This window comes from Pseudophryne corroboree, unplaced genomic scaffold (genome assembly GCF_028390025.1).
Source record: "Pseudophryne corroboree isolate aPseCor3 unplaced genomic scaffold, aPseCor3.hap2 scaffold_825, whole genome shotgun sequence".
In the NCBI taxonomy this organism is placed as follows: domain Eukaryota; kingdom Metazoa; phylum Chordata; class Amphibia; order Anura; family Myobatrachidae; genus Pseudophryne; species Pseudophryne corroboree.
The window spans coordinates 1-71,763 of record NW_026970404.1 but is presented as its reverse complement, the minus strand read 5'-3'; the positions used below and the strand labels follow the sequence as shown (position 1 = coordinate 71,763).

General features: G+C 45.1%; 12 non-coding genes and 2 pseudogenes across 12 annotated transcripts; 12 read left to right on the top strand and 2 right to left on the bottom strand.

Annotated features, from left to right (window-relative positions):
• The first annotated feature begins 51,143 nt into the window (after positions 1-51,143).
• LOC135042410 (U1 spliceosomal RNA) lies at positions 51,144-51,306 on the top strand. Its single transcript, XR_010235548.1, has one exon. It is a non-coding gene; the product is annotated as a U1 spliceosomal RNA (small nuclear RNA).
• Positions 51,307-51,968: 662 nt separating this feature from the next.
• Positions 51,969-52,132, top strand: LOC135042406 (U1 spliceosomal RNA). Its single transcript, XR_010235544.1, has one exon. It is a non-coding gene; the product is annotated as a U1 spliceosomal RNA (small nuclear RNA).
• Positions 52,133-52,284: 152 nt separating this feature from the next.
• Positions 52,285-52,447, top strand: LOC135042411 (U1 spliceosomal RNA). Its single transcript, XR_010235549.1, has one exon. It is a non-coding gene; the product is annotated as a U1 spliceosomal RNA (small nuclear RNA).
• Positions 52,448-53,118: 671 nt separating this feature from the next.
• Positions 53,119-53,282, top strand: LOC135042404 (U1 spliceosomal RNA). Its single transcript, XR_010235542.1, has one exon. It is a non-coding gene; the product is annotated as a U1 spliceosomal RNA (small nuclear RNA).
• Positions 53,283-53,434: 152 nt separating this feature from the next.
• Positions 53,435-53,597, top strand: LOC135042414 (U1 spliceosomal RNA). The gene has a single exon (XR_010235551.1). It is a non-coding gene; the product is annotated as a U1 spliceosomal RNA (small nuclear RNA).
• A 671-nt stretch (positions 53,598-54,268) lies between these two features.
• Positions 54,269-54,432, top strand: LOC135042407 (U1 spliceosomal RNA). Its single transcript, XR_010235545.1, has one exon. It is a non-coding gene; the product is annotated as a U1 spliceosomal RNA (small nuclear RNA).
• A 152-nt stretch (positions 54,433-54,584) lies between these two features.
• On the top strand, positions 54,585-54,747 carry LOC135042409 (U1 spliceosomal RNA). Its single transcript, XR_010235547.1, has one exon. It is a non-coding gene; the product is annotated as a U1 spliceosomal RNA (small nuclear RNA).
• A 671-nt stretch (positions 54,748-55,418) lies between these two features.
• On the top strand, positions 55,419-55,582 carry LOC135042405 (U1 spliceosomal RNA). The gene has a single exon (XR_010235543.1). It is a non-coding gene; the product is annotated as a U1 spliceosomal RNA (small nuclear RNA).
• A 152-nt stretch (positions 55,583-55,734) lies between these two features.
• Positions 55,735-55,897, top strand: LOC135042413 (U1 spliceosomal RNA). The gene has a single exon (XR_010235550.1). It is a non-coding gene; the product is annotated as a U1 spliceosomal RNA (small nuclear RNA).
• Positions 55,898-56,559: 662 nt separating this feature from the next.
• On the top strand, positions 56,560-56,723 carry LOC135042403 (U1 spliceosomal RNA). The gene has a single exon (XR_010235541.1). It is a non-coding gene; the product is annotated as a U1 spliceosomal RNA (small nuclear RNA).
• Positions 56,724-56,875: 152 nt separating this feature from the next.
• Positions 56,876-57,017, top strand: LOC135042415 (U1 spliceosomal RNA; annotated as a pseudogene).
• Positions 57,018-59,618: 2,601 nt separating this feature from the next.
• Positions 59,619-59,760, bottom strand: LOC135042416 (U1 spliceosomal RNA; annotated as a pseudogene).
• A 152-nt stretch (positions 59,761-59,912) lies between these two features.
• Positions 59,913-60,076, bottom strand: LOC135042408 (U1 spliceosomal RNA). Its single transcript, XR_010235546.1, has one exon. It is a non-coding gene; the product is annotated as a U1 spliceosomal RNA (small nuclear RNA).
• An 8,809-nt stretch (positions 60,077-68,885) lies between these two features.
• On the top strand, positions 68,886-68,959 carry TRNAN-AUU (transfer RNA asparagine (anticodon AUU)). The gene has a single exon. It is a non-coding gene; the product is annotated as a tRNA-Asn (tRNA).
• Positions 68,960-71,763: the final 2,804 nt, after the last annotated feature.

The following is a 71,763-nucleotide window of genomic DNA, read 5'->3' as shown; positions in this document are numbered from 1 at the left end:
GGTGGCGGCTTCCTGCGCACACATACAGTCTGCACCAACAGGAGGCTAACCCATTTTTTATGATCACGCTGAACTGCACTGCGACTGCAATTTCAGCGTGGTCAAGAAGGGAGGCGGCATGCTGGGTGGCCCCAGCATGCGAACCAAAGGATTGCAAATTCTGTTACTTAGCAGAATTTGCAATCCTTACTGAATTAGGCCCATTGATTACAAAATTTATTTGTAAATATTTGAAGTTTTTCTTCAGGGACTAACACAAAAGATGCTTGGGGCTACTAACACATGGGTAAGCCACGTAAAGCTTCCCATGGGTCAGTGGCATCACAACGGGGTTGCGGCCCACACCCGAGTGTCACCCGCCAAGGGGGGTGACACCAAAGTGCCGGCTCCTCTTCAGTGACAGAATATGGGTGTTTCACTGTGACATTACGTGCAACACCCAGTTTCTGTCACTGTGCAGGAGCCAGCACCACTCACACACTAGTCCCCGGGTGCAGCACTCAACCCCCGGGATACCCGGAGCAACAAAATGGAGATTCAGGCCAACAGGCCACACCCCTACCTATGAGACCATGCCTCCATTTTACCATTGCGCTGCTTATCTGCGCGCACTGCATTACAATCTCCCTCGCTTCCTCTCTGGGTGTCACAAATGATAGTGACACCTTTGCCATGCTTGTAGCAGCTGGTCCTAAGATCTACGCCTCCAGCCCTGAGTGTTTGCCCTTGTGACTTGTTGATCATCATAGCGAAGCAGATTCTTACAGAAAACTGCAGGGGCTTAGATTGAAAAGAAAAACATTGACGAATCCATCATTTCAGCAACAGGGTCTGCCACACGGCTGACTGAAATGACTGGTTGGTTTGGACCCCCACCAAAAAAGAAGCAATCAATCTCTCCTTGCACAAACTGGCTCTACAGAGGCAAGATGTCCACCTCATCATCCTCCGATTCCTCACCCCTTTCACTGTGTACATCGCCCTCCTCATAGATTATTAATTCGTCCCCACTGGAATCCACCATCTCAGATCCCTGTGTACTTTCTGGAGGCAATTGCTGGTGAATGTCTCCACGGAGGAATTGATTATAATTCATTTTGATGATCATCATCTTCTCCACATTTTCTGGAAGTAACCTCGTACGCCGATTGCTGACAAGGTGAGCGGCTGCACTAAACACTCTTTTGGAGTACACACTGGAGGGAGGGCAACTTAGGTAGAATAAAGCCAGTTTGTGCAAGGGCCTCCAAATTGCCTCTTTTTCCTGCCAGTATACATACGGACTGTCTGACGTGCCTACCTGGATACGGTCACTCATATAATCCTCCACCATTCTTTCAAAGGTGACAGAATCATATGCAGTGACAGTAGACGACATGTCAGTAATCGTTGCCAGGTCCTTCAGTCCGGACCAGATGTCAGCACTCACTCCAGACTGCCCTGCATCACCGCCAGCGGGTGGGCTCGGAATTCTTAGCCTTTTCCTCGCACCCCCAGTTGCGGGAGAATGTGAAGGAGGAGCTGTTGACGGGTCACGTTCCGCTTGACTTGACAATTTTCTCACCAGCAGGTCTTTGAACCTCTGCAGACTTGTGTCTGCAGGAAAGAGAGATACAATGTAGGTTTTAAATCTAGGATCGAGCACGGTGGCCAAAATTTATTGCTCTGATTTCAACAGATTGAATCCTGGTTAAGCGAATTAAGGGCTCCATCCACAAGTCCCACATGCCTAGCGGAATCGCTCTGTTTTAGCTCCTCCTTCAATGTCTCCAGCTTCTTCTGCAAAAGCCTGATGAGGGGAATGACCTGACTCAGGCTGGCAGTGTCTGAACTGACTTCACGTGTGGCAAGTTCAAAGGATTGCAGAACCTTGCACAACGTTGAAATCATTCTCCACTGCGCTTGAGTCAGGTGCATTCCCCCTCCTTTGCCTATATCGTGGGTAGATGTATAGGCTTGAATGGCCTTTTGCTGCTCCTCCATCCTCTGAAGCATATAGAGGGTTGAATTCCACCTCGTTACCACCTCTTGCTTCAGAGGATGGCAGAGCAGGTTCAGGAATGTTTGGTGGTGCTCCAGTCTTCGGCACGCGGTGGCTGAATGCAGAAAGTGGCCCGCAATTCTTCGGGCCACCGACAGCATCTCTTGCACGCCCCTGTCGTTTTTTAAATAATTCTGCACCACCAAATTCAATGTATGTGCAAAACATGGGACGTGCTGGAATTTGCCCAGATGTAATGCACGCACAATATTGGTGGCGTTGTCCGATGTCACAAATCCTCAGGAGAGTCAAATTGGGGTAAGCCATTCTGCGATGATGTTCCTCAGTTTCCGTAAGAGGTTGTCAGCTGTGTGCCTCTTATGGAAAGCGGTGATACAAAGCGTAGCCTGCCTAGGAACGAGTTGGCATTTGCGAGATGCTGCTACTGGTGCCGCCGCTGCTGTTCTTGCTGCGGGAGGCAATACATCTACCCAGTGGGCTGTCACAGTCATATAGTCCTGAGTCTGCCCTGCTCCACTTAACCACGGACATGTGGACTAGTGGACATTGGGTACAACTGCATTTTTTAGGACACTGGTGACTCTTTTTCTGAGGTCTGTGTACATTTTCGGTATCGCCTGCCTAGAGAAATGGAACCTAGATGGCATTTGGTACCGGGGACACAGTACCTCAATCAAGTCTCTAGTTGCCTCTGAATTAACGATGGATACCGGAACCACGTTTCTCACCACCCAGGCTGACAAGACCTGAGTTATCCGCTTTGCAGCAGGATGACTGCTGTGATATTTCATCTTCCTCGCAAAGGACTGTTGGACAGTCAATTGCCTACTGGAAGTAGTACAAGTGGTCTTCCGACTTCCCCTCTGGGATGACGATCGACTCCCAGCAGCAACAACAGCAGCGCCAGCAGCAGTAGGCGTTACACTCAAGGATGCATCGGAGGAATCCCAGGCAGGAGAGGACTCGTCAGACTTGCCAGTGACATGGCCTGCAGGACTATTGGCTCTCCTGTCTAAGAAGGAAATTGACACTGAGGGAGTATGTGGTGTGGTTTGCAGGAGCTTGGTTACAAGAGGAAGGGATTTAGTGGTCAGTGGACTGCTTCCGCTGTCATCCAAAGTTTTTGAACTTGTCACTGACTTATGATTAATGCGCTGCAGGTGACGTATAAGGGAGGATGTTCTGAGGTGGTTAACGTCCTTACCCCTACTTATTACAGCTTGACAAAGGCAACACACGGCTTGACACCTGTTGTCCGCATTTGTGTACAGGATGCATACCTTCATGTCCAAATTTATCCATCTCATCAGTCGTACCTCAGATTTGCGGTACAGGACTGTCATTGCCAATTTCAGACGTTGCTGTTTGGTCTCTCCACTGCCCAGAGAATTTTCACCAAGGTAATGGTGGAAATGATGGTTCTCCTGCGCAAGCAATGTGTCACAATTATCCCGTACTTGAGCGATCTCATAAAAGCGAGATCAAGAGAGCAGTTGCTGAACAGCGTATCACTTTCACTGAAAGTGTTACAGCAACACGGCTGGATTTTCAATATCCCAAAGTCGCAGTTGGTTCCTACGACTCGTCTGTCTTTCTTGGGCATGATTCTGGACACAGACCAGAAGAGGGTTTATCTCCCGATAGAAAAGGCCCAGGAACTCATGACTCTTGTCAGGAACCTATTGAAACCAAAACTTGTGTCAGTGCATCACTGCACTCGAGTCCTGGGAAAGATGGTGGCATCATACAAAGCCATTCCATTCGGCAGGTTCCATGCGAGGACTTTCCAATGGGACCTACTGGACAAGTGGTCTGGGTCACATTTACAGATGCATTGGTTGATCACCCTGTCCCCCAGGGTCAGGGTATCACTCCTGTGGTGGCTGCAGAGTGCTCACCTTCTCGAGTGACGCAGATTCGGCATTCAGGACTGGATCCTGGTGACCACAGATGCAAGCCTCCAAGGTTGGGGAGCAGTCACACAGGGAAGAAATTTCCAAGGTCTTTGGTCAAGTCAAGAGACTTGTCTTCACATCAACATCCTGAAACTAGGGGCCATATACAATGCCCTACGTCAAGCGGAGACCTTACTTTGCGACCAACCGGTTCTGATCCAGTCAGACAACGTCACCGCAGTGGCTCATGTAAACCGCCAAGGCGGCACAAGGAGCAGAGTGGCGATGGCACAAGCTACCTTTGCATTTTTCTCCCAAACGAAGGACACTAGAATGAAAATTTTAAAGCCTCCTGTTAGTGCTTCATCTACACGGTATAGCCCTGAATTTTCCAATGCGCAGCTCTTTGCAAAAGAGAGATATTGGCAAGGAAAAGCTGTCTTGTACCTTTGCATTTTTCTCCCAAACGAAGGACACTAGAAAGAAAATTTTAAAGCCTCCTGATAGGCCATCAGCTACACGGCATAGCCCTGAATTTTCCAATGCGTAGCTCTTTGCAAAAGAGAGATATTGGCAAGGAAAAGCTGTCTTGTACCTTTGCATTTTTCTCCCAAACGAAGGACACTAGAAAGAAAATTTTAAAGCCTCCTGTTAGGCCATCATCTACACGGCATAGCCCTGAATTTTCCAATGTGCAGCTCTTTGCAAAAGAGAGATATTGGCAAGGAAAAGCTGTCTTGTACCTTTGCATTTTTCTCCCAAACGAAGGAAACTAGAATGAAAATTTTAAAGCCTCCTGTTAGTGCTTCATCTACACGGTATAGCCCTGAATTTTCCAATGCGTAGCTCTTTGCAAAAGAGAGATATTGGCAAGGAAAAGCTGTCTTTCAACTCTTCCACAACTGAAAAACAGATAGTGTTCCCAAGCCTTCCATCCTGTAATATCTTCAGTCTCTCGTCAATGAAGAAAACAATCCCTCCAGCAGACTCTTCAACCACGATACAAGATCACAGCCAAAAGGGCGAGAAGCAACTACACTTGCGTTTAACCAAAATGGCTAAAACTTAGTGGAGGAAAGTGCAGTGCACCAAAACATAAGCTGACACAATCATGGAGAATGCGCCAGCATATATGCTCTTCTATCTATATTTTGCAAACCTGCTCTTGTCCCCTCCAGCTGCTCCATGTAGATTTGACGCCTGGCAAGGTGCATAACCCACTGACAAGCAGGCACACTCCTGCATGAGTTTTCACTCTCACTAGCAGGATGATACACATTCATTTGCATGTGCTCCACCTCTGACACACCGCCCACCCAACCACCCAGTCACCAGAGCCACCCACAAGCCAACTGGCTCCGTGATTTAATTTGCACAGTGCAGTCATCCAGGCAGCATGTCCTTCTCAATGGAATAATCTCTGGTTCCATGGAATCTTCCGCATTGGAATGCTGCGGAACAAAAAGGATTTAAACATTCAGCTTGCTAGCATTCAATGTACCTGCGGCTTGGCTCTAGCACATGGGTCTTCATCCTGTGGCCCTCCAGCTGCTGTGAAACTACACATCCCAGCATGCCCTGCCACAGTTTTGCTATTAAGGTATGCTAAAACTGAGGCAGGGCATGCTGGTATATGTAGTTCCACAGCAGCTGGAGGGTCGCAGGTTGAAGACCCATATTCTAGCATGCCTGTTCTATGATGCATGTTCCGTGATGTCACAATCAGCTTGGAATGGGGTGTCTAGCATGCATTTGCTGACAGCCACTTGAGGGAGACACACATCAGGAGATGCAGCATATCGGAGGTCTTCGATGCCTTTCCAGCAAATGCACACCACCAGCTGCTGGTCTGGACACAAAACAATACCCACAATTGAAGGCTCAAAATGCCCAACTACAGGATTAATGTAAGTAGTGAATTTAGGAATTAATTTAGAAGTAGGAAATTAAGTTAGTTCACAAGTACATTCAAATTCCGATCTAAAGTCTAGGTAGGCCTCACGTCCTGGCAGCCCCCAGCATTTAAAAATGCCTTGATTAGAGGTAGGGAATTAAATGTAGATAAGAAGTAGACACAAAATAACACTCCACAGAGCAATTATCAGGTGTCTTTATCAATTGTTGCATTTAAAAAATCAAGCAATTAGGGAACACAATGTTGCGACAATGTAACCCTATTTGCAAAATAGTACTAAATAAGTTTGTCGATGTAAGACATTTGCAAAGGCGCAAACAAAACACGCTGGAAAATGCAACTGAATCTGTTTTTGGAGGTTAGAATAGATGCAGGATCAAGTAGCTCAATGGGTAGGGTGTTTGATTAGAATTCAACAGGTTATAGATTTGAATCCTGGGTATGATAGTTTGAGGTGTTATTTAATAAAGTATGTTTATATATTAGTCACACATGGCTTACTTTTACAAATGGCATGTCACCAGTTAGTGCTGACTGCTGATATGCCATTTGCACAAACACCCCATGTGTGACTGTATATGCATTTAAGGAGGGCACCCCGGCAATACCACAAACCATTGAGTGTCAAGTATACTAGATATATCTTCATATCTCATGTGCTTTCTCTGAGACCAATCTTGTTATGCCCCTTCCCCACAAGGCATGCGCCTTTTGTCCATATTGCAAAAATGGGGAGGGGAGGGGGGGGGCATATAATTCTCTGTCACAGGGCACCAAAAAGTCTAGTTATGGCTCTGGTATGCATTATGTAATCTGGCAGACCATATCTCCAACACTGGCTGGTTGGAATAGAAATCCGGTTATCTATGTGAGCAAATGACCATCAACGATTTACTCTCAAACACTAGAAAATGGACAAACATGGTCCCCTAAACAAATTGGTTAAATTTTGGGTTTAACCAATTTGTGTAATGACCATTTTTGACCACTTTTCTAGTGTTTGGGAGCAAATGGTTAATTGACATTTGCTACTATACATTACCATATTTTCATTCCACCCATCCAGACTGGATAGATAGCCTGACAGATAATTGTGTAGTGTACGCCCAGGATAACTGTCAGTTGTGCTTTCTTTTATGACGGCACATAAATGGGTGGGCAGATCCAGAGCAAGCACTGCCCACTCATGCATAGTTGTCAACTGATGTGAAGTTCCAGGGGGCAATCTCAGTTATAAAGAAAAGTATCTGGAAATTGTCCCTAGTTTAAAAAAAACTTAAAAAAAAAATTGATCAACTCCATTTATTTAGTATGATATCCCAGCAGTCAGAACAACATACTTTATTAAATAACACATCTCAAACTACCATACCCAGGATTCAAACCTATAACCTGTTGAATTCTAATCAAACACCCTACCTATTGAGCTATTTGATCCTGCATAAAAATTGTGAACATTATATGAAGCTATTGGTACTTTGCAAAAAAAAAGTATCAGCATTACAACGCAGCAGATCCATGCAGTTTGCAGCCACACACTACATGTATCTGCTCAGCCACAATGCTGATTATTTCTTCACAAAGTACAAGGTGAGCTCCAAACAGAATTCTCTAGCTTAGAATTATACCTTTCTATGCCAAACCTAGAAGTCGGGCCCCCCACCCTGGGATCCCCCAGAGGGAGGCCTGCACCGTCATGCGGCAGGCTTGTCCGTTTTGGAAGCAGGCTGATGGGCAGCCCAGGCTTGCTTCAGTCTGGGCTTGGCAGGTCTGGAAGCATGAGCTTGCTTTGGGTATGCCTGACCTTGGGTACGCTTTACCTGAGGGATGAAAGGGCCAAGGGAAAGTACTTTTAGCCTTCTGCGTGGTAGGAGTCATACGAGGTAGGCAAGCTGTTTTAGCAGTAGCCAGATCAGCTACAATCTTATTGAGGTCTTCTCCAAAGAGAGTGTCTCCCTTGAAAGGAAGCACCTCCAGGGTTTTCTTGGAATCCATATCCACCGACCAGGATCTCAACCAGCTGTATAAAGTATTACCTTGGAACTGGCTCTCCACTCCCCATTATCTGGTTATCATGGCTTCCTCCGCCAGTGTCCAGACTCGCTTGCTGAAGCTCGGCCACTTCTTCCTAGCAGCAGGCTCCTGGATCACTGGGCAGCAGAGGTGCTTGGGAGCCGGAAGGGGGCGGAGCAATCAGGCAGGCAGTTGCAGTGCTGCCCAGCTATCTGTGGTGTGAGAAGAAGCAGGGGCACCCCACCGCTGGCAGTGCTGCAGCTAGCGGTGGTGGCAGCGGCGAGGCTGCTGGGCTGGGTCTTGAAAAAGGTGGAAAGAAGGGTTTTACGGCATGGAATGTACAAACTGCGAGACCCTGCTGGTAGCGCCTTTGTCTATTTAGTAGGAAGGGCACGTAACAGCCGGGGGGCAATGGAGGAAGCCCCTTTAGGGCTGGAGCCCCTTCAGGGCTGGAGCCCGGCGGCAACTGACTCCGTTGTCTCTGGCAGTTCTGCCCCTGGTCTAGAGGAATGGTCAAGAACATGGCAACATTTAATGCCAAAAAATGCAAAATCATACATGTCTCAAAAATGCAAAGGCTAACTATAATATTAAGGGCATTATAATGGCAAGAGGAAAGCTATCTAAGTATTACTATTTCAGGTGAGCAATGTAACAAAGCAATAGGAAAGGCAAGTCAGATGCTTGTTTGCATAGGTTAAAGAACCAGTAGCAGAAAAAAGTAATACAGGTTGAGTATCCCATATGCAAATATTCCGAAATACGGAATATTCCGAAATACGGACTTTTTTGAGTGAGACTGAGATAGTGAAACCTTTGTTTTTTGATGGCTCAGTGTACACAAACTTTGTTTAATACTCAAAGTTATTAAAAATATTGTATTAAATGAACTTCAGACTGTGTGTATAAGGTGTATATGACACATGAATGAATTCTGTGAATGTACACACACTTTGTTTAATGCACAAAGTTATAAAAAATATTGGCTAAAATGACCTTCAGGCTGTGTGTATAAGGTGTATATGAAACATAAATGCATTCTGTGCTTAGATTTAGGTCCCATCACCATAATATCTCGTTATGGTATGCAATTATTCCAAAATACAGAAAAATCCGATATCCGAAATTCCTCTGGTCCCAAGCATTTTGGATGAGGGATACTCAACCTGTAATGCCACTGTATAGGTCCTTGGTACAGCCACATTTAGAATCCTGTGTTCAGTTCCAGAAGCCATATCTCCAGAAGGCTGTAAATACATTAGGGCAACTAAAATTGTGCATGGCCTACATCACAAAACTTACCTGGAAATACTAAAAAATGTTGATGTGTATAGTTTGGAGAAGGGAAGAGGGAACATACAGTAATAGAAACATTTAAATATATAGGGAGGAATGTAATAGGGTGTGAGAATCAGAAAGTGAGAGATTTTGTGTTTTTTCCTGTTGTTTTTTTTTTTTTATTGTTTGTTTTTTAAAGTGGCAATCCTTTTACATGGCAAAACCAGGTTGATATTTGCCATGTAAAGGATTGCCACCGTGGGCATGTGTAGAAGGGGCACTGCTACTGTTGGCATTATGTGTGTAAGCTGCACTGATATGGTGGTTATGTGTATAAAGGGCACTGCGACTGTGGGTATTATTATTATTATTATTATTATTATTATTATTACATGCGGTGTAATGACAATAAGATAGTGCTACTGTGTGGCGTATTTTGATTTGGGGTGCTATTGTGTGGCCATGCCCCTTCCTTGTGATACCACACCTTCTTTTTTTAAGGAGCGCACTGTCCCTTTATTAAGTATTGGAGAGAGGGCCCAAATTAATAGTTTGCAGGGAGGCGCCAAACACCCTAGCACTGGCCCTTTGGTAGGGGACAGGATTTGCTTCTGCTTGTGCACATATGTTATGATTGCCAGCCAACAGCACTGGTTTTGCCTATAACACTAACTATAAATATTTTGAATTGGTCCTGGACCATCAATCCAAGGCAAGTGTCCTGAGGCACCCCAGGGTGCAGTTTGAGAACCACTGGTCTAGTGAGTACCCAGGATAATTATTGTAGCTGGTCTGCGGGTAACAGCTCTCAGATCCACTTCTAGAAAAAATGCAGCAATGTAATTTGAGTGACAAACTGCAGAGATGAACCCTTTCTGTGACTGCTGCACAGGGATCACACAAACTCTATTCATAGGGCTGACTTCACTTAGGGGAGATGTTCTCACCCCGCAAAGAAGTGCGAGTATATACCGCACTTACGGTACCATTGGATTTACAGATATTTTCTTGCAATACACTATGGGGGTCATTCTGAGTTGATTGCTCGCTAGCAGTTTTTAGCAGCCATGCAAACGCATTGTCGCTGCCCACTGGAGAGTGTATATTCACTTTGGAGAAGTGCGAACACTTGAGCAGCCGAGCGCCTGCAAAATCGTTTCAAAATAAGACCAGCACTGTAGTTACACTTCGTGTGCGTTGATTCTAACAACCGAGGGACGGCTTTTGATGTCACACACCCATCCAGCGAATGCCCAGCCACGTCTGCATTTCTTCTGCCACGCCTGCATTTTTCCAAGCACTCCCTGAAAACGGTCAGTTGACACCCAGAAACGCCCTCTTTCTGTCAATCTCCTTGTGGCCTGTTCTGTGATTGGAATAATCGCTAGAACTAGTGCAAAACCACAATGGACTTTGTACCCGTACGATGCGCATGCACATTACGGAGCATGCGCATGCACAGATTAGCCATTTTTTTTCAACTGATTGCTACGCAGCGAACAACGGCAGCAAGCGATCAACTCGGAATGACCCCCTATATACATAGAAACATGGATTTTTACTGCAGGAATTATGGTTAGTTTAGGGGTATCGGTTAGGGTCAACAGAGGTGTAGCTAGGGGTCCAAGCGCCCCTGGCAAAGTAAGGGACTGGCGCCCCCCCTTTCGATAAAGCATTGCAGTCCATTGGCGGTTACCATGTTGGAGCCACAGCAACTGACCCCCTCCCCCACACGCTGCCCTACATCATCGGCTGGGATTCACTGTTGGTGTGAAGCCACTGGGAACATTCTGGTAGCATTAGCAGCAGTCTGTGTCATAGATAGGGAAGGCAGAAGGATAACATTAACTAGCTAATAGCAGTCTGTTGGCAGCAGAGGCTGGGCGGGGGGCTGAGAATGAGCCAACGCTGATCAGTGTCCAGTCTGCTCAGACAAAAATATTTTGTGATCAGGGCTGGTTTCTAGACCAAAGGAGCCAATGGCAAAAATTTCCTTTGGCACCCCCCCACACACACACATACACACACACACACACACACACACACACACACACACACACACACACACACACCAAAAAAGAACATATCCCAGTTTAACATAACGCTATGTGGTGCAAGGTGTGGAGCTGGTCACTTGTATCAGACCTCTGACATTTGCCTTTTCACCCATATTGCATACTTTTTCTTGCAGGTTGTGTCTTAATTCAAGAAGTGTTCTAAGTACTTCAGCTTAGTATCTATACTGACCCCTCTTTACCCCACACTACATAACTGACCCCTCTATACCCTACACTACATCACTGACCTTTCTATAACCATCACTGCATTACTGACCCCTCTATACAGTACACTGACCTCTATATACCTGCTAGTACATCCCTGATGCCTATATTCCCTAAGCTAAATCCCTGACGCCTCTATTCCCTACGCTACATCCCTGACGCCTCTATTCCCTATGCTACATCCCTGACGCCTCTATACCCTACGCTACATCCCTGATGCCTCTATTCCCTACGCTACATTCCTGATGCCTCTATAACCTACGCTACATCCCTGACGCCTCTATACCCTACGCTACATCCCTGACGCCTCTATACAGTACAATGCATTACTGATCCCTCTAGACCATACATCCTCATTACATCAGAGAGATAGTGAAACACTGGAAAAAATAAGGATAAAGTGGACTACAGAAACTGATGCTCTAAACAAAGGAGAGAGAGAGAAAAGCACAAGGGAAAGTGGGCAATCGGAACACCATAGAGAGAGGAGAGATAGAAATGCCTGAAAAAGTAAAGGGGGTTGGGTATGGCATCCGGCGCTCGGGATTCCAGCAGTCACATGATACCTAATCCTAATCCTAACCCTCTGGGGGGGTGGCGGATAGGGCTAACCCTCAGGGGGTGGCAGCTAGGACTAACCCCCCCCCCCTCCTAGTGCCTTCCCTAACACCCCCTCCCCCGGTCCTAACCCTCCCTCCAATACTCGCCTTCGGGATGTTGGCTGTCTGTGTGCCGGCACCAGTCTCCCAAGTGGTGTCAGGATTCCAACATCGGTCAAATGACCGCCGGTATACCGTCTGCCGGGATGGTAAATGTATCCTGAGGACAGGTAGTGAGTGTGGAGGGATAGGTGGTTCAGTAAAATGTAACAGCTCAAACTGCGATCATTCACTGATAAATTGATTTATAGCTCTCCCTTTTTAACCATTGCAGTCATAAAAGCAATGTTTTTTAAACTTTTAAATAAAGCTTGTTAGCATCCCCAGCACACTGTATATGCTGGGAGATGTAGTTCTCAATATGAAAACATTTAATTACTGTATGAACTCTAATTCCCCAACTGAAACCTCTCACAAACACACACTCCTAAATCTAGTACACACACACACACACATTTCCCCAGTACTGACAACTCTCATCACTTCCACACACTGACAACTCCCTCCTGCTCCTCTCCCCACTGACACTGACAGCTCCCTCACAGTCACACACATCCTCCACCCCCCCACCCCCCCCCACCCCCACACACACACTGATAGCACATATGCACAAATCCCCCCCTCCTCGACACTAACTGTCACGGACTGCTTGGGCAGCAGGGGGCAGGCTCTGACTTGAAGTGCTGAAATTCAACAGCTCTCTCGAACTTGCAAGGCATGGCTGTGCAGCTGTCTCCAGCCATCTCCTTGCCCACTGTGCAAAGGGGCAGAGCTAGGAGTGAAGCAGTGGACAGCAGTTGAGGGGCGTTTCAAACTGTAACAGGGTTGGGACAATTTCAGTATCCTTCCCTCACCGTCTAATTGGTCAGTCCCATGCTGATTGCCATAGCGCCCTTTCGAGACTGCAGAACTCTATCCCTTAGCCACGGTTGGCACAGCTGGATGGTGCCCCTGGCAAGTGCCATCCTGGCCAAGGGGTAGATACGCCCCTGAGGGTCAGGGCCAGAAACAGAAATCTCGGGGCCCAGTACACTGATATCTCTGGGGCCCCCTCAACCCCCCCTTAACTTGGCAGAGGGATCTTTAAAAAAAAATGGAGCCTTTGACTCGGACCGTCAGTGAGGCCGGCAGGTGGTTTTCATACTGGGCTATCCAGCTCTTCGGTGGCGGTGGCAGGGACATTCAGAAAAGGGCCAGCACAGCAACATGCATAATAATGGCAATACAGTATGGACCACAGGGACTGGACAAAGTGATGGGGTAAAAGGAGGGGGGAGGGTTTAGTTGGCCTGTTAATTGTTTTCCTGCTTAAATTGAGCAGTTGGTGGATACACTTTAAAAAGCAATATTGGCACTGTGGCCCCATTATTTCTGTTCTTAATACTTGGAGCCCTGAACAAGTGTCCCCTTTGTCCCCCCTGTCACCGGGCCTGTTCAGGCGTTACCTATGGAGAAGCTGCGACATGACATCCTAGGACACGATACTGCACCATGCATCACCATTATATTTCAGTGTGCCTTGTCAATATTTAAATCTTGTTCTGTGTGACGTGAGTTGTAAATGGTTGAAAATCTCTGTGCTACAGTATCGTCACCATGTAGTTATAACAACACCGCAAAACCACCAAAAGACGTGTTTTGGTAGAGGGACTGCTGGAGGGGCCCATTGGGGCCCCCAGTTTGCTACCCCACCCCAGTATACCTGTGCTGTAGCCAGTGGAAGGGGCACTATCTTCCCGGTGATCTCTTCGGGAAGATGGTGCCGCACATAGAAAGCAAAGACTCTGGCTGCACTCTCCTGCCCTCGCTCTAAGCAAGGTGATCGGGCCACAAAAGGACCCCTGCCGGACCCCGGCCTGTGGGCCACAAAAGGATGCATTGGGGGCGGCATGCGGCCCATGGGTTTGACACCCCTGCCCTAGAGTATCAAAATTTGTTTCACGGCACCCCTAGGCCAAAGTTTTTTTTATTGAGAAATTCAGAAAAAAATATAAAATTAAGTAAATTGTGTTTATAGCATGTCATCCTCAGGTTCAGTTATGTTATGAGGGAATGGTTTTGCCAATTTAATAAAGTATAAATAATTTTAATTGGTCCTGGACCACCAAACTATGCTACCAGTGCAAGAACCCCAGTTTGGAAACTACTGCCATAAAATAAACCTTTTTTGTTTTTTTTAAACTACATGTAATACACCTTAGAGCTCAGTTCCTAAAAGGTTTTAAACCCTTGCATACAGTAAACTACACATATTTAAAAATCCTACACCGGGCACAAGTGCTCACGGGCCAATTTCATGGCAGTCTCGGATAGGAGGGCATTGTGGATTCACCAAGGGAATGCTGACTCCAAGAAGAAAGGGAGTCTCTTCCCTATGAAGGTGAAGCCTTGTTTGGCGACGGCCTAGTTAATTTGATCTCGGCAGCTCCCGCAGGTAAGTCATCCTTCTTGCCCTATGTTCCCTCTCAACGGATGAAGACGCATCATTATCTGAAGCAGTCATTTCGGCCCAATAGATATGCAAGAAGTTAAGATTCCCCTTTCTTTGCAGGTAGAGGAAGGAAAAGAGGGAAGAGGTCTGTAGCCTCTTCAAGATCGCAGGAGCAGAGATCGTCCTCTGCTTCTGCCAAATCCACTGCATGACGCTGGGGCTCTCTTGCAGGAGCCCGCACCAGTGGGGGGCACGTCTAAAACTCTTCAGTCAGTTCTGGATTCATTCGGACCTGGACTCGTGGGTTTTACAAATAGTGTCCCAAGGGTACAAACTGGGGTTTCAAGACGTTCCCCCTCACCGATTGTTCAAATCAGCCTTAGTCAGCAGGGAGAAGGTTTTTATTCAAGCCTCTTCGTGGTCCCGAAGCCGGACGGCTCAGTCAGACCAATCTTAAATCTGAAATCCCTTAATTTCTACCTAAAGAAATTCAATTTCAAGATGGAATCTCTCAGGGTAGTGATCTCCAGTCCGGGGGATAAAGGAGATTTCATGGTTTTGGTAGACATAAAGGATGCCTACTTATATGTTCCCATTTAGCCACTGCATCAAGCTACCTGAGATTTGCAATTCAGGATTGTCATTACCAATTTCAGACGTTGCCGTTTGGTCTGTCCACGGCTCCGAGGATTTTCACCAGGGTGATGGCGGAAATGATGGTTCTCCTTCGCAAGCAAGGAGTCACAATTATCCCGTACTTGGATGATCTCCTGATAAAGGCGAGATCCAGGGACCAGTTGGTGCAAAACATCTACTCTCCCTGACAGTTCTTCAACAACATGGTTGGCTCCTAAACTTGCCAAAATCGCAGTTGGTCCCAATGACGCGGTTGTTGTTTTTGGGAGTGATACTGGACACAGAAGAGGTTTTCTTCTAGTGGAAAGGCTCTGGAGATCCAGAGTCTGGTCAAACAAATTCTGAAACCAGCAAGAGTGTTAATCCATCAATGCATTCAGTTGCTGGGGAAGATGGTTGCGGCCTACGAGGCCATTCAGTTTGGCAGGTTCCATGCCAGAGTGTTCCAGTGGGACCTGTTGGACAAGTGGTCCGGATCCCACCTACACATGCACCGGAGGATAATCCTGTCTTCCAAGACCAGAATCTCACTCCATTGGTGTCTGCACAGTTCTCACCACCTAGAGGGGCGATGGTTCGGGATCCAGGACGGGATCCTAGGGACCACGGATGCAACCCTCCGAGGCTGGAGAGCAGTCACACAGGGGGAAAACATCCAAGGAAGATGGTCAAGTCTTCCTTGGATGTTTTCATCTCCACATAAATGTTCTGGAGTTAAGGGCCATTTAATAACTGCAGACACAGTACGCACTGGGACGGGTGCCCAGCATCCTCTACGGACTAAGAGAAAAGGATTTACCGGTAGGTATTAAAATCCTATTTTCTCTAACGTCCTAGAGGATGCTGTGGACTCCGTAAGGACCATGGGGATAGACGGGCTCCGCAGGAGACATGGGCACTTTAAGAAAGACTTTAGTTCTGGGTGTGCACTGGCTCCTCCCTCTATGCCCCTCCTCCAGACCTCAGTTTGATACTGTACCCAGTGGAGACTGGGTGCTTTTCAGGAGCTCTCCTGAGCTTTCTGACAGAAAGTATTTTGTTAGGTTTTTAATTTTCAGGGAGCACTGCTGGCAACAGACTCCCTCATCGAGGGACTGAGGGGAGAGAAGCAGCCCTACTCTCTGAGTTGCAAGGTCCTGCTTCTTAGGCTACTGGACACCATTAGCTCCAGTGGGATTGGTACGCAGGATCTCACCCTCGCCGTCCGTCCCAGAGCCGCGCCGCCGTCCCCCTCGCAGAGCCGGAAGATAGAAGCCGGGTGAGTATGAGAAGAAAAGAAGACTTCAGAGGCGGCAGAAGACTTCATGATCTTCACTGAGGTAACGCACAGCACTGCAGCTGTGCGCCTTTGCTCCCATACACCTCACATACTCCGGTCACTGTAAGGGTGCAGGGCGCAGGGGGGGCGCCCTGGGCAGCAATATAAACCTCTTTCGCAAAAATATAACATATATACAGCTGGGCACTTTATATATGTATAAGCCCCCACCAATTTTACAGTTTAAGCGGGACAGACGCCCGCCTCCGAGGGGGCGGGGCTTCTCCCTCAGCACTCACCAGCGCCATTTTTTCTCCACAGCACCGCTGAGAGGAAGCTCCCCGGACTCTACCCTGCTTATACCACGTTAGACAAGAGGGTTGAAAAGAGGGGTGGGGGGGGCACATAATTCGCAAATTACATACAGCAGCACTACTGGGCAAACATTAAGTTACTGTTTTATTCCTGGGTTATATAGCGCTGGGGGGGGTGCTGGCATACTCTCTCTCTGTCTCTCCAAAGGGCCTTGTGGGGAAACTGTCTTCAGAAAAAGCATTCCCTGTGTGTGTAGTGTGTCGGTACACGTGTGTCGACATGTCTGAGGAAGAAGGCTATATTAGAGAGGAGCGGGAGCAAATGAATGTGGTGTCTCCGCCGACAGCTGATTGGATGGATATGTGGAATGTTTTAAATGCTAGTGTAAACTCATTGCACAAAATATTAGACAAGGCAGAAGCTTTGGGACAGTCAGGGTTTCAACCCATGCCTGATCCTATGTTGCAGGGACTGTCAGGGTCTCATAAGCGCCCACTATCCCAGATTGTTGACACAGATACCGACACGGATTCTGACCCCAGTGTCGATTACGATGATGCAAAGTTACAGCCAAAATTGGCAAAATCCATTCGATTTATGATTATGGCAATAAAAGATGTTTTGCACATCACAGAGGAACCCCCTGTCGCTGACAAGAGGGTACATATGTACAAGGGAAAGAAGCCTGAGGTAACCTTTCCCCCCTCACACGAGCTGAACGAGTTATGTGAAAAAGCTTGGGAATCTCCAGATAAAAGACTGCAGATTTCCAAAAGGATTCTTATGGCGTATCCTTTCCCATCAACGGATAGGTTACGATGGGAATCCTCCCCTAGGGTGGACAAAGCATTAACACGCTTATCCAAGAAGGTAGCCCTCCCGTCCCAGGATACGGCTACCCTCAAAGAGTGTGCTGACCGCAAACAGGAGATTACCCTGAAGTCCATTTATACACATTCAGGTACCTTACTCAGACCGGCAATTGCGTCGGCCTGGGTGTGTAGTGCTGTAGCGGCATGGACAAATACCTTATCTGAGGGGATGGATAGCCTAGACAAGGATACTATTTTATTGACCCTGGGGCATATAAGAGATGCTGTCCTATATATGTGTGTATGCAAACTACAGGTGGTGCTGCAGGGCCCACACCCTTTTACTTGTCTTGTAGAGCAGCTCTGAAGCTGTTACAGTGCCCAGCTGCTGCAAGAAATCAGCTTGAATGCTTCAGGGGCTTGGGCATGGCCAACATGAGCCCCACACCGAAGGAGGGTGGGGGTGTTTAATGCAAACTTGGGGTTATACAAGCGCCGCAAAAGGCCGCCATGCCCTGCATGCCCCTTTTCTCTTTTCATATACAGATGAGGGTTCCAGCCAACTTTGGCCCACTGCTTGGATGACATCACCGTATGCAAATCCGTCTGCTGCAGACCTTCCCCCAGGAATGCTTGCAATAGTTGTTGCATATGGTTTAATGTCTGAGGGTGCTTCAGTATTAGGCAGCCTTCCGCCCTCCCATGTTCATCTGAAAAGATGTGGTCTCCCTGCAGTTGTTGTCCCCAGACGAGAGTTCCCTTGTGCTTCCTCAGTTAAATCTCCTTAACTTGACGGGGGTGTGCCCGAGCAGCCGCCCTCCCCAGCCCTATCCCAACACATACTTATCTTGCATATGAGATCTCTTGATCATGAAGATAGTTCTCACAGGTTGAGGTTCATCCTGGCCCCGCTCCCCGCTGGAGAGCGCTGATGGGGACAGCAGCGGGGCTTCAGCAGAAGGGTGAGTATGTGTGGCCAGAGACCTCCCTTCCCATGTGCAGGCCTGCAGAGTCTGCCACGCAGGATGGGGCATGTGGCACTCTCCCTCCCAGGGGCTCTTCCAGATGTAGCTCCTCAGCAGTATTTTTCCCGGGCTGCGCGGCGCTCTCCCCGACTGGCATCCGCCCTGGAACACTGCCTTCCTCAACGCAACATCAGCAGGGGGCCCTGGCCTCATCACCATCCCAGGTCTTTCTCATGTATGTATCATGTATGTGTGTGTGATATATGTATGAATCATATATGTTTGTGATATATATATATATATATATATGTATCTATCTATCTATCTATCTATCTATCTATCTATCTATCTATCTATCTATCTATCTATCTATCTATCTATCTATCGTTCGTATGTGTGTGTATATATATGTATCTATCATGTATGTATGTATGTATCTATCTTGTATGTATGTGTTCTATCTATCTATCTATCTATCTATCTATCTATCTATCTATCTATCGTGTGTGTGATATATGTATGTATCTATCATGTATGTGTTATATGTATGTATCACACCTTCCTCTATACATATACATACATACATACATACATACATACATACACAGTCACACACCTATATCTGTACGTACACTGACATACACACACCAACATCTATACATAAACACGCTGACCCCTAAACGTACACCAACGTACCCACACCTGCATCTATACCTACACATGCTGACACGTGGACGTACACCGGCTTACCCACATGTGAATCTATACATACATGTGCTGACACCTGGACATACACTGATGTACCCACACCTAACATCTATACATACACATGCTAACACCTGGACGTATACAGACGTACCCACATTTGCATCCATGCATATATAGATGTAGGTGTGTGTACGTCAGTGTACGTCCAGGTGTCAACGCGTGTATGTATAGATGCAGGTGTGGGTACGTCTGTGTATGTCCAGGTGTCAGAATGTGTATGTATAGATGCAGGTGTGGGAACGTCAGTGTAGGTTCAGGTGTCAGCGCGTGTATGTATAGATGCAGGTGCTTGTATGTCCAGATGTCAGTGCATGTATGTAGAGATGCAAGTGTGGGTACGTCGGTGTATGTCCATTTGTCAGCGCGTGTATATATAGATGCAGGTGCTTGTATGTTGGTGTATGTCCAGGTGTCAGCATGTGTATGTATAGATGCAGGTGTGGGAATGTTGGTGTATGTCCAGGTGTCAGGGCGTGTATGTATGGATATTAGGTGTGGGTACATCAGTGTATGTCCAGGTGTTAGCGCATGTATGTATAGATGCAGGATAATAATCACACAGCGTGCCCCCCACCAACCACAAACCTCCCCCACCCCCCTGTATGACATAAACACCGCTAATTCCACTTACACACAATAATTTCAGTTTGCGACCAGGAGCCGGCAATGTATGTGCACCCAAATGAAGCCACTGTACATGCCCTGCAGGCTGCTATGTACTGCACAGGTGCAACAAATGTAAATGCCCTATCTTTAAAATGGGGCATATTTTACTAAATTAAAAAAACCTGTAACTTTCTGTAAAACCTTAACCCCAAAAGGCACTACACTAACATCGGGGTGTAGAGTTGGATCTTGATCCAAGGCACCAACAGGCTAAAGCTTTGACTGTTCCCAGGATGCCTTGCACCGCCTCCTCTATAACCCTGCCCAGTGGCGTAACTAGACCTTTGTGGGCCCCATAGCAAAATTCTGAATGGGCCCACCAGCACTCAACAAGAATGAGTGGCGTTTGGGGTCAGAAAAGTAGAGGGGAAGGGGTCTGACAGAGTAGGGGGCAGGACATGAATGAATAGAAACTGAGGTGTCCATTATATAAAGAAATACAGTATGTGTGTCTGTGTGTATATCACACACACACACACACATATAAGGGAAATTCAAATGCCCTCAATTATTGCGCCCATTACACTCTGGTTTAGGTGCACAAAGCACCTAAACCTGAATAAAGTAATGGGCGCGATCATGAAAAGACACCGTTTGGTTGCCCAAATGGGTCTCTTTGCACACATTTCAGCTTGTTTCCCCTGGGGGTAGCGAGCTGAAATAAACATGTCGCACCCGTTGGCAGCAACATTAGAATAGCTGCTGACGGGCACGATTGAGGGAGGAAAGGGACACTTGAATCCAGCCCATAGATGCAATGTGAATATGTAATTTGTACCTTCCTATCTTAAAATGTATATAGTAGTGTTTACACTAGAGGTCTTTCCGAACCCCCTAATCCTAACATTGTAATTTGCTTTAGGGCGCACCTCCAATTAGTCTAGTGTTTCGTATTTTCACATTAAATACTTTCTTGCATTGGTTGGTTAAAGATTAGATCGTATATTTTTCTAGATATAGCTGTGCATAGTCTACAAGGCTACATGCTTCTCCCCTAACTAGAGATGTGCAGCGGGCATTTTTCGTGTTTCATGTTTTGGTTTTGGTTTCGGATCCGCAGTTGTGTTTTGGATATGGACGCGTTTTGGCAAAACCACCCTTTCGGGTTTTGTATTCGGGTGATTTTTTTTTAAAACCTCAAACAGCTAAAATCATAGAATTTGGGGGTAATTTTGATCCTATAGTATTAAGCTCAATAACCATAATTTCTACTCCTTTCCAGTTTATTCTGAACACCTCACACCTCCCAATATTATTTTTAGTCCTAAAATTTGCACCAAGGTCCCTGGATGACTAAGCTAAGCGACCCAAGTGGGCAGCACAAACACCTGGCCCATCTAGGAGTGGCACTGCAGTGTCAGACAGGATGGCACTTAAAAAAATAGCCCCAAACAGCACATGATGCAAAGATAAATAAAAAAAGAGGCACAAGATGAAATTGTAGTGTGTCTCTCCTGCTCAGTGTCAGTTCTCAGTAGTATCCTCATCAGTGCTCAGTATCACTGCTCATTGTCTTGTGCTGCAATGTGGTGCTCAGTATACTAGAGTACATTACTAATAGTCCAGTGCTGCATCTTGCTGCTCAGTGTCAGTTCTAGTATCCTCATCAGTGCTCCGTATCACTGCTCATTGTCTTGTGGTGCTCAGTATACTACAGTACATTACTAATACTCCAGTGTCTTGTGCCGCATATGGCTGCTGTAGGGTGCTGTGGTAGTGTCCTGTCACTGTGCATATGTCATCATTCCAGTCACAGTGATATCTGGTATCTATCTAGTGGTATCTAATTCCAGACATTACCACCGTCTAATTCCAGATATATTACTGGCATATAATTCCACACATTAAAAAATGGAGAACAAAAAGGTGGAGGGTAAAATAGGGAAAGATCAAGATCCACTTCCACCTAGTGCTGAAGCTGCTGCCACTAGTCAAGGCAGAGACAATTCAATGCCATCAACATTATGTAATGATTATACGATACATTATATATCATATCATTGTATGGTTGTAAAATACAACTTAAAAACTTTAATGAATAAATACATAAAGTAGCTTTTATGTAACCTTTTTAAACCTATTAGCATAGACCGAATCTCATCGTGTGTATAGGCCTTTAGTTCAACAACAGCATGGGACCAGTTAGTGTGTTTTGACCACTGCACAGCACCTGGTGTTATATAGTAAGCACCACTATGGCATAGTATACAGCATTATGGGCCTGATATGAGTGTGACCAGCGGTGATGTGGAATGCAGTAGGAGGTGCTGTTTAGCAAGCACCACTTCTATATTCACCATGCAGCCAGAGAGATAATGCCACAGCCGGGGGACACTTTTATGTAGGCCCTTAAATCAAGAGGTTCCTCCCCTCGAGGCACCCAAGGGCCAGGGGTGAAGCCCGAGGCTGTCCCCAGCACCCCTGGGTGGTGGGTGCCGGGCTGATAGCCATGTGTGTAAAAAAAGAATATTGTTTTTTCGTTGTGGAACTACAAGGCCCAGCAAGCCTCCCCCGCTTGCTGGTACTTGGAGAACCTCAAGTACCAGCAGGCGGGGAAATAACGGGCTTGCTGGTACCTGTAGTTCTACAACAACAAAAAATACCCAAATAAAAACACAAACACACACAGCGTGACAGTAAAATTATTGAGACAGGCTGTAGCACCTAAACCTGAATAAAGTAATGGGCGCGATCATGAAAAGACACCGTTTGGTTGCCCAAATGGGTCTCTTTGCACACATTTCAGCTTGTTTCCCCTGGGGGTAGCGAGCTGAAATAAACATGTCGCACCCGTTGGCAGCAACATTAGAATAGCTGCTGACGGGCACGATTGAGGGAGGAAAGGGACACTTGAATCCAGCCCATAGATGCAATGTGAATATGTAATTTGTACCTTCCTATCTTAAAATGTATATAGTAGTGTTTACACTAGAGGTCTTTCCGAACCCCCTAATCCTAACATTGTAATTTGCTTTAGGGCGCACCTCCAATTAGTCTAGTGTTTCGTATTTTCACATTAAATACTTTCTTGCATTGGTTGGTTAAAGATTAGATCGTATATTTTTCTAGATATAGCTGTGCATAGTCTACAAGGCTACATGCTTCTCCCCTAACTAGAGATGTGCAGCGGGCATTTTTCGTGTTTCATGTTTTGGTTTTGGTTTCGGATCCGCAGTTGTGTTTTGGATATGGACGCGTTTTGGCAAAACCACCCTTTCGGGTTTTGTATTCGGGTGATTTTTTTTTAAAACCTCAAACAGCTAAAATCATAGAATTTGGGGGTAATTTTGATCCTATAGTATTAAGCTCAATAACCATAATTTCTACTCCTTTCCAGTCTATTCTGAACACCTCACACCTCCCAATATTATTTTTAGTCCTAAAATTTGCACCAAGGTCCCTGGATGACTAAGCTAAGCGACCCAAGTGGGCAGCACAAACACCTGGCCCATCTAGGAGTGGCACTGCAGTGTCAGACAGGATGGCACTTAAAAAAATAGCCCCAAACAGCACACGATGCAAAGATAAATAAAAAAAGAGGCGCAAGATGAAATTGTAGTGTGTCTCTCCTGCTCAGTGTCAGTTCTCAGTAGTATCCTCATCAGTGCTCAGTATCACTGCTCATTGTCTTGTGCTGCAATGTGGTGCTCAGTATACTAGAGTACATTACTAATAGTCCAGTGCTGCATCTTGCTGCTCAGTGTCAGTTCTAGTATCCTCATCAGTGCTCCGTATCACTGCTCATTGTCTTGTGGTGCTCAGTATACTACAGTACATTACTAATACTCCAGTGTCTTGTGCCGCATATGGCTGCTGTAGGGTGCTGTGGTAGTGTCCTGTCACTGTGCATATGTCATCATTCCAGTCACAGTGATATCTGGTATCTATCTAGTGGTATCTAATTCCAGACATTACCACCGTCTAATTCCAGATATATTACTGGCATATAATTCCACACATTAAAAAATGGAGAACAAAAAGGTGGAGGGTAAAATAGGGAAAGATCAAGATCCACTTCCACCTAGTGCTGAAGCTGCTGCCACTAGTCAAGGCAGAGACAATTCAATGCCATCAACATTATGTAATGATTATACGATACATTATATATCATATCATTGTATGGTTGTAAAATACAACTTAAAAACTTTAATGAATAAATACATAAAGTAGCTTTTATGTATCCTTTTTAAACCTATTAGCATAGACCGAATCTCATCGTGTGTATAGGCCTTTAGTTCAACAACAGCATGGGACCAGTTAGTGTGTTTTGACCACTGCACAGCACCTGGTGTTATATAGTAAGCACCACTATGGCATAGTATACAGCATTATGGGCCTGATATGAGTGTGACCAGCGGTGATGTGGAATGCAGTAGGAGGTGCTGTTTAGCAAGCACCACTTCTATATTCACCATGCAGTATATTGTGTGAATATAGAAGTGTTGGCTGTGTTATGTATTAGAGTAATTATTGCAGCTCCCAGCTAAAATTGCAACAATGTAATTTAGTGACAAGCTGCAGAGATTAACCCTTTCTGTGGCTGCTGCACAACCTCTATTCATATCGCTGAATTCAATTAGGGAGATGTTCTCACCCCGCGAGCAAGCGCAGGTATATGCCACACTTAAATGTATGGGTATGGTCTCCATAAAATGAGCGTAGCCTTGCAGGCAAAGACTACCTTACACCCTAGTTCTTGACCCTGCACCAACAGACCTCGGCCACCACAGGGAAAAAAGTACAGTAATTTCCACCATGTTAAGCCCCACACATTAATCCCCTTTGGAACATATTATGTCACTCACCACAATATCTGTGATACACTATGCCCTACAGTAAAGCTTCTAATTACTTTTACAAAAACTGCTCAACGCCAAGAGTTTCACGTGCTGGGTGTCATGCTCATTGCCAGGGGTTTCACTCTCTGGGTGTCATGCTCATTGCCAGGGGGAACGCAGTAGGAGGTGTTATATAGTAAGCACCACTATGGCATAGTATATAGCATTATATATATTGTGAGCACTGGTGATGTTGAGTGCAGTAGAGCTGCTGCTGGGTAATTACAATTTACTACAACCACCAATATATTCTGCTGCACTATATATATGCAAAGCTAATTCTGCTGGGTAATTACAATTGACTACAACCACCAATATATTCTGCTGCACTATATCTATATTTGCAAAGCTAATTCTGCTGGGTAATTACAATTGACTACAACCACCAATATATTCTGCTGCACTATATCTATATATGCAAAGCTAATTCTGCTGAGTAATTACAATTGACTACAACCACCAATATATTCTGCTGCACTATATCTATATATGCAAAGCTAATTCTGCTGGGTAATGCAAATTGAAACATTATTGCATAGTATGTGATTTTGAAGTACTTTTTTAAAGTTTTGAATGATATAGAACCAGTTTAATCTTTGTGGAATGCCTGGTTGTTGTTTTTAAGGTAATTTATTGCCTGGCATTTGAGGTGGGGGGGGGGGTTTGGTTACAGATTTCAATTATTGGTTTTACTTGTAATAGTCTTCTATTTAAGTCCAATGGTGTAGGCTGTGCAAAGCCGTTTGGCTGTGCATTTATTGATCCAAGCGTGCATTTTTATCAAAGCGTGATAAAATTGACACATAACAGCAGCGTTCAATCAGCGTTAATTTATCTTCAGCTGATATCGATTGTGAATTGACGTTTCTTCTCTTCTTGTCACCTACAGTTAATTACAATTGACTACAACCACCAATATATTCTGCTGCACTATATCTATATATGCAAAGCTAATTCTGCTGGGTAATGCAAATTGAAACATTATTGCATAGTATGTGATTTTGAAGTACTTTTTTAAAGTTTTGAATGATATAGACCCAGTTTAATCTTTGTGGAATGCCTGGTTGTTGTTTTTAAGGTAATTTATTGCCTCGCATTTGAGGGGGTGGGGTGTGGTTACAGATTTCAATTATTGGTTTCACTTGCAATAGTCTTCTACTTAAGTCCAATGGTGTAGGCTGTGCAAAGCCGTTTGGCTGTGCATTTATTGATCTAAGCGTGCATTTTTATCAAAGCGTGATAAAATTGACACATAACAGCAGCGTTCAATCAGCGTTAATTTATCTTCAGCTGATATCGATTGTGAATTGACGTTTCTTCTCTTCTTGTCACCTACAGGTAATTACAATTGACTACAACCATCAATATATTCTGCTGCACTAGATCTATATATGCAAAGCTAATTCTGCTGGGTTATGCAAATTGAAACATTATTGCATAGTATGTGATTTTGAAGTACTTTTTTAAAGTTTTGAATGATATAGACCCAGTTTAATCTTTGTGGAATGCCTGGTTGTTGTTTTTAAGGTAATTTATTGCCTGGCATTTGAGGGGGTGGGGTGTGGTTACAGATTTCAATTATTGGTTTCACTTGTAATAGTCTTCTACTTAAGTCCAATGGTGTAGGCTGTGCAAAGCCGTTTGGCTGTGCATTTATTGATCTAAGCGTGCATTTTTATCAAAGCGTGATAAAATTGACACATAACAGCAGTGTTCAATCAGCATTAATTTATCTTCAACTGATATCAATTGTGAATTGACGTTTCTTCTCTTCTTGTCACCTACAGGTAATTACAATTGACTACAACCACCAATATATTCTGCTGCACTATATCTATATATGCAAAGCTAATTCTGCTGGGTAATGCAAATTGAAACATTATTGCATAGTATGTGATTTTGAAGTACTTTTTTAAAGTTTTGAATGATATAGACCCAGTTTAATCTTTGTGGAATGCCTGGTTGTTGTTTTTAAGGTAATTTATTGCCTGGCATTTGAGGGGGTGGGGTGTGGTTACAGATTTCAATTATTGGTTTCACTTGTAATAGTCTTCTACTTAAGTCCAATGGTGTAGGCTGTGCAAAGCCGTTTGGCTGTGCATTTATTGATCTAAGCATGCATTTTTATCAAAGCGTGATAAAATTGACACATAACAGCAGTGTTCAATCAGCATTAATTTATCTTCAGCTGATATCGATTGTGAATTGACGTTTCTTCTCTTCTTGTCACCTCCAGGTAATTACAATTGACTACAACCACCAATATATTCTGCTGCACTATATCTATATATGCAAAGCTAATTCTGCTGGGTAATGCAAATTGAAACATTATTGCATAGTATGTGATTTTGAAGTACTTTTTTAAAGTTTTGAATGATATAGACCCAGTTTAATCTTTGTGGAATGCCTGGTTGTTGTTTTTAAGGTAATTTATTGCCTGGCATTTGAGGGGGTGGGGTGTGGTTACAGATTTCAATTATTGGTTTCACTTGTAATAGTCTTCTACTTAAGTCCAATGGTGTAGGCTGTGCAAAGCCATTTGGCTGTGCATTTATTGATCTAAGCGTGCATTTTTATCAAAGCGTGATAAAATTGACACATAACAGCAGTGTTCAATCAGCGTTCAATCGAAAGTGAAAAAGAAGGAAAACAGAAGCACACCAATCTAACAAAACAAAGAAAACTGAAGAACTAATAACAAATGTGAGTCACTTACTCCTCAGATCACTCACCTCCTGATTGTTGCATCTGATTACATAGCACAGAACTACCTTACTTGGACATTTCATAAACCATCCATTTCACCTACAAATGCCTGTATCTGTATTATTGTAATTTTGTTTTTTAAGCACAGCTGCACCAATGCAATTTTACCTGCAAACACTTAAAACATCTAACATAATTACCATTGCTTCTTAAACCTCTCACAATCCTTTCATTTCTTACACTCCAAATACATTTCTGCACCCACTTTATCTACGCTTTTGACTCATTTCATACTAAATCTACACCCCTTGAGCCTACACTGCTTTTCTCACCTGCATTTCTGCAATTCTTCTGCTCGGATTGCCTTACAGTCTCCTCTCCTACTTCCACTACTTCAACCTATTTACCTACTTAACACTATGTCAAGGTTTTCTTATACTCCCCACATCACTCAGTGTCTACCTAATAATGTATCTTTATCCTTCCCCCACTAGTCTCCTCCACCTCCTCCTCTCTCCCCTCCTCTGTCTCCCCTCCATCCCTCTGTTTCCTTCCCCCACCTTTCCTGTTACCCCACTTTCATTCACCTCTGCCCCATGGTCCTGCTACCCCACAACTCAGCCCTGCTCCCTCTCTCCCTTCCCTGTCACCTCCCCACACCCCCATCCACATCACACTGACCTCCCTCCCTGCCCACCTCCTGCAGTTTCCCCTCCTAGCTCAGGCACCCGTACCATCACTACTCTCTCATCATCCCTGCCCTCAAAGTTAATCCCACCTCATCGCTACAGCAACCCTGAAAATCTAATTCACATCTCTCCCACAAACTCATACCCCCTATCCTGTGCCCTCTGGAATGCCAGATCTGTTTGTAACAAACTGGTCCCCACTCATGACCTTTTCATTTCCAACTCCCTACACCTACTAGCCATTACTGAAACTTGGATTACGCCCTCTGACACTACTTCTGCTGCTGCTCTCTCTGCTGGGGGCCTTACATTCACACACACACCCCGACCTGGGGGTCGCCATGGGGGTGGTGTTGGGGTCCTTTTACCTTCTAGTTACTCCTACCAACTCATACCACCAGAACCATCCCTTATATTCTCTACATTTGAGGTCCACGCCATATGCCTCTTCCAACCAGTCCATCTTAGAGTAGCTGTCATTTACCGCCCCCCTGGCACTGCTTCCAAATTCATCGACAACTTTGCTTCCTGGCTTCCTCACTTCCTCTCTTCTGACATTCCCACCATTATCCTAGGCGATTTCAACATCCCTATTGACATCCCCACACAATCCCCTGCCTCTAAACTCCTTAACCTCACCTCTTCACTTGGTCTCTCCCAGTGGACCTCCTCACCCTCCCATGTGAATGGGAGCTCACTGGATCTGGTCTTCACTCACCGCTGTGATATTTCTGATTTTTCCAACTCCCCATTTCCCCTCTCTGACCACCACCTGCTCTCCTTCAACCTATCTCTCTCGACTTCCCCATCTCTACCTCCTAAGGCTACCATCACTAAGCGTAACATTGAAGCTATTGACACCACATTCCTTTCCTCCCTGTTTGACTCACTTCTCTCTCCTATTCTCTCTCTCTCATGCCCTGAACAAGCCACTTCCACATACAATGCTTCCCTTACTTCTGCTCTTGACTCTGTTGCTCCACCAACGACTATTCACCCTTGCAAATTAACACCTCAACCCTGGCACACCAAATGCACCAGATATCTGCAAAAATGCTCATGTACTGCTGAGCGACACTGGAGGAAATCACGCTCTAAGGCAGACTTCCTCCATTTCAAACTTATGCTCTCATCCTTCAGTGCTGCCCTTTCTCTTGCTAAACAGTCATACTTCAAGAACCTAATCTCCTCCCAGACTTCCAACCCCCGGCGCCTCTTTGCCACTCTCAACTCACTCCTCTGCCCACCTCCACCTCATCTCCCTTCCTCACTCTCTGCTCTTGACTTTGCCACTTACTTCACATCCAAAATTGACTCCATACGTCAGGACATCACATCACACCAGACTATCAGTAACCAGCCTTCTCCCATCCCTTACCAACCCTCCCCATCCCTCGCACCAACTCTGTCATCTTTCTCCCATGCATCTGGAGAGGAAGTCATGGCCCTCATTCGTTCCTGTCCCCTCACCACTTGACCCTATCCCCTCCCGCCTCCTTTGCCACCTCTCTTCTTCTGCTTGTTCCCATCTTTCCCACCTTCTCAATCTCTCCCTCACATCAGGCACTGTCCCCTCTGCCTTCAAGCACGCTCTCATCTCTCCTATTCTTAAAAAACCTACCCTTGATCCAAACACTCTCTCCAACTACCGACCCATCTCTCTCCTCCCTTTTGCCTCCAAACTCCTTGAGCGTATTGTCTACAACCGCCTTACTTCCTTTCTTTCCTCACACTCACTGCTTGACCCATTCCAGTCTGGCTTCCGTCCTCTCCACTCCACTGAAACTGCCCTTACAAAAGTATGCAATGACCTCCATGCTGCTAAATCTAAGGGACACTACTCTCTACTTATTCTACTTGATCTCTCTGCTGCTTTTGACACTGTAGACCATCCTCTCCTACTGCAAATCCTTCACTCCATTGGTCTGCGTAACACTGCCCTCTCTTGGTTGTCGTCCTACCTTTCTGACCGTTCATTCTCTGTCTCCTCTCATGACTCCACCTCCCCCTCACTTCCACTAACTGTAGGGGTACCCCAAGGTTCTGTCCTTGGTCCTCTTCTCTTCTCTCTCTATACGTCCTCACTAGGTAAGCTCATTAGTTCTTTTGGTTTCCAATATCATCTCTATGCTGATGACACTCAAATCTATCTTTCCTCTCCAGACCTCTCCCCTACTCTCCTCACTCGTATCTCCAACTGTCTCTCTGCTATCTCTTCCTGGATGTCCCAGCGCTTTCTTAAACTTAACATGTCTAAGACCGAGCTGATCATCTTCCCTCCCTCCCGCATAATCTCACCTCCTACAATCTCATTATCTATTGATGGCACTACTATCTCCTCTACCCCCCAAGCGCGCTGTCTTGGAGTAATCCTTGACTCCTCCCTCTCCTTCAAACCACACATTCAGCACCTCTCACAAACCTGCCGTTTTCATCTAAAAAATATTTCCAGGATCAGACTTTTTCTGACCCAGGATGCTACTAAGACTCTTATCCACTCACTGGTCATCTCCAGACTGGACTGCTGTAATCTCTTCCTGACTGGCATTCCTGACAAATACCTCTCTCCACTCCAATCTATCCTCAATGCTGCTGCCCGGCTCATTTTCCTCACCAAACGCACTACGTCCACCTCTCCTCTCTTACTAGTCCTTCACTGGCTCCCATTCCCTTTCAGAATCCATTTCAAGCTTCTCACACTTGCTTACAAAGCCCTCACCCACTCCTCTCCCATCTACATCTCTGATCTTATCTCGCTTTACACTCCCACCCGTCCTCTTCGCTCTGCTAATGCACACCGACTCTCCTGCCTACGGATTACTTCCTCCCACTCCTACCTCCAAGATTTTTCACGTGCTGCACCACTTCTCTGGAATTCCCTACCTCTCCCCCTCAGACTCTCCACCTCTCTACAAAACTTCAAACGGGCTCTCAAGACCCACTTCTTCATTAAACCCAGCCAAATCTCATCCTAAACCTCTGTTCCATGCTCTCTATGTACCCCATCTGTCTCACCCCTGTCTGTCTACCCCTCCCTTTAAGAATGTAAGCTCTCACGAGCAGGGCCCTCTTCCCTCATGTGCTTACTCTTTTCTTACTTTAATAATCTTCAGCTGCACCAAATCCATCAGTCTTCTGCCACCTGATACTTATTCCAGTGTCATCTGCTGATGTAGCTATGTTTATTTACCCTGTACTTGTCCTATATTGTCGTCAACTGTAAGTTGCTGTTTTCCTGTTTGATTATTTGTTTATGTACTCTGTAATTGGGCACTGCGGAACCCTTGTGGCGCCATATAAATAAAGGATAATAATAATAAATAATATAATATTTAGCAGTACGGTACAGTAGGCCACTGCTCTACCTACCTCTGTGTCGTCAAGTATACTATCCATCCATACCTGTGGTGCATTTTAGAAAAAAACATGTCTCGGCAGAGCAATCTATAAATCCATCATTTTTCAGACAGCAACAGTGGGTATTGTAATAGTCACCCAATCCATCACTTTTATAGGGTTACATGCACCCACATGCTACAGCCTGTCTCAATAATTTTACTGTCACGCTGTGTGTGTTTGTGTTTTTATTTGGGTATTTTTTGTTGTTGTAGAACTACAGGTACCAGCAAGCCCGTTATTTCCCCGCCTGCTGGTACTTGAGGTTCTCCAAGTACCAGCAAGCGGGGGAGGCTTGCTGGGCCTTGTAGTTCCACAACGAAAAAACAATATTTTTTTTTTACACACATGGCTATCAGCCCGGCACCCACCACCCAGGGGTGCTGGGGACAGCCTCGGGCTTCACCCCTGGCCCTTGGGTGCCTCGAGGGGAGGAACCTCTTGATTTAAGGGCCTACATAAAAGTGTCCCCCGGCTGTGGCATTATCTCTCTGGCTAGAGGAGCCCGGTGCTGGTTTTAAAAATATGGGGGACCCCTACATCTATTGTCCCACGTATTTTTGGAACCTGGACCGGTCTAAGAGCCCGGTGCTAGTTGTCTAAATACGGGGAACCCCTGTCCAATTTTTCCCCCAGTATTTAAATAACCAGGACCGGCTCAAAGAGCCCGAGGCTGGTTATACTAAGGAGGGGGGACCTCACGCATTTTTTTTAACCCATTCAGACCCTTCTCCTTTAAGTTAATGGAAGCCCTGGACAACAAAATTGCATTCATGTCCTCCTCCCTCACCCTTCCCAGTCCCAAACACTCATTTTTTTTTTCTTTAAAAATTTATAATATATAACGAGAACAATGAGCAGGCAGGCAGCGGGCATTGGCGGCATCGGACTGAGATAGAAATTAGTGGTGGAGGGCTGGGTCAGTTGATTGTGGGCGAGTTTGTAAGCCATTGGCGGTGGCAGCGGGTATCGGCTCAGAGGCAGTAGCGGGCATTGGCTAAGGGTCATCGGCAGGATTCGGCGGACATTATGGCTGTAGTGCCTCACTAGCCACTGACCTCACTGCACGCCACTGTGGGACAGATGTAACATGCAGAGAGAGGTAGATTTGGGAGGGGGAATGTCCTAGCATAACTGTTAATTGCAGTGTAATACTGTAATTCAGCTGTGCAGCATTTGTGGCTAAATGTCAAAGAAGCCAGTATTTACCCTGCATGCAAAACAATAAATGTATTTGAACATACCTCCCAACTATCCCAATTTTTGCAGGACAGTCACTTTTTTGGGGAATGTCCAGCTAACCCAAACAACCCCCCCCCCTTCCCATGGGGAAGGGGGGGGGGGGGTGGAAGGCTCCCTGTAGCTTGTTGCTCTGCAAATATGCACATTGTGGGTAATTCAGACCTGATTGCTAGGGTGTGTTTTTTGCATCCCTGTAATCAGGTAGTTGCCGCCTACAGCGGAAGGGAAAATTTGCTGTGCAGGTGTGTGATCACATGTGCACAAGAGCTGCACAGCTCAGCACTTACTCAGCCATTGAGGTGACGTCACAAATCCTCCCACAAAACGCCGGGTCCCTCCAGTGTTTTTCCGGACACTCCCTAGAAACATTCAGTTGCCACCCACACAAACACCCTCTTCTTGTCAATCTTCTTGTGATCTCCGGACCGTCGCACTTACGCATTGTGGCGCATACGCATGTGCAGTGCAGACCAGATTGCCCGCTGGCTGAAAATAAATTGAAGCGATCTGGTCTGAATAAGCCTCAATGTCTATTCACGGGAGACAGAGGGGCTGGGGCATGGCCAGCAGCTCACAGAGCACCTATAATGACAAAAATGGGAGACATGGCTCATGATCGCGATATACCTGCGAAGGTACGCCCTCTACTGATTGACAGGCAGAGGCATTCGCATTTTCTGCGGGGCACCCGGAGAAAATGTAGGCACACGCACAGGATGGACCCTGCGTATATGCCCCCATCCTCTTCATAGTTTTTGCGGTTGGAACGCGTATTACGATCCAAACTGAATTAGGCCCTATGTCTTATATACACGAGCAGTGTGAAAACATCAATCGATGGGGGTAATTCCAAGATGATCGCAGCAGGAATTTTGTTAGCAGTTGGGCAAAACCATGTGTACTGCAGGGGAGGCAGATATAACATGTGCAGAAAGAGTTAGATTTGGGTGAGTTATTTTGTTTCTGTGCAGGGTAAATACTGACTGCTTTATTTTTACACTGCAAATTAGATTGCAGATTGAACACACCACACCCAAATCTAACTCTCTCTGCACATGTTAAATCTGCCTTCCCTGCAGTGCACATAGGTGGTCATTCCGAGTTGTTCGCTCGGTAATTTTCTTCGCATCGCAGCGATTTTCCGCTTAATGCGCATGCGCAATGTTCACACTGCGACTGCGCCAAGTAAATTTGCTATGCAGTTAGGAATATTACTCACGGTTTTTTCATCGTTCTGGTGATCGTAATGTGATTGACAGGAAGTGGGTGTTTCTGGGCGGAAACAGGCCGCTTTAGGGGCGTGTGGGAAAAAATGCTACCGTTTCTGGGAAAAACGCGGGAGTGGCTGGAGAAACGGAGGAGTGTCTGGGCGAACGCTGGGTGTGTTTGTGACGTCAAACCAGGAACGACAAGCACTGAACTGATCGCACTGGCAGAGTAAGTCTCGAGCTACTCAGAAACTGCACAGAGATGTCTTATCGCAATATTGCAAATCTTTCGTTCGCAATTTTAAGATGCTAAGATTCACTCCCAGTAGGCGGCAGCTTAGCGTGTGCAATGCTGCTAAAAGCAGCTTGCGAGCGAACAACTCGGAATGAGGGCCATGGGGGGTAATTCTGAGTTGATCGCAGCAGGATTTTTGTTAGCAGTTGGGCAAAACCATGTGCACTGCATTTACGAACAGATGATTTTTTTATATAAATTTTAAAATGTTAGTAAATGTGTGTGTTTTTTTCAACCTGGAAGCCCAACATCGATTAAGATCGATCTTAAATAGACCCCTGGGTTTTAAGGATAACCATGGTTGAGTCCAATGGTTAATTCACATTGACCGAAGTTCTAATTAAGTCACCTGTGCTCAAGCATGATATCCTTAAAATCTGGATTGCAATGACAGCATTTTGGAACTATGCCTAAGGGTTTAATTTTTACATTTATCCACTGACAATAAATCTACCTACAATATCCCTGTAACTGTTATGATTACAGTATTTCACTAAATAATTTAATTTGCTGAACCTTCTGTAAAAAGAAATATTAAGCTGCTGTAATTCCCAGATGCAGCAAATTTGTTAGCTAGTGGGCAAAACCATGTGCACTGCAGGGATGGGGGGGGGGGCAGATATAACATTTGCAGAGAGATTTAGGTGGGTTATATTGTTTGTGTGCAGGGTAAATACTGGCTGTTTTGTTTTTACACTGCAATTTAGATTTCAGTTTGAACACACCGCACCAAAATCTAACTCTCTCTGCACATATTATACACCCCCCCCCCCCTGCAGTGTACATGGTTTTAGCTAATACATTTGCTGCTGTGATCAGATCTGAGTTAAGCCCTATGTATTTGGCACTGGCAAAGGGTTAGAGGCCTTGCTGTAGAGCTCACACCTTTCTTATCATGCATTGTAATATTTCCTATGTCCTGATGTTGTGCTCTCTGCTCCATCCAAGTAAACAGCAATGTAGCATGGCTATCAAAGAGCGTGAAGATTGCAGATTTCCTGGGATTAATGCTAAGGAATGCTATTCCAGAGGCTGCTGCCTTAATTCAAGTGTCACTGGGGTTAAATGGTGTTTTTACCTTAAAAACACAGGTAGAGTATATAGTACAGTGGTAAAGTGGGAGCATGTAGTGCTATTGATTACAGATTTGATGGAGCTTAAACATGGATAAGGTCCATGGCTCTAAGAGTTTATCTTGTGTATCCTTTATTCTTAGTCATGGTCAGATAAGATTAGAAAATACCATTTAAGTGGAAATTTCCTGTTAGCTGTTTTTCAGTTTGCTCAACTGTCTGATTAACTGGTCCTAAAAAAGGACCAAAGGAGCTAAATTGCCCTGTGATCTAGCTAAATTGCCCCAGTTAAAAAAAAAAAAACTAAGCTGCTGTAATTCCTGGATGTTTCCTTACTGCATCAACAGGAAGTGACAAGAAACAATGTAATGTGGAACCGTACAGCAGAAGGGATTGCGGCTACCCCACAATAAGTGCAGCGGAATGTAAGAAGTGGAATTGTTGCTTTGACTGCAGCATTCCCGGGGTTAACTGGTGTTTCTTCAAGTCACAAGGTATGGAGCTGCTGTATAGTTACTCGCAAGTCAGTAGTTGTATGATGCTCACACCTGTTAAGCTGGATACACACAGAATGCCCTACACAGGGGGTGAAATGAGCGCCCCCCCCACCCCCCGTACGCTCAGCACACATCACGCTGTGCTGAGCGGGGGGAGAGATGTGTGCTGAGCAGTTCGCTCAGCACACATCTCTCCCCAAAATCGGGCCGTGAATACGGACCTTTAAACTGGATCCACACTTAGATTATCTGTCCAATTTTTTTTTCTAGTTGAAACAAAATTATGCTAATATGTGGCAGCAAATGACAATTGACCATTTGCTCACAAACACTGGAAAACATCCAAAAATTTATATAAATTGGTTAAATCCATTTCATTTAGCTAATTTATCCAAACTACCTTTATTGTATCTCTGTGGGTGAATGATGTGTGGGTCAGTGTTGAGGGTGGTGGAGGAGATGGGTAATAGGCACAGCAGGGTGTGGACAGTCAAATAGTGTGCTTAGAGGTTCAGAGTCATTGTATGAGACTCTGGCAACAGTGACTTGATGAGTCTGGTGTCCATAGGGTGGGACGCATTAACCTTTTTATGCTATTGAAATAGTTCTCCTCCTGACCGACGCAGTTCCTTGCTCCGAGGTTGGTGTATTGTCCTGTTGCAGCGCCTCTCCACTGTGGTCACAGTGAGCTGTGTGGCGTTGCTGGCACATGCCAATCTCCCCCCAACCTCCCTCTTGCATTTCAGACCTACGTACGCATGATGGGATCTTGTATGATATGCGCGTGTGCTGTAGAGATGAAAGTGGGGGTGAGGAGGCAGATCGTGAGATGGGGAAACTTTGTGGACTGTTAGCGAAGGGGAGCACTGGGCAATCTGAGTTGCAAAGAGGGCAGCAGAAGAGGTTATTGCATGTGCACTGGTGACAGGTCCATCCTTGGTGGCCAGCCTCAGTGGTAAAGGGGTACATGAGCTAGTGTCCCTTGGCCAGCCATGTACCATGGCCACCTCCCTACCTCCTATATATTCTCCCTGATCTGTCACTTTGTTACGGTCTGCTGCTGGCACTGGTGTATCGTCCTGCAGTTGCCGTCTCCGCCCATTGCTGTGACTTCCCCCAGAGTTAGCCACACAGAGTGACAGATCTGGGAAAATATATAGGAGATCATTACTTTCACTTGCAGCCTACCTTATTTTTTGCAGCCTAGCATGCTCCTGACCCCTTCTCTCACTAATACTTATACAACATTCATGAACTCATCTTAAGGTTTCTTTATTATTCAGTCACACTGTCTTGGATCCAAACCATTTCCTGTGGCATTGCAGTCAAACAATTGAGCTATTTACCCTTGCATAGAAAGGTATAATCTAAGCTAGAGAATTCTATTTGGAGCTCACCTTGTACTTTGTGAAGAAATAATCAGCTTTGTGGCTGAGCAGATATATGGAGTGTGTGGCTGCACACTGCATTGATCTGCTGAGTTGCAATGCTAATAATTTTTTTTTTTGCAAAGTACCAATAGCTTCATTGTGAAGGTGGAAAGAAGGGTGTTACGGCATGGAATGTACAAACTGCGAGACCCTGCTGGTAGCGCCTTTGTCTATTTAGTAGGAAGGGCACGTAACAGCCGGGGGGGCAATGGAGGAAGCCCCTTTAGGGCTGGAGCCCGGCGGCAACTGACTCCGTTGTCTCTGGCAGTTCCGCCCCTGGACTAGAGGAATGGTCAAGAACATGGCAACATTTAATGCCAAAAAATGCAAAATCATACACGTCTCAAAAATGCAAAGGCTAACTATAATATTAAGGGCATTATAATGGCAAGAGGAAAGCTATCTAAGTATTACTATTTCAGGTAAGCAATGTAACAAAGCAATAGGAAAGGCAAGTCAGATGCTTGTTTGCATAGGTTAAAGAACCAGTAGCAGAAAAAAGTAATACAGGTTGAGCATCCCATATCCAAATATTCCGAAATACGGAATATTCCGAAATACGGACTTTTTTGAGTGAGACTGAGATAGTGAAACCTTTGTGTTTTGATGGCTCAGTGTACACAAACTTTGTTTAATACTCAAAGTTATTAAAAATATTGTATTAAATGAACTTCAGACTGTGTGTATAAGGTGTATATGAAACATAAATGAATTCTGTGAATGTACACACACTTTGTTTAATGCACAAAGTTATAAAAAATATTGGCTAAAATGACCTTCAGGCTGTGTGTATAAGGTGTATATGAAACATAAATGCCTTCTGTGCTTAGATTTAGGTCCCATCACCATAATATCTCGTTATGGTATGCAATTATTCCAAAATACAGAAAAATCCGATATCCAAAATTCCTCTGGTCCCAAGCATTTTGGATAAGGGATACTCAACCTGTAATGCCACTGTATAGGTCCTTGGTACAGCCACATTTAGAATCCTGTGTTCAGTTCCAGAAGCCATATCTCCAGAAGGCTGTAAATACATTAGGGCAACTAAAATTGTGCATGGCCTACATCACAAAACTTACCTGGAAATACTAAAAAATGTTGATGTGTATAGTTTGGAGAAGGGAAGAGGGAACATACAGTAATAGAAACATTTAAATATATAGGGAGGAATGTAATAGGGTGTGAGAATCAGAAAGTGAGAGATTTTGTGTTTTTTCCTGTTGTTTTTTTTTTTTTTTTTTGATTGTTTGTTTTTAAAGTGGCAATCCTTTACATGGCAAAACCAGGTTGATATTTGCCATGTAAAGGATTGCCACCGTGGGCATGTGTAGAAGGGGCACTGCTACTGTTGGCATTATGTGTGTAAGCTGCACTGATATGGTGGTTATGTGTATAAAGGGCACTGCGACTGTGGGTATTATTATTATTATTATTATTATTACATGCGGTGTAATGACAATAAGATAGTGCTACTGTGTGGCGTATTTTGATTTGGGGTGCTATTGTGTGGCCATGCCCCTTCCTTGTGATACCACACTTTCTTTTTTTAAGGAGCGCACTGTCCCTTTATTAAGTATTGGAGAGAGGGCCCAAATTAATAGTTTGCAGGGAGACGCCAAACACCCTAGCACTGGCCCTTTGGTAGGGGACAGGATTTGCTTCTGCTTGTGCACATATGTTATGATTGCCAGCCAACAGCACTGGTTTTGCCTATAACACTAACTATAAATATTTTGAATTGGTCCTGGACCACCAATCCAAGGCACCCCTGCAAGTGTCCTGAGGCACCCCAGGGTGCAGTTTGAGAACCACTGGTCTAGTGAGTACCCAGGATAATTATTGTAGCTGGTCTGCGGGTAACAGCTCTCAGATCCACTTCTAGAAAAAATGCAGCAATGTAATTTGAGTGACAAACTGCAGAGATGAACCCTTTCTGTGACTGCTGCACAGGGATCACACAAACTCTATTCATAGGGCTGACTTCACTTAGGGGAGATGTTCTCACCCCGCAAAGAAGTGCGAGTATATACCACACTTACGGTACCATTGGATTTACAGATATTTTCTTGCAATACACTATGGGGGTCATTCTGAGTTGATTGCTCGCTAGCAGTTTTTAGCAGCCATGCAAACGCATTGTCGCTGCCCACTGGAGAGTGTATATTCACTTTGGAGAAGTGCGAACACTTGAGCAGCAGAGCGCCTGCAAAATCGTTTCAAAATAAGACCAGCACTGTAGTTACACTTCGTGTGCGTTGATTCTAACAACCGAGGGACGGCTTTTGATGTCACACACCCATCCAGCGAATGCCCAGCCACGTCTGCATTTCTTCTGCCACGCCTGCATTTTTCCAAGCACTCCCTGAAAACGGTCAGTTGACACCCAGAAACGCCCTCTTTCTGTCAATCTCCTTGTGGCCTGTTCTGTGATTGGAATAATCGCTAGAACTAGTGCAAAACCACAATGGACTTTGTACCCGTACGATGCGCATGCACATTACGGAGCATGCGCATGCACAGATTAGCCATTTTTTTTCAACTGATTGCTACGCAGCGAACAACGGCAGCAAGCGATCAACTCGGAATGACCCCCTATATACATAGAAACATGGATTTTTACTGCAGGAATTATGGTTAGTTTAGGGGTATCGGTTAGGGTCAACAGAGGTGTAGCTAGGGGTCCAAGCGCCCCTGGCAAAGTAAGGGACTGGCGCCCCCCCTTTCGATAAAGCATTGCAGTCCATTGGCGGTTACCATGTTGGAGCCACAGCAACTGACCCCCTCCCCCACACGCTGCCCTACATCATCGGCTGGGATTCACTGTTGGTGTGAAGCCACTGGGAACAGTCTGGTAGCATTAGCAGCAGTCTGTGTCATAGATAGGGAAGGCAGAAGGTTAACTAGCTAATAGCAGTCTGTTGGCAGCAGAGGCTGGGCGGGGGGCTGAGAATGAGCCAACGCTGATCAGTGTCCAGTCTGCTTAGACAAAAATATTTTGTGATCAGGGCTGGTTCTAGACCAAAGGAGCCAATGGCAAAAATTTCCTTTGGCACCCCCCCCCCCCCCCCACACACACATACACACACACACACACACACACCAAAAAAGAACATATCCCAGTTTAACATAACGCTATGTGGTGCAAGGTGTGGAGCTGGTTACTTGTATCAGACATCTGACATTTGCCTTTTCACCCATATTGCATACTTTTTCTTGCAGGTTGTGTCTTAATTCAAGAAGTGTTCTAAGTACTTCAGCTTAGTATCTTTACTGACCCCTCTTTACCCCACACTACATAACTGACCCCTCTATACCCTACACTACATCACTGACCTTTCTATAACATCACTGCATTACTGACCCCTCTATACAGTACACTGACCTCTATATACCTGCTAGTACATCCCTGATGCCTATATTCCCTAAGCTAAATCCCTGACGCCTCTATTCCCTACGCTACATCCCTGACGCCTCTATTCCCTATGCTACATCCCTGACGCCTCTATACCCTACGCTACATCCCTGATGCCTCTATTCCCTACGCTACATTCCTGATGCCTCTATAACCTACGCTACATCCCTGACGCCTCTATACCCTACGCTACATCCCTGACGCCTCTATACAGTACAATGCATTACTGATCCCTCTAGACCATACATCCTCATTACATCAGAGAGATAGTGAAACACTGGAAAAAATAAGGATAAAGTGGACTACAGAAACTGATGCTCTAAACAAAGGAGAGAGAGAGAGAGAGAGAGAGAGAAAAGCACAAGGGAAAGTGGGCAATCAGAACACCATAGAGAGAGGAGAGATAGAAATGCCTGAAAAAGTAAAGGGGGTTGGGTATGGCATCCGGCGCTCGGGATTCCAGCAGTCACATGATACCTAATCCTAACCCTCTGGGGGGGTGGCGGATAGGGCTAACCCTCAGGGGGTGGCAGCTAGGACTAATCCCCCCCCCTCCTAGTGCCTTCCCTAACACCCGCTCCCCCGGTCCTAACCCTCCCTCCAATACTCGCCTTCGGGATGTTGGCTGTCTGTGTGCCGGCACCAGTCTCCCAAGTGGTGTCAGGATTCCAACATCGGTCAAATGACCGCCAGTATACCGTCTGCCGGGATGGTAAATGTATCCTGAGGACAGGTAGTGAGTGTGGAGGGATAGGTGGTTCAGTAAAATGTAACAGCTCAAACTGCGATCATTCACTGATAAATTGATTTATAGCTCTCCCTTTTTAACCATTGCAGTCATAAAAGCAATGTTTTTTAAACTTTTAAATAAAGCTTGTTAGCATCCCCAGCACACTGTATATGCTGGGAGATGTAGTTCTCAATATGAAAACATTTAATTACTGTATGAACTCTAATTCCCCAACTGAAACCTCTCACAAACACACACTCCTAAATCTAGTACACACACACACACACACACACACACACACACACACACACACACACACACACACATTTCCCCAGTACTGACAACTCTCATCACTTCCACACACTGACAACTCCCTCCTGCTCCTCTCCCCACTGACACTGACAGCTCCCTCACAGTCACACACATCCTCCACCCCCCCCACACACACACTGATAGCACACATGCACAAATCCCCCCCTCCTCGACACTAACTGTCACGGACTGCTTGGGCAGCAGGGGGCAGGCTCTGACTTGAAGTGCTGAAATTCAACAGCTCTCTCGAACTTGCAAGGCATGGCTGTGCAGCTGTCTCCAGCCATCTCCTTACCCACTGTGTAATTTGTGGCGTTCTCTGATGTTCCCCGCTCTGCCTCTACAACCGGCACATAATGTACAGCAGTGGTGACTCCTGAGTATGGGCCTAGAGAACTCCGCCTACCGGGGTGTAGGGATTAATAATTTCAAAGGGGCAGAGCTAGGAGTGAAGCAGTGGACAGCAGTTGAGGGGCATTTCAAACTGTAACAGGGTTGGGACAATTTCAGTATCCTTCCCTCACCGTCTAATTGGTCAGTCCCACGCTGATTGCCATAGCGCCCTTTCGAGACTGCAGAACTCTATCCCTTAGCCACGGTTGGCACAGCTGGATGGTGCCCCTGGCAAGTGCCATCCTGGCCAAGGGGTAGATACGCCCCTGAGGGTCAGGGCCAGCAACAGAAATCTCGGGGCCCAGTACACTGATATCTCTGGGGCCCCCTCAACCCCCCCTTAACTTGGCAGAGGGATCTTTAAAAAAAATGGAGCCTGTGACTCGGACCGTCAGTGAGGCCGGCAGGTGGTTTTCATACTGGGCTATCCAGCTCTTCGGTGGCGGTGGCAGGGACATTCAGAAAAGGGTCAGCACAGCAACATGCATAATAATGGCAATACAGTATGGACCACAGGGACTGGACAAAGTGATGGGGTAAAAGGAGGGGGGAGGGTTTAGTTGGCCTGTTAATTGTTTTCCTGCTTAAATTGAGCAGTTGGTGGATACACTTTAAAAAGCAATATTGGCACTGTGGCCCCATTATTTCTGTTCTTAATACTTGGAGCCCTGAACAAGTGTCCCCTTTGTCCCCCCTGTCACCGGGCCTGTTCAGGCGTTACCTATGGAGAAGCTGCGACATGACATCCTAGGACACGATACTGCACCATGCATCACCATTATATTTCAGTGTGCCTTGTCAATATTTAAATCTTGTTCTGTGTGACGTGAGTTGTAAATGGTTGAAAATCTCTGTGCTACAGTATCGTCACCATGTAGTTATAACAACACCGCAAAACCACCAAAAGACGTGTTTTGGTAGAGGGACTGCTGGAGGGGCCAATTGGGGCCCCCAGTTTGCTACCCCACCCCAGTATACCTGTGCTGTAGCCAGTGGAGGGGGCACTATCTTCCCGGTGATCTCTTCGGGAAGATGGTGCCGCACATAGAAAGCAAAGACTCTGGCTGCACTCTCCTGCCCTCGCTCTAAGCAAGGTGATCGGGCCACAAAAGGACCCCTGCCGGACCCCGGCCTGTGGGCCACAAAAGGATGCATTGGGGGCGGCATGCGGCCCATGGGTTTGACACCCCTGCCCTAGAGTATCAAAATTTGTTTCACGGCACCCCTAAGCCAAAGTTTTTTTTATTGAGAAATTCAGAAAAAAATATAAAATTAAGTAAATTGTGTTTATAGCATGTCATCCTCAGGTTCAGTTATGTTGTGAGGGAATGGTTTTGCCAATTTAATAAAGTATAAATAATTTTAATTGGTCCTGGACCACCAAACTATTCTACCAGTGCAAGAACCCCAGTTTGGAAACTACTGCCATAAAATAAACCTTTTTTGTTTTTTTAAACTACATGTAATACACCTTAGAGCTCAGTTCCTAAAAGGTTTTAAACCCTTGCATACAGTAAACTACACATATTTAAAAATCCTACACCGGGCACAAGTGCTCACGGGCCAATTTCATGGCAGTCTTGGATAGGAGGGCATTGTGGATTCACCAAGGGAATGCTGATGCTGACTCCAAGAAGAAAGGGAGTCTCTTCCCTATGAAGGTGAAGCCTTGTTTGGCGACGGCCTAGTTAATTTGATCTCGGCAGCTCCCGCAGGTAAGTCATCCTTCTTGCCCTATGTTCCCTCTCAACGGATGAAGACGCATCATTATCTGACGCAGTCATTTCGGCCCAATAGATATGCAAGAAGTTAAGATTCCCCTTTCTTTGCAGGTAGAGGAAGGAAAAGAGGGAAGAGGTCTGTAGCCTCTTCAAGATCGCAGGAGCAGAGATCGTCCTCTGCTTCTGCCAAATCCACTGCATGACGCTGGGGCTCTCTTGCAGGAGCCCGCACCAGTGGGGGGCACGTCTAAAACTCTTCAGTCAGTTCTAGATTCATTCGGACCTGGACTCGTGGGTTTTACAAATAGTGTCCCAAGGGTACAAACTGGGGTTTCAAGACGTTCCCCCTCACCGATTGTTCAAATCAGCCTTAGTCAGCAGGGAGAAGGTTTTTATTCAAGCCTCTTCGTGGTCCCGAAGCCGGACGGCTCAGTCAGACCAATCTTAAATCTGAAATCCCTTAATTTCTACCTAAAGAAATTCAATTTCAAGATGGAATCTCTCAGGGTAGTGATCTCCAGTCCGGGGGATAAATTAGATTTCATGGTTTTGGTAGACATAAAGGATGCCTACTTATATGTTCCCATTTAGCCACTGCATCAAGCTACCTGAGGTTTGCAATTCAGGATTGTCATTACCAATTTCAGACGTTGCCGTTTGGTCTGTCCACGGCTCCGAGGATTTTCACCAGGGTGATGGCGGAAATGATGGTCCTCCTTCGCAAGCAAGGAGTCACAATTATCCCGTACTTGGATGATCTCCTGATAAAGGCGAGATCCAGGGACCAGTTGGTGCAAAACATCTACTCTCCCTGACAGTTCTTCAACAACATGGTTGGCTCCTAAACTTGCCAAAATCGCAGTTGGTCCCAATGACGCGGTTGTTGTTTTTGGGAGTGATACTGGACACAGAAGAGGTTTTCTTCTAGTGGAAAGGCTCTGGAGATCCAGAGTCTGGTCAAACAAATTCTGAAACCAGCAAGAGTGTTAATCCATCAATGCATTCAGTTGCTGGGGAAGATGGTTGCGGCCTACGAGGCCATTCAGTTTGGCAGGTTCCATGCCAGAGTGTTCCAGTGGGACCTGTTGGACAAGTGGTCCGGATCCCACCTACACATGCACCGGAGGATAATCCTGTCTTCCAAGACCAGAATCTCACTCCATTGGTGGCTGCACAGTTCTCACCACCTAGAGGGGCGATGGTTCGGGATCCAGGACGGGATCCTAGGGACCACGGATGCAACCCTCCGAGGCTGGAGAGCAGTCACACAGGGGGAAAACATCCAAGGAAGATGGTCAAGTCTTCCTTGGATGTTTTCATCTCCACATAAATGTTCTGGAGTTAAGGGCTATTTAATAACTGCAGACACAGTACGCACTGGGACGGGTGCCCAGCATCCTCTACGGACTAAGAGAAAAGGATTTACCGGTAGGTATTAAAATCCTATTTTCTCTAACGTCCTAGAGGATGCTGGGGACTCCGTAAGGACCATGGGGATAGACGGGCTCCGCAGGAGACATGGGCACTTTAAGAAAGATTTTAGTTCTGGGTGTGCACTGGCTCCTCCCTCTATGCCCCTCCTCCAGACCTCAGTTTGATACTGTACCCAGTGGAGACTGGGTGCTTTTCAGGAGCTCTCCTGAGCTTTCTGACAGAAAGTATTTTGTTAGGTTTTTAATTTTCAGGGAGCACTGCTGGCAACAGACTCCCTCATCGAGGGACTGAGGGGAGAGAAGCAGCCCTACTCTCTAAGTTGCAAGGTCCTGCTTCTTAGGCTACTGGACACCATTAGCTCCAGTGGGATTGGTACGCAGGATCTCACCCTCGCCGTCCGTCCCAGAGCCGCGCCGCCGTCCCCCTCGCAGAGCCGGAAGATAGAAGCCGGGTGAGTATGAGAAGAAAAGAAGACTTCAGAGGCGGCAGAAGACTTCATGATCTTCACTGAGGTAACGCACAGCACTGCAGCTGTGCGCCTTTGCTCCCATACACCTCACATACTCCGGTCACTGTAAGGGTGCAGGGCGCAGGGGGGGCGCCCTGGGCAGCAATATAAACCTCTTTCGCAAAAATATAACATATATACAGCTGGGCACTTTATATATGTATAAGCCCCCACCAATTTTACAGTTTAAGCGGGACAGAAGCCCGCCTCCGAGGGGGCGGGGCTTCTCCCTCAGCACTCACCAGCGCCATTTTTTCTCCACAGCACCGCTGAGAGGAAGCTCCCCGGACTCTACCCTGCTTATACCACGTTAGACAAGAGGGTTGAAAAGAGGGGGGGGGGGGCACATAATTCGCAAATTACATACAGCAGCACTACTGGGCAAACATTAAGTTACTGTTTTATTCCTGGGTTATATAGCGCTGGGGGGTGTGCTGGCATACTCTCTCTCTGTCTCTCCAAAGGGCCTTGTGGGGAAACTGTCTTCAGAAAAAGCATTCCCCAACTGCTCAGACCTTCAGTTGCATAGACTGCATGTGTGTATTCCAATGAGCACACAAATCTGTGAATTAGCAGCTACACCATTGTGTACTCACTGTGCTGAATCTGCACTTACCCACAGGCTGTGATGGCATACCATATCTGTATTGCGCAAGGAACACGTCCATTAAGGCGTCAGCCTTAATGATCGGAATTTCATTGCTTTTTGGAGTTTGAGTGGAAGAGTTACAACAGGTTTCTGAAATTTCGATCATGTCTAAGAAGCCTTAATGGGACATGTGAAACCGTAAGGTTTTTTGTCTATGGAATTTCATCGCTTTTTTTAAATTTATTTTTTTTATTCAGAAATGTAAAATTTCACTGTAAGAATAAACATTTGATTTTTTAAATGTTTAATGAAAATGTTCGTATAACATCACTGTTCTGTGCAAAATTATTTTATTTACCAAACCAAATTGTTTAAGGTCCGTACACACTTAACGATTTAATGAGCGACGTCGCTCATTTTATCGTTAAGTGTGTATGCAGCCAGCGACAAACGATGCGCGGCCCCGCGGGTCGGCAACAATCTTCGCTGTCGGTAGGGCATGCAGGAAGGATGTGGACTGTCGTCCACGACCTTCATGCAGGGCTGGCGGGGGCGTGACGTCACTGAGCGATATGAGCGGTCATATCGCTCAGTGTGTACAGTCGGCTGCCGGCCGGCCCGGGAGGGGAAACATTAGACGATGTAGCTCACAGAGCGACATTGTTTAATGTGTACGGGCCTTTAGACTTTGGTCAAAATATTTTGCTGCCTTTGCAGCTGATGCAGGGAGGGGGGTAGGCGGCAGCAGCCTGTAACTGAGGCTGGAGGTAGGCGTGAAATGCATTGCTTGTACGTGTGAGTGCGTGGTGTCAGGTGCTGCGCGTGTATATGTGTGTGTGTGTCAGGTGCTGCCTGTGTATGTGTGTGTCAGCTCCTGTGTGTATGTGTGTGTCAGGTGCTGCGTGTATATAGGAGTGTGTCTGATGGTGCGTGTGTATGCGTCAGCTGCCGCACGTGTGTGTGTGTGTGTCAGGTGTTGCGGGTGTATATGTGTGTGAGTATCAGGTGCTCCGCATGTGTACAAGTGTATGTCTGGTGCTGTGCATGAATACGTATGTCTGTGTCAGGTGATGCGCGTGTACATGAGTGTGCGTCAGGTGCTGCGCGTGTACATGAGTGTGCATTAGGTGCTGCGCGTGTACATGAGTGTGCGTCAGGTGCTGCGTGTGTACATGAGTGTGCGTCAGGTGCTGCGCGTGTACATGTGTGTGCCTCAGGTGCTGCACGTGTCTATGTGTGTGTGAGTAAGGCACTGCGTGTGTATGTGTGTGTCTGATGGTGTACGTGTATATGTATGTGTCAGGTGCTGCGTGTATATGCATGTGTCAGGTGCTGCGTGTATATGCATGTGTCAGGTGCTGCGTGTATATGCATGTGTCAGGTGCTGCGTGTATATGCATGTGTCAGGTGCTGCGTGTATATGCATGTGTCAGGTGCTGCGTGTATATGCATGTGTCAGGTGCTGCGTGTATATGCATGTGTCAGGTGCTGCATGTTTATTTTATTGTGTCTGATGGTACGTGTGTGTGTGTCAGGTGCCGCACGTGTATATGTGTGTGTGTCAGGTGTTGCGCGTGTATGTGTGGGTCAGGTGCTGCATGTTTATTTTATTGTGTCTGATGCTACGTGTGTGTGTGTCAGGTGCCGCACGTGTATGTGTGTGTGTCAGGTGTTGCGCGTGTATGTGTGGGTCAGGTGCTGCATGTTTATTTTATTGTGTCTGATGCTACGTGTGTGTGTGTGTCAGGTGCCGCACGTGTATGTGTGTGTGTCAGGTGTTGCGCGTGTATGTGTGTGTCAGGTGCCGCGCGTGTATGTGTGTGTCAGGTGCCGTTCCCCTTCTTCCCATCCCAGCTCTCTCTGTAGAATACAGCTCTGCACCCAGAGAGAGGGAAAGACTAGGGGGCTGATCACTGCACTGCTCACTTTTTGGTCATGAGTTCGGCCTCCTGTTTCTTCCAGTGCTGTGTTCCTGCAGCCTAGCCCTCCCTGTTGTGCCAGAGAATCAGCCCTTCCTTCCCCTGACAGAGAGAAAACAAGGTGATATCTAATTAGCACACAGGTAAGGAATTAAGAAAATCTTTATTTAAGGGTGAAGATGTTTCTCACAAAATCGTTGCCCCAATGCATCATTGAAATTCAAGCTGGAAATATGATTTTAATATATCACTTGTACATTTTGTATTGCTCTTCTGGTGACAATGTAGTTTGTTTTTGTCAATTACCATTTTAATAATAGGGTAAAGAAAATTAAGTGGATTTTTGAAAGAAAACAATACTGTCAATATACTATTAAAACAAATTAAAATGGTAAAAGTTATTGTACTTTAAGTAAAAATAAAAGAGCCAAAATATCAATCCCAGTTTTGGATTACTTTAATTAACAAACAAAAAAATGCATATAGCAGAGGATAGTTTCAACCTGCCTACCTCTGGGTTATGGGCCCAGCATGCTTCCATTGCTGTACTCTGCTGCACATGTAAGTGCAAGAGATCCTGAAGCACTCACTCATCATGGGAAAGTACCAATGTGTTTCTTCGTTGGTTGATAGAAGAAACATCTTACAAAAACTCTCCAGATGATTGACTTTTTTAAGTTTTTCTAGGAAACGTTTTAGATGAATGCTTATTAGCATTTGTCAGTATGTACTTTTGCAAAGTGTCTCTGTGGCGCAATCAGTTAGTGTGTACGGCTATTAACCAAAAGGTTGGTGGTTCAATCCCACCCAGGGACGTAATTGACCTTGTTATCAGATTTTGGTGATCTTTAAGTAGACAAGTCAAATTTCATACCCCCTGTTATGGTGTAGGGTACCTGGCCTTCTCTGATGTAATCAGAGTTAGATTTGATTCAGTGATTTTATAAAAACATCTAGGAAGCACAATTTAGCAGTGGGTTGCAGAGAAAAAGAAATATGCTGGCAAAAAAATCAAATTGCGTGATTAAACAGCTCTTCATTTTCTGGCTTTATTTTTATGCTAACAAATTTGTTCTCTGAAAAGTGTCCACAAAGCCAAGTCTCTGATTAACACCTTTGTAGGGATGGTTTTTCACCTATTACTAAATTAAACTTGCTTCATTGGAAAGGCAGCAAGATGTATCCTCATTTCAATGTCTACTGAAATAATACAGGTTGACACCAGGAAACATTAACGCCACTGCATCCTTGCTGCTTTCTCATGTGGAAGTCTGTTTAATGTGAAAACAAGGTGATATCTAATTAGCACACAGGTAAGGAATTAAGAAAATCTTTATTTAAGGGTGAAGATGTTTCTCACAAAATTGTTGACCCAATGCATCATTGAAATTCAAGCTGGAAAGATGATTTTAATATATCACTTGTACATTTTGTATTGCTCTTCTGGTGACAATGTAGTTTGTTTTTGTCAATTACCATTTTAATAATAGGGTAAAGAAAATGAAGTGGATTTTTGAAAGAAAACAATACTGTCAATATACTATTAAAACAAATTAAAATGGTAAAAGTTATTGTACTTTAAGTAAAAATAAAAGAGACAAAATATCAATCCCAGTTTTGGATTACTTTAATTAACAAAAAAAATGCATATAGCAGAGGATAGTTTCAATCTGCCTACCTCTGGGTTATGGGCCCAGCATGCTTCCATTGCAGTATTCTGCTGCACATGTAAGTGCAAGAGATCCTGAAGCACTCACTCATCATGGGAAAGTACCAATGTGTTTCTTCGTTGGTTGATGGAAGAAACATCTTACAAAAACTCTCCAGATTATTGACTTTTTAAAGTTTTTCTAGGAAACGTTTTAGATGAATGCTTATTAGCCTTTGTCAGTATAGACTTTTGCAAAGTGTCTCTGTGGCGCAATCGGTTAGTGTGTTTGGCTATTAATCAAAAGGTTGGTGGTTCAATCTCACCCAGGGATGTAATTAACCTTGTGATCAAATTTTGGTGATATTTAAGTAGACAAGTCAAAATTTCAAACCTCCTCTTATGGTGTAGGGTACCTGGCCTTCTCTGATGTAATCAGAGTTAGATTTGATTCAGTGATTTTATAAAAAACAGCTAGGAAGCACAATTTAGCAGTGGGTTGCAGAGAAAAAAAATATGCTGGCAGAAAAATCCAATCGAGTGATTAAACAGCTCTTCATTTTCTGGCTTTATTTTTATGCTAACAAATTTGTTCTCTGAAAAGTGTCCACAAAGCCAAGTCTCTGATTAACACCTTTGTAAGGATGGTTTTTCACCTATTACTAAATTAAACTTGCTTCATTGGAAAGGCAGCAAGATGCATCCTCATTTCAATGTCTACTGAAATAATACAAGTTGACACCAGGAAACATTAACGCCACTGCATCCTTGCTGCTTTCTCATGTGGAAGTCTGTTTAATGTGAAAACAAGGTGATATCTAATTAGCACACAGGTAAGGAATTAAGAAAATCTTTATTTAAGGGTGAAGATGTTTCTCACAAAATTGTTGACCCAATGCAACATTGAAATTCAAGCTGGAAAGATGATTTTAATATATCACTTGTACATTTTGTATTGCTCTTCTGGTGACAATGTAGTTTGTTTTTGTCAATTACCATTTTAATAATAGGGTAAAGAAAATGAAGTGGATTTTTGAAAGAAAACAATACTGTCAATATACTGGTAAAAGTCAGATTTCTTTGTCTCAGATCTTCCTCTAGCCTTGTTCTTCTTTCGAGAGTTCCCTTGTGCTGCCTCAGTTGGATCTCCTTCACTTGACAGGGGGGTGCCCGAGCAGCGACCCTCCCCAGCTCTAGCCCAACTCCTACTTACCTGCCAGGTGAGATACTATGATCATGAAGGTGCTTCTCCCAGGGCAAGGCTCACCCATTGCACTCTGGGTGTGCTGCCCCTGTGATTTCCCCAAATGTGGGAAACTTGACTGCATAATTTGTGTTTCCACTGGTCGGCTTTCATATAATTCAGATCTCTTTGTCTAAGGTCTCTCTCCAGCCTAGTTTGCTGTCTGTTTCCACTTCTTTTTTTTTGAGCCCCTCCCTTCTATACCCTTGTGCACTATCCTGACTTCTCCTGTCTGCTTACTTTGTGCCTTCCAATGCACAATGCAAACTACAGGTAGTGCTGCATGGCCCACAACCTGTTACTTGCCTTACAGAGCAGCTCTGGAGCTGTTACAGTGCCAAGCTGCTGCAAGAAATCAGCTTGAATGCTGGGGCATTGCCAACATGAGCCCCACACCGAAGGAGGGTGGGGGTGTTTAATGCGAACTAAGGGTCATCCAAGCGCCGCAAAAGGCCGCCATGCCCTGCATACCCCTTTTCTCTTTTCATATGCAGATGAGGGTTCCAGCCAACTTTGGCCCACTGCTTGGATGACATCACTGTATGCAAATCCGTCTTCTGCAGACCTTCCCCCAGGAATGCTTGTACTAGTTGTTGCATTTGGTTTGTTGTTTGGGGGTGCTTCAGTATTAGGCAGCCTTCTGCCCTCCCATGTTCATTTGAAAATATGTGTTCTCCCTGCAGTTGTTGTCCCCAGATGAGAGTTCCCTTGTGCTGCCTCAGTTGAATCTCCTTTACTTGACAGAGATATGCCTGAGCAGCGGCCCTCCCCAGCCCTATCCCAAATCATACTTATTTTGCATAGGAGTTACCATGGTCATGAAGATTGTTCTCCCAGGGTGAGGTTCATTCATTGCATTCTGGGTATGCTGACCCCTGTGATTTCCCCAAATGTGGGAAACTCGACTGCATTATTTGTGGTAGTGGGGGACTGTGTTTGTGCTTTCCTCTGGTCAGCTCTGGTAAAAGTCAGATTTCTTTGTCTCAGATCTTCCTCTAGCCTTGTTCTTCTTTCGAGAGTTCCCTTGTGCTGCCTCAGTTGGATCTCCTTCACTTGACAGGGGGGTGCCCGAGCAGCGACCCTCCCCAGCTCTAGCCCAACTCCTACTTACCTGCCAGGTGAGATACTATGATCAGGAAGGTGCTTCTCCCAGGGCAAGGCTCACCCATTGCACTCTGGGTGTGCTGCTCCTGCGATTTCCCCAAATGTGGGACACTTGACTGCATAATTTGTGTTTCCTCTGGTCGGCTCTCATATAATTCAGATCTCTTTGTCTCAGGTCTCTCTCCAGCCTAGTTTGCTGTCTGTTTCCACTTCTCTTTTCTTGAGCCGCTCCCTTCTATGCCCTTGCGCACTATCCTGACTTCTCCCGTCTGCTTACTTTGTGCCTTCCAACGCACAATGCGAACTACAGGTAGTGCTGCAGGGCCCACACCCTTTTAGTTGCCTTACAGAGCAGCTCTGGAGCTGTTACAGTGCCCAGCTGCTGCAAGAAATCAGCTGGAATGCTTCAGGGGCTGGGGCATTGCCAACATGAGCCCCACACCGAAGGAGGGTGGGGGTGTTTAATGCGAACTAAGGGTCATCCAAGCGCAGCAAAAGGCCGCCATGCCCTGCATACCCCTTTTCTCTTTTCATATGCAGATGAGGGTTCCAGCCAACTTTGGCCCACTGCTTGGATGACATCACTGTATGCAAATCCGTCTTCTGCAGACCTTCCCCCAGGAATGCTTGTACTAGTTGTTGCATTTGGTTTGTTGTTTGGGGGTGCTTCAGTATTAGGCAGCCTTCTACCCTCCCATGTTCATTTGAAAATATGTGTTCTCCCTGCAGTTGTTGTCCCCAGATGAGAGTTCCCTTGTGCTGCCTCAGTTGAATCTTCTTTACTTGACAGATATATGCCTGAGCAGCGGCCCTCCCCAGCCCTATCCCAAATCATACTTATTTTGCATAGGAGATACCATGGTCATGAAGATTGTTCTCCCAGGGTGAGGTTCATTCATTGCATTCTGGGTATGCTGACCCCTGTGATTTCCCCAAATGTGGGAAACTCGACTGCATTATTTGTGATAGTGGGGGACTGTGTTTGTGCTTTCCTCTGGTCAGCTCTGGTAAAAGTCAGATTTCTTTGTCTCAGATCTTCCTCTAGCCTTGTTCTTCTTTCGAGAGTTCCCTTGTGCTGCCTCAGTTGGATCTCCTTCACTTGACTGGGGGGTGCCCGAGCAGCGACCCTCCCCAGCTCTAGCCCAACTCCTACTTACCTGCCAGGTGAGATACTATGATCAGGAAGTTGCTACTCCCAGTGCAAGGCTCACCCATTGCACTCTGGGTGTGCTGCTCCTGCGATTTCCCCAAATGTGGGAAACTTGACTGCATAATTTGTGTTTCCCCTGGTCGGCTCTCGTATAATTCAGATCTCTTTGTCTCAGGTCTCTCTCCAGCCTAGTTTGCTGTCTGTTTCCACTTCTCTTTTCTTGAGCCGCTCCCTTCTATGCCCTTGCGCACTATCCTGACTTCTCCCGTCTGCTTACTTTGTGCTTTCCAATGCACAATGCAAACTACAGGTAGTGCTGCAGGGCCCACACCCTTTTACTTGCCTTACAGAGCAGCTCTGGGGATGTTACAGTGCCCAGCTGCTGCAAGAAATCAGCTTGAATGCTTCAGGGGCTGGGGCATAGCCAACATGAGCCCCACACCGAAGGAGGGTGGAGGTGTTTAATGCGAACTAGGGGTCATCCAAGCGCCGCAAAAGGCCGCCATGCCCTGCACGCACCTTTTCTCTTTTCATATGCAGACGAGGGTTGAAGCCAACTTTGACCCACTGCTTGGATGGCATTACCATATGCAAATCAATCTGCTGCAGGCCTTCCCCCAGGAATGCTTGCACTAGTTGTTGCATTTGGTTTGTTGTTTGGGGGTGCTTCAGTATTAGGCAGCCTTCTGCCCTCCCATGTTCATCTGAAAATATGTGTTCTCCCTGCAGTTGTTGTCCCCAGATGAGAGTTCCCTTGTGCTGCCTCAGTTGAATCTCCTTTACTTGACAGAGATGTGCCTGAGCAGCGGACCTCCCTAGCCCTATCTCAAATCATACTTATTTTGCATAGGAGATACCATGGTCAAGAAGATTGTTCCCCCAGGGTGAGGGTCATTCATTGCATTCTGGGTATGCTGACCCCTGTGATTTCCCCAAATGTGGGAAACTTGACTGCATTATTTGTAGTAGTGGGGGACTGTGTTTGTGCTTTCCTCTGGTCAGCTCTGGTAAAAGTCAGATTTCTTTGTCTCATTTCTTCCTCTAGCCTTATTCTTCTTTTGAGAGTTCCCTTGTGCTGCCTCAGTTGGATCTCCTTCACTTGACAGAGGGGTGCTTGAGCAGCGACCCTCCCCAGCTATAGCCCAACTCCTACTTACCTGCCAGGTGAGATACTATGATCATGAAGGTGCTTCTCCCAGGGCAAGGCTCACCCATTGCACTCTGGGTGTGCTGCTCCTGCGATTTCCCCAAATGTGGGACACTTGACTGCATAATTTGTGTTTCCCCTGGTCGGCTCTCGTATAATTCAGATCTCTTTGTCTCAGGTCTCTCTCCAGCCTAGTTTGCTGTCTGTTTCCACTTCTCTTTTCTTGAGCCGCTCCCTTCTATGCCCTTGCGCACTATCCTGACTTCTCCCGTCTGCTTACTTTGTGCCTTCCAATGCACAATGCGAACTACAGGTAGTGCTGCAGGACCCACACCCTTTAACTTGCCTTACAGAGCAGCTATGGAGCTGTTACAGTGCCCAGATGCTGCAAGAAATCAGCTTGAATGCTTCAGGGGCTGGGGCATTGCCAACATGAGCCCCACACCGAAGGAGGGTGGGGGTGTTTAATGCGAACTAAGGGTCATCCAAGCGCCGCAAAAGGCCGCCATGCCCTGCATACCCCTTTTCTCTTTTCATATGCAGATGAGGGTTCCAGCCAACTTTGGCCCACTGCTTGGATGACATCACTGTATGCAAATCCGTCTTCTGCAGACCTTCCCCCAGGAATGCTTGTACTAGTTGTTGCATTTGGTTTGTTGTTTGGGGGTGCTTCAGTATTAGGCAGCCTTCTGCCCTCCCATGTTCATTTGAAAATATGTGTTCTCCCTGCAGTTGTTGTCCCCAGATGAGAGTTCCCTTGTGTTGCCTCAGTTGAATCTCCTTTACTTGACAGAGATGTGCCTGAGCAGCGGCCCTCCCCAGCCCTATCCCAAATCATACTTATTTTGCATAGGAGATACCATGGTCATGAAAATTGTTCTCCCAGGGTGAGGTTCATTCATTGCATTCTGGGTATGCTGACCCCTGTGATTTCCCCAAATGTGGGAAACTCGACTGCATTATTTGTGGTAGTGGGGGACTGTGTTTGTGCTTTCCTCTGGTCAGCTCTGGTAAAAGTCAGATTTCTTTGTCTCAGATCTTCCTCTAGCCTTGTTCTTCTTTCGAGAGTTCCCTTGTGCTGCCTCAGTTGGATCTCCTTCACTTGACAGGGGGGTGCCCGAGCAGCGACCCTCCCCAGCTCTAGCCCAACTCCTACTTACCTGCCAGGTGAGATACTATGATCATGAAGGTGCTTCTCCCAGGGCAAGGCTCACCTATTGCACTCTGGGTGTGCTGCCCCTGTGATTTCCCCAAATGTGGGAAACTTGACTGCATAATTTGTGTTTCCACTGGTCGGCTTTCATATAATTCAGATCTCTTTGTCTAAGGTCTCTCTCCAGCCTAGTTTGCTGTCTGTTTCCACTTCTTTTTTTTTGAGCCCCTCCCTTCTATACCCTTGTGCACTATCCTGACTTCTCCTGTCTGCTTACTTTGTGCCTTCCAATGCACAATGCAAACTACAGGTAGTGCTGCATGGCCCACAACCTGTTACTTGCCTTACAGAGCAGCTCTGGAGCTGTTACAGTGCCAAGCTGCTGCAAGAAATCAGCTTGAATGCTGGGGCATTGCCAACATGAGCCCCACACCGAAGGAGGGTGGGGGTGTTTAATGCGAACTAAGGGTCATCCAAGCGCCGCAAAAGGCCGCCATGCCCTGCATACCCCTTTTCTCTTTTCATATGCAGATGAGGGTTCCAGCCAACTTTGGCCCACTGCTTGGATGACATCACTGTATGCAAATCCGTCTTCTGCAGACCTTCCCCCAGGAATGCTTGTACTAGTTGTTGCATTTGGTTTGTTGTTTGGGGGTGCTTCAGTATTAGGCAGCCTTCTGCCCTCCCATGTTCATTTGAAAATATGTGTTCTCCCTGCAGTTGTTGTCCCCAGATGAGAGTTCCCTTGTGCTGCCTCAGTTGAATCTCCTTTACTTGACAGAGATATGCCTGAGCAGCGGCCCTCCCCAGCCCTATCCCAAATCATACTTATTTTGCATAGGAGATACCATGGTCATGAAGATTGTTCTCCCAGGGTGAGGTTCATTCATTGCATTCTGGGTATGCTGACCCCTGTGATTTCCCCAAATGTGGGAAACTCGACTGCATTATTTGTGGTAGTGGGGGACTGTGTTTGTGCTTTCCTCTGGTCAGCTCTGGTAAAAGTCAGATTTCTTTGTCTCAGATCTTCCTCTAGCCTTGTTCTTCTTTCGAGAGTTCCCTTGTGCTGCCTCAGTTGGATCTCCTTCACTTGACAGGGGGGTGCCCGAGCAGCGACCCTCCCCAGCTCTAGCCCAACTCCTACTTACCTGCCAGGTGAGATACTATGATCATGTAGGTGCTTCTCCCAGGGCAAGGCTCACCCATTGCACTCTGGGTGTGCTGCCCCTTTGAATTCCCCAAATGTGGGAAACTTGACTGCATAATTTGTGTTTCCCCTGGTCGGCTCTCATATAATTCAGATCTCTTTGTCTCAGGTCTCTCTCCAGCCTAGTTTGCTGACTGTTTCCACTTCTCTTTTCTTGAGCCGCTCCCTTCTATGCCCTTGCGCACTACCCTGACTTCTCCCGTCTGCTTACTTTGTGCCTTCCAACGCACAATGCGAACTACAGGTAGTGCTGCAGGGCCCACACCCTTTTAGTTGCCTTACAGAGCAGCTCTGGAGCTGTTACAGTGCCCAGCTGCTGCAAGAAATCAGCTTGAATGCTTCAGGGGCTGGGGCATGGCCAACATGAGCCCCACACCGAAGGAGGGTGGGGGTGTTTAATGCGAACTAGGGGTCATCCAAGCGCAGCAAAAGGCCGCCATGCCCTGCATACCCCTTTTCTCTTTTCATATGCAGATAAGGGTTCCAGCCAACTTTGGCCCACTGCTTGGATGACATCACCGTATGCAATTCCATCTTCTGCAGACCTTCCCCAAGGAATGCTTGTACTAGTTGTTGCATTTGGTTTGTTGTTTGGGGGTGCTTCAGTATTAGGCAGCCTTCTGCCCTCCCATGTTCATCTGAAAATATGTGTTCTCCCTGCAGTTGTTGTCCCCAGATGAGAGTTCCCTTGTGCTGCCTCAGTTGAATCTCCTTTACTTGACAAGGGAGGCATTTTGGATTTTTTCTTTGGGTACCCCTACACCTGATGGTCTGATTGAGAGCATCGAACTGAACAACATTGGCAGTCTCTGAAGATTTTATCTATTGATTTACCTAATATATTATTTATTGAATATCCATTTATTGTATGTTTAATAAATAAACAAAATTATTAGAAGTAGCTATTTTGGGAACAGCATTCCTCTTAGTATGAAACTGTATAATCCTGTTGTGTGTGTTCCTTTAAAGTTCTTTAGTAAAATCCACTAGTAATGATGAACATCAGATTTCTTCCTCCATCCTCTTTTTACACTTTCTCTTGGTTCTATATATATATTTTTTTTATTTTTTTTCCCTCCTTCTCCCAAAAGGCCCCCCTCCCTCCCCCCCCCCCCTCCCTGTTTTAAATTTTTACATCTTTAAATCTTTAAATCTTCGAATCCTTAAATTGTCTGTTTAATAATTATTCTTTCTTCAATTCTTTTTGTTGTTTAAGCAGCAATGTAATTATTCCAGGGGTTAAAATAATGAAATATAGAAATAATATTAACAAAAATTAAAGGTAAAAATGAATTGATAGAATGATCCCATTAAAAGTAAATAAATAATATGGATGTTAAGATGAGCGGGTTGGATTCGAACATGGGACTCGCTGCATAGAGTGCAGGTGATGTTTCCCCTGCGCCACAAGAGCTGCTTTAGTAGTGGGTTGGATTTATGTTACCCTAAAAGGTTTTATATAAGTAAATGGGGATCCTTAGTGCTGGGTCTCTGAATTATGTGTATGTGATTATAGAGATGAGGTATTGATTGAAAGATTAGAGGTTAATCTGTATATAGATTATATATTTTCTGTTATTTTTTAAACCACCTTGTTGCTTATTTTATTATTATTTTTAATCACCATGTTGCTTATTTTTATATTATGAAATGCCTTTATATGTGCAATTGCAATTAGAAAGTTGTTCCATATGTGAGTCATTACATGTATGCATCCAATTAGTACATGTATATATCCAATCAACTAATTAGTAATGCTATTGGTCCGGTGCATTTTAAAAAGAGCCTGCTAGGCTGCTGATGTATCCTCTGACGAAACCGCTCTTGGATAACAGCGGAGAAACGCGTAAGGAAGGTGACTACCAGACACTCTGATTGCTGAGATATAAGCCCATTCATGAACGAGCTACATCACGGCGGACGTCTGATGTAAAGACAGCGGTGAAGGGGAAAAAGCAATTTGAGACCGAGCAAAAGGAGGTCTCTACCCCACGGCAGGGAGGAATATCCCGACCGCGAGAGCCAATAAGATCCAGCCACGGTTAACGACTGAGGCAGCATAAGGAAACTCTCATCTGGGGACAACAACTGCAGGGAGAACACATATTTTCAGATGAACATGGGAGGGCAGAAGGCTGCCTAATACTGAAGCACCCCCAAACAACAAACCAAATGCAACAACTAGTGCAAGCATTCCTGGGGGAAGGCCTGCAGCAGATGGATTTGCATATGGTGATGTCATCCAAGCAGTGGGTCAAAGTTGGCGTCAACCCTCGTCTGCATATGAAAAGAGAAAAGGGGCGTGCAGGGCATGGCGGCCTTTTGCGGCGCTTGGATGACCCCTAGTTCACATTAAACACCTCCACCCTCCTTCGGTGTGGGGCTCATGTTGGCTATGCCCCAGCCCCTGAAGCATTCAAGCTGATTTCTTGCAGCAGCTGGGCACTGTAACAGCTCCAGAGCTGCTCTGTAAGGCAAGTAAAAGGGCGTGGGCCCTGCAGCACTACCTGTAGTTTGTATTGTGCGTTGGAAGGCACAAAGTAAGCAGACTGGAGAAGTCAGGATAGTGAGCAAGGGCATAGAAGGGAGTGGCTCAAGAAAAGAGAAGTGGAAACAGACAGCAAACTAGGCTGGAGAGAGACCTGAGACAAAGAGATCTATATTATACGAGAGCCGACCAGGGGAAACACAAATTATGCAGTCAAGTGTCCAACATTTGGGGAAACCGCAGGAGCAGCACACCCAGAGTGCAATGGGTGAGCCTTGCCCTGGGAGAAGCACCTTCATGATCATAGTATCTCACCTGGCAGGTAAGTAGGAGTTGGGCTAGAGCTGGGGAGGGTCGCTGCTCGGGCACCCCCCTGTCAAGTGAAGGAGATCCAACTGAGGCAGCACAAGGGAACTCTCGAAAGAAGAACAAGGCTAGAGGAAGATCTGAGATAAAGAAATCTGACTTTTACCAGAGCTGACCAGAGGAAAGCACAAACACAGTACCTCACTACCACAAATAATGCAGTCCAGTTTCCCACATTTGGGGAAATCACAGGGATCAGCATACCCAGAATGCAATGAATGAACCTCACCCTGGGAGAACAATCTTCATGACCATGGTATCTCCTATGCAAAATAAGTATGATTTGAGATAGGGCTGGGGAGGGCTGCTGCTCAGGCACATCTCTGTCAAGAATTTATAAAGTCTATACATATATATAACCAAATGTCAATATATATATATATATAGAACCCAGCGCTACTATCAAAACTTATCTATTTCACCAATTTGTTGCTTATTTAATCTTTATACATCTATTAATTTTTACCATATATTATAAAATGCTGCTCCCATAGTTAGTACTGTTCTACCAATAATAAACCAAATTTTAAAGATAATCACACTTGTTATCAAGGGAGCGCAAAAAATAGAATATACAAGCTCTTTATTTTAAAAAAAATATATATAGACAGAAGAAACCCACATTCAACAAAATACAATGGAGTCAACATATATAGGCACCACTATCCATATCTAAATGTAATCAGTATCTATTTCATATTGCCCTTGATGACAACGGAATGTCTATTAAAGTGTCCAAAAAATCCTCCTGGATACAGCTGTTGCAATTAAATCGTTACTTTCCAATTGTAATTGATACATTAAATTCCTTCTTGTGGATGAACAGCAACAGTTGTAACCAACGCCTCTTATTTACTGCAGTTAAAGTTAATATGTAACTCACGTGAGTAATGAAAGAAAACAGGGGGAGAGCGCTGTGATGGTTGGTGAAACACAGCGGTATGCTACAACGTACCCACATTTGCATCCATGCATATATAGATGTAGGTGTGTGTACGTCGGTGTGCGTCCAGGTGTCAACGCGTGTATGTATAGATGCAGGTGTGGGTACGTCTGTGTATGTCCAGGTGTCAGAATGTGTATGTATAGATGCAGGTGTGGGAACGTCAGTGTAGGTTCAGATGTCAGCGCGTGTATGTATAGATGCAGGTGCTTGTATGTCCAGATGTCAGTGCATGTATGTATAGATGCAAGTGTGGGTACGTCGGTGTATGTCCATTTGTCAGCGCGTGTATATATAGATGCAGGTGCTTGTATGTTGGTGTATGTCCAGGTGTCAGCGTGTGTATGTATAGATGCAGGTGTGGGAATGTTAGTGTATGTCCAGGTGTCAGGGTGTGTATGTATGGATATTAGGTGTGGGTACATCAGTGTATGTCCAGGTGTCAGCGCATGTATGTATAGATGCAGGATAATAATCACACAGCGTGCCCCCCACCAACCACAAACCTCCCCCACCCCCCTGTATGACATAAACACCGCTAATTACACTTACACACAATAATTTCAGTTTGCGACCAGGAGCCGGCAATGTATGTGCACCCAAATGAAGCCACTGTACATGCCCTGCAGGCTGCTATGTACTGCACAGGTGCAACAAATTTAAATGCCCTATCTTTAAAATGGGGCATATTTTACTAAATTAAAAAAACCTGTAACTTTCTGTAAAACCTTAACCCCAAAAGGCACTACACTAACATAGGGGTGTAGAGTTGGATCTTGATCCAAGGCACCAACAGGCTAAAGCTTTGACTGTTCCCAGGATGCCTTGCACCGCCTCCTCTATAACCCTGCCCAGTGACGTAACTAGACCTTTGTGGTCCCCATAGCAAAATTCTGAATGGGCCCACCAGCACTCAACAAGAATGAGTGGCGTTTGGGGTCAGAAAAGTAGAGGGGAAGGGGTCTGACAGAGTAGGGGGCAGGACATGAATGAATAGAAACTGAGGTGTCCATTATATAAAGAAATATAGGCCCTCATTCCGAGTTGATCGGTCGCAAGGCGAATTTAGCAGAGTTACACACGCTAAGCCGCCGCCTACTGGGAGTGAATCTTAGCTTCTTAAAATTGCGACCGATGTATTCGCAATATTGCGATTACTAACTACTTAGCAGTTTCAGAGTAGCTCCAGACTTACTCTGCCTGTGCGATCAGTTCAGTGCTTGTCGTTCCTGGTTGACGTCACAAACACACCCAGCGTTCGGCCAGGCACTCCCACCGTTTCTCCGGCCACTCCTGCGTTTTTTCCGGAAACGGTAGCGTTTTCAGCCACACGCCCCTGAAACGCCGTGTTTCCGCCCAGTAACACCCATTTCCTGTCAATCACATTACGATCGCCGGAGCGAAGAAAAAGCCGTGAGTAAAAATACTTTCTTCATAGTAAAGTTACTTGGCGCAGTCGCAGTGCGAACATTGCGCATGCGTACTAAGCGGATTTTCACTGCGATGCGAAGAAAAATACCGAGCGATCAACTCGGAATGAGGGCCATAGTATGTGTGTCTGTGTGTATATCACACACACACACATATAAGGGAAATTCAAATGCCCTCAATTATTGCGCCCATTACACTCTGGTTTAGGTGCACAAAGCACCTAAACCTGAATAAAGTAATGGGCGCGATCGTGAAAAGACACCGTTTGGTTGCCCAAATGGGTCTCTTTGCACACATTTCAGCTTGTTTCCCCTGGGGGTAGCGAGCTGAAATAAACATGTCGCACCCGTTGGCAGCAACATTAGAATAGCTGCTGACGGGCACGATTGAGGGAGGAAAGGGACATTTGAATCCAGCCCATAGATGCAATGTGAATATGTAATTTGTACCTTTCTTTCTTAAAATGTATATAGTAGTGTATACACTAGAGGTCTTTCCGAACCCCCTAATCCTAACATTGTAATTTGCTTTAGGGCGCACCTCCAATTAGTCTAGTGTTTCGTATTTTCACATTAAATACTTTCTTGCATTGGTTGGTTAAAGATTAGATCGTATATTTTTCTAGATATAGCTGTGCATAGTCTACAAGGCTACATGCTTCTCCCCTAACTAGAGATGTGCAGCGGGCATTTTTCGTGTTTCATGTTTTGGTTTTGGATTCGGATCCGCAGTTGTGTTTTGGATACGGACGCGTTTTGGCAAAACCACCTTTTGGGTTTTGTATTCGGGTGATTTTTTTTTAAACCCTCAAACAGCTAAAATCATAGAATTTGGGGGTAATTTTGATCCTATAGTATTAAGCTCAATAACCATAATTTCTACTCCTTTCCAGTCTATTCTGAACACCTCACACCTCCCAATATTATTTTTAGTCCTAAAATTTGCACCAAGGTCCCTGGATGACTAAGCTAAGCGACCCAATTGGGCAGCACAAACACCTGGCCCATCTAGGAGTGGCACTGCAGTGTCAGACAGGATGGTACTTAAAAAAATAGCCCCAAACAGCACATGATGCAAAGATAAATAAAAAAAGAGGCGCAAGATGAAATTGTAGTGTGTCTCTCCTGCTCAGTGTCAGTTCTCAGTAGTATCCTCATCAGTGCTCAGTATCACTGCTCATTGTCTTGTGCTGCATTGTGGTGCTCAGTATACTAGAGTACATTACTAATAGTCCAGTGCTGCATCTTGCTGCTCAGTGTCAGTTCTAGTATCCTCATCAGTGCTCAGTATCACTGCTCATTGTCTTGTGCTGCATTGTGGTGCTCAGTATACTACAGAACATTACTAATAGTCCAGTGCTGCATCTGGCTGCTCAGTGTCAGTTCTAGTAATCTCATCAGTGCTCCGTATCACTGCTCATTGTCTTGTGGTGCTCAGTATACTACAGTACATTACTAATACTCCAGTGTCTTGTGCCGCATATGGCTGCTGTAGGGTGCTGTGGTAGTGTCCTGTCACTGTGCATATGTCATCATTCCAGTCACAGTGATATCTGGTATCTATCTAGTGGTATCTAATTCCAGACATTACCACCGTCTAATTCCAGATATATTACTGGCATATAATTCCACACATTAAAAAATGGAGAACAAAACGGTGGAGGGTAAAATAGGGAAAGCTCAAGATCCACTTCCACCTAGTGCTGAAGCTGCTGCCACTAGTCAAGGAAGAGACTATTCAATGCCATCAACATTATGTAATGATTATACGATACATTATATATCATATCATTGTATGGTTGTAAAATACAACTTAAAAACTTTAATTAATAAATACATAAAGGGGTATATGCAATTGTGGTCGAATTCCCGAAATTGTCGAATTTCGGGTCATTTTCGCCAAAAAAAAAAAAAATCGTCAATGCAATTCAGTGCTTTCCGTCAAAAAAACGGACTTTCAAAATTCGACTTTTTGAAATTCGACTTTTTGCAAATTCGACTTTTCTGCAATGATACAAGTGCTGCAATTCTACAAAAGCATATTCAATTCAAGTTTGGAAATTCGACAGCAGTGCTTTTAGACAGTAAATTCGTCATTTTCAATCCGTCACACTTTGGAGGGTGAAAACAATAAAAAAAAATTTAAACATGTTTTTTTTGTGTTTTTTTTTTGTGGGAATAGCATATCTATTTATATTAGAAGGGATTAGGTACTTTTTTTTTTTTTTTTTTGGAGGCACAAGTATTATTTATATATTTTTTAAAATATTATTTATTTATTTATTTTTTAGTGCTGGAACGGGAAAATTAAAAAAAAAAATGGCGTGGGGTCCCCCCTCCAAAGCATAACCAGCCTCGGGCTCTTCGAGCTGGTCCTGGTTCTAAAAATGCGGGGAAAAATTGGGCAGGGATCCCCCGTATTTTTAAAACCAGCACCGGGCTCTGCGCCTGGTGCTGGTGCAAAAAATACGGGGGACAAAACGAGCAGGGGTCCCCCGTATTTTTTACACCAGCATCGGGCTCCACTAGCTGGACAGATAATGCCACAGCCGGGGGTCACTTTTATACAGTGCCCTGCGGCCGTGGCATTAAATATCCAACTAGTCACCCCTGGCCGGGGTACCCTGGGGGAGTGGGGACCCCTTCAATCAAGGGGTCCCCCCCCCAGCCACCCAAGGGCCAGGGGTGAAGCCCGAGGCTGTCCCCCCCATCCAAGGGCTGCGGATGGGAGGCTGATAGCCTTGAGTAAAATGACAAGAATATTGTTTTTTCCAGTAGTACTACAAGTCCCAGCAAGCCTCCCCCGCAAGCTGGTACTTGGAGAACCACAAGTACCAGCATGCGGGAGAAAAACGGGCCCGCTGGTACCTGTAGTACTACTGGGAAAAAAATACCCAAATAAAAACAGGACACAGGCACCGTGACAGTAAAACTTTATTACACACTGCCGACACACACATACTTACCTATGTTCACACGCCGACATCGGTCCTCTTCTCCATGTAGAATCCACGGATACCTGAAAAGAAAAGTTCAATATACTCACCTCAGCCAGGGTCCAGAGATAAATCCACGTACTTGGCAAAAAAAGAAAACGGACACACGGACCACCGGACTGAAAGGGGTCCCATGCTGACACATGAGACCCCTTACCCCGAATGCCGGGACACCACGTGACTCCTGTCACTGAAGTCCCTTCAGCCAATCAGGAAGCGCTACTTCCGTGGCGCTCACCTGATTGGCTGTGCGCTGTCTGTGCTGTGACAGCGCATCGCACAGCTCGGTCCATTAGTTTCAATGGTGGGAACTTTGCCGTCAGCGGTGGGGTTACCCGCGGTCAGCCGCTGACCGGCGGGTGACCTCACCGCTAGCTGCTAAGTTCCCACCATTGAATATAATGGACGGAGCTGTGCGATGCGCTGTCACAGCACAGACAGCGCACAGCCAATCAGGTGAGCGCCACGGAAGTAGCGCTTCCTGATTGGCTGAAGGGACTTCAGTGACAGGAGTCACGTGGTGTCCCGGCATTCGGGGTAAGGGGTCTCATGTGTCAGCATGGGACCCCTTTCAGTCCGGTGGTCCGTGTGTCCGTTTTCTTTTTTTGCCAAGTACGTGGATGTATCTCTGGACGTGGATGTACCTCTGGACGCTGGAAGGTGAGTATAATTTTTTTCACAGGTACCCTCGGATCGTCGGAGACCGTGGCAGTCGGCGTGTCAACATAGGTAAGTATGAATGTGTCGGCAGTGTGTAATAAAGTTTTACTGTCACGGTGTCTGTGTCCTGTTTTTATTTGGGTATTTTTTCCCCAGTAGAACTACAGGTACCAGCGGGCCCGTTTTTCTCCCGCATGCTGGTACTTGTGGTTCTCCAAGTACCAGTATGCGGGGGAGGCTTGCTGGGACTTGTAGTTCTTCTGGAAAAAACAATATTCTTGTCATTTTACTCTAGGCTATCAGCCTCCCATCCGCAGCCATTGGATGGGGGGGACAGCCTCGGGCTTCACCCCTTGCCCTTGGGTGGCTGGGGACCCCTTGATTGAAGGGGTCCCCACTCCCCCAGGGTACCCCGGCCAGGGGTGACTAGTTGGATATTTAATGCCACGGCCGCAGGGCACTGCATAAAAGTGACCCCCGGCTGTGGCATTATCTGTCCAGCTAGTGGAGCCCGATGCTGGTGTAAAAAATACGGGGGACCCCTACTCTTTTTGTCCCCCGTATTTTTTGCACCAGCACCAGGCGCAGAGCCCGGTGCTGGTTTTAAAAATACGGGGGATCCCTGCCCAATTTTCCCCCCGCATTTTTGGAACCAGGACCAGCTCGAAGAGCCCGAGGCTGGTTATGCTTTGGAGGGGGGACCCCACGCCATTTTTTTTTCCGTGTTTTTCCCGTTTTTCCCCGTTTTTTTAATTCGCGGCAAAATACGTCAAATTGTCCGTTTTTCGCCCGCGGGACTGTCGAATCCGTTTTTCATTGAATATGGTGAATTCCGGCAGCCACCTGCCGGAATTCACATGTCGAATTGTGTCGAATTTAAAAACGGCCATAATTTGCCGCGATTCGCCGTGAATTGCATATACCCCAAAGTAGCTTTTATGTAACCTTTTTAAACCTATTAGCATAGACCGAATCTCATCGTGTGTATAGGCCTTTAGTTCAACAACAGCATGGGACCAGTTAGTGTGTTTTGACCACTGCACAGCACCTGGTGTTATATAGTAAGCACCACTATGGCATAGTATACAGCATTATGGGCCTGATATGAGTGTGACCAGCGGTGATGTGGAATGCAGTAGGAGGTGCTGTTTAGCAAGCACCACTTCTATATTCACCATGCAGTATATTGTGTGAATATAGAAGTGTTGGTTGTGTTATGTATTAGAGTAATTATTGCAGCTCCCAGCTAAAATTGCAACAATGTAATTTAGTGACAAGCTGCAGAGATTAACCCTTTCTGTGGCTGCTGCACAACCTCTATTCATATCGCTGAATTAAATTAGGGAGATGTTCTCACCCCGCGAGCAAGCGCAGGTATATGCCACACTTATGGTAACATTGGATTTGCAGATATTTTCTTGCAGGGGTGTTTCTAAACAATTTGGCTTCAAATGCGAGATTTAAAAATGCGTGCCCCCCGCCACCATTGGCATTAAAAATTGTGCCCCTCCCCCATATATATATATAAAAAAAACTATATTTGCATGAGCGCTCCGGACGGGATGGGGGGGCGTGACCTCGCAAAAATGGGTATGGTCTCCATAAAATGGGCGTAGCCTTTCAGGCAAAGACTACCTTACACCCCAGTTCTTGACCCTGCACCAACAGACCTCGGCCACCACAGGGAAAAAAGTACAGTCATTTCCACCATGTTAAGCCCCACACATTAATGCCCTTTGGAACATATTATGTCACTCACCACAATATCTGTGATACACTATGCCCTACAGTAAAGCTTCTAATTACTTTTACAAAAACTGCTCAATGCCAAGAGTTTCACGTGCTGGGTGTCATGCTCATTGCCAGGGGTTTCACTCTCTGGGTGTCATGCTCATTGCCAGGGGGAACGCAGTAGGAGGTGTTATATAGTAAGCACCACTATGGCATAGTATATAGCATTATATATATTGTGAGCACTGGTGATGTTGAGTGCAGTAGAGCTGCTGCTGGGTAATTACAATTGACTACAACCACCAATATATTCTGCTGCACTATATATATGCAAAGCTAATTCTGCTGGGTAATTACAATTGAATACAACCACCAATATATTCTGCTGCACTATATCTATATATGCAAGCTAATTCTGCTGGGTAATTACAATTGACTACAACCACCAATATATTCTGCTGCACTATATCTATATATGCAAAGCTAATTCTGCTGAGTAATTACAATTGACTACAACCACCATTATATTCTGCTGCACTATATCTATATATGCAATGCTAATTCTGCTGGGTAATGCAAATTGAAACATTATTGCATAGTATGTGATTTTGAAGTACTTTTTTAAAGTTTTGAATGATATAGACCCAGTTTAATCTTTGTGGAATGCCTGGTTGTTGTTTTTAAGGTAATTTATTGCCTGGCATTTGAGGGGGTGGGGTGTGGTTACAGATTTCAATTATTGGTTTCACTTGTAATAGTCTTCTACTTAAGTCCAATGGTGTAGGCTGTGCAAAGCCATTTGGCTGTGCATTTATTGATCTAAGCGTGCATTTTTATCAAAGCGTGATAAAATTGACACATAACAGCAGCGTTCAATCAGTATCAATTTATCTTCAGCTGATGTCGATTGTGAATTTACGTTTCTTCTCTTCTTGTCACCTACAGGTAATTACAATTGACTACAACCACCAATATATTCTGCTGCACTATATCTATATATGCAAAGCTAATTCTGCTGGGTAATGCAAATTGAAACATTATTGCATAGTATGCAATAATATAGTATGCATATAGCAGAGGATAGTTTCAATCTGCCTACCTCTGGGTTATGGGCCCAGAATGCTTTCATTGCAGTACTCTGCTGCACATGTAAGTGCAAGAAATCCTGAAGCACTCACTCATCATGGGAAAGTACCAATGTGTTTCTTCGTTGATTGATGGAAGAAACATCTTACAAAAACTCTCCAGATTATTGACTTTTAAAGTTTTTCTAGGAAACGTTCTAGATGAATGCTTATTAGCGTTTGTCAGAACATACGTTTGCAAAGTGTCTCTGTGGCGCAATCAGTTAGCGTGTTTGGTTATTAACCAAAAGGTTGGTGGTTCAATCCCACCCAGGGACGTAATTTACCTTGTTATCAGATTTTGGTGATCTTTAAGTAGACAAGTCAAAATTTCAAACCCCCTCTTATGGTGTAGGGTACCTGGCCTTCTCTGATGTAATCAGAGTTAGATTTGATTAAGTGATTTTATAAAAAAAAAACAGCTAGGAAGCACAATTTAGCAGTGGGTTGCAGAGAAAAAGAAATATGCTGGCAAAAAAATCCAATTGAGTGATTAAACAGCTCTTCATTTTCTGGCTTTATTTTTAAGCTAACAAATTTGTTCTCTGAAAAGTGTCCACAAAGCCAAGTATCTGATTAACACCTTTGTAGGGATGGTTTTTCACCTATTACTAAATTAAACTTGCTTCATTGGAAAGGCAGCAAGATGCATCGTCATTTCAATATCTACTGAAATAATACAGGTTGACACCAGGAAACATTAACGCCACTGCATCCTTGCTGCTTTCTCATGTGGAAGTCTGTTTAATGTGAAAACAAGGTGATATCTAATTAGCACACAGGTAAGGAATTAAGAAAATCTTTATTTAAGGGTGAAGATGTTTCTCACAAAATCGTTGCCCCAATGCATCATAGAAATTCAAGCTGGAAAGATGATTTTAATATATCACTTGTACATTTTGTATTGCTCTTCTGGTGACAATGTAGTTTGTTTTTGTCAATTACCATTTTAATAATAGGGTAAAGAAAATTAAGTGGATTTTTGAAAGAAAACAATACTGTCAATATACTATTAAACAAATTAAAATGGTAAAAGTTATTGTACTTTAAGTAAAAATAAAAGAGCTAAAATATCAATCCCAATTTTGGATTACTTTAATTAAAAAAAAATGCATATAGCAGAGGATAGTTTCAATCTGCCTACCTCTGGGTTATCGGCCCAGCATGCTTCCATTGCAGTACTCTGCTGCACATGTAAGTGCAAGAGATCCTGAAGCACTCACTCATCATGGGAAAGTACCAATGTGTTTCTTCGTTGGTTGATGGAAGAAACATCTTACAAAAACTCTCCAGATTATTGACTTTTTTAAGTTTTTCTAGGAAACGTTCTAGATGAATGCTTATTAGCCTTTGTCAGTATGTACTTTTTGCAAAGTGTCTCTGTGGCGCAATCGGTTAGTGTGTTCGGCTATTAACCAAAAGGTTGGTGTTTCAATCCCACCAAGGGACGTAATTGACCTTGTGATCAGATTTTGGTGATATTTAAGTCGACAAGTCAAAATTTCAAACCCCCTGTTATGGTGTGGGTACCTGGCCTTCCCTGATGTAATCAGAGTTAGATTTGATTCAGTGATTTTATAAAAACAGCTAGGAAGCACAATTTAGCAGTGGGTTGCAGAGAAAAAAAATATGCTGGCAGAAAAATCCAATTGAGTGATTAAACAGCTCTTCATTTTCTGGCTTTATTTTTATGCTAACAAATTTGTTCTCTGAAAAGTGTCCACAAAGCCAAGTCTCTGATTAACACCTTTGTAAGGATGGTTTTTCACCTATTACTAAATTAAACTTGCTTCATTGGAAAGGCAGCAAGATGCATCCTCATTTCAATGTCTACTGAAATAATACAGGTTGACACCAGGAAACATTAACGCCACTGCATCCTTGCTGCTTTCTCATGTGGAAGTCTGTTTAATGTGAAAACAAGGTGATATCTAATTAGCACACAGGTAAGGAATTAAGAAAATCTTTATTTAAGGGTGAAGATGTTTCTCACAAAATCGTTGCCCCAATGCATCATTGAAATTCAACCTGGAAAGATGATTTTAATATATCACTTGTACATTTTGTATTGCTCTTCTGGTGACAATGTAGTTTGTTTTTGTCAATTACCATTTTAATAATAGGGTAAAGAAAATTAAGTGGATTTTTGAAATAAAACAATACTGTCAATATACTATTAAAACAAATTAAAATTGTAAAAGTTATTGTACTTTAAGTAAAAATAAAAGAGCAAAAATATCAATCCCAGTTTTGGATTACTTTAATTAACAAAAAAAATGCATATAGCAAAGGATAGTTTCAATCTACCTACCTCTGGGTTATGGGCCCAGCATGCTTCCATTGCAGTACTCTGCTGCACATGTAAGTGCAAGAGATCCTGAAGCACTCACTCATCATGGGAAAGTACCAATGTGTTTCTTCGTTGGTTGATGGAAGAAACATCTTACAAAAACTCTCCAGATTATTGACTTTTTAAAGTTTTTCTAGGAAACGTTCTAGATGAATGCTTATTAGCCTTTGTCAGTACGTACTTTTTGCAAAGTGTATCTGTGGCGCAATCGGTTAGTGTGTTCGGCTATTAACCAAAAGGTTGGTGGTTCAATCCCACCCAGGGACGTAATTGACCTTGTGATCAGATTTTGGTGATATTTAAGTCGACAAGTCAAAATTTCAAACCCCCTGTTATGGTGTGGGTAGCTGGCCTTCCCTGATGTAATCAGAGTTAGATCTGATTCCGTGATTTTATAAAAACAGCTAGGAAGCACAATTTAGCAGTGGGTTGCAGAGAAAAAAAATATGCTGGCAGAAAAATCCAATTGAGTGATTAAACAGCTCTTCATTTTCTGGCTTTATTTTTATGCTAACAAATTTGTTCTCTGAAAAGTGTCCACAAAGCCAAGTCTCTGATTAACACCTTTGTAAGGATGGTTTTTCACCTATTACTAAATTAAACTTGCTTCATTGGAAAGGCAGCAAGATGCATCCTCATTTCAATGTCTACTGAAATAATACAGGTTGACACCAGGAAACATTAACGCCACTGCATCCTTGCTGCTTTCTCATGTGGAAGTCTGTTTAATGTG